General features: G+C 42.1%; 3 protein-coding genes across 4 annotated transcripts; 2 read left to right on the forward strand and 1 right to left on the reverse strand.

Annotated features, from left to right (window-relative positions):
• The first annotated feature begins 9,408 nt into the window (after positions 1-9,408).
• gja5a (gap junction protein, alpha 5a) lies at positions 9,409-20,303 on the forward strand. Its single transcript, XM_008275611.1, has 2 exons — positions 9,409-9,641; positions 17,657-20,303. The coding sequence occupies exon 2, from the start codon at positions 17,757-17,759 to the stop codon at positions 18,906-18,908; it is 1,152 nt and encodes a 383-aa protein (XP_008273833.1). The 5' UTR covers positions 9,409-9,641; positions 17,657-17,756; the 3' UTR covers positions 18,909-20,303.
• A 4,413-nt stretch (positions 20,304-24,716) lies between these two features.
• On the forward strand, positions 24,717-31,168 carry acp6 (acid phosphatase 6, lysophosphatidic). 2 transcript variants are annotated; one of them, XM_008275612.1, is made up of 11 exons: positions 24,717-24,789; positions 26,234-26,459; positions 26,569-26,697; positions 27,612-27,742; positions 27,894-27,973; positions 28,070-28,157; positions 28,345-28,477; positions 29,259-29,359; positions 29,485-29,577; positions 29,674-29,839; positions 29,928-31,168. In XM_008275612.1, exons 2-11 carry the CDS (start codon positions 26,241-26,243, stop codon positions 30,060-30,062), a joined length of 1,275 nt encoding a protein of 424 aa, XP_008273834.1. In that variant the 5' UTR covers positions 24,717-24,789; positions 26,234-26,240; the 3' UTR covers positions 30,063-31,168. The 2 variants fall into 2 exon arrangements, with proteins under 2 accessions (XP_008273834.1, XP_008273835.1); XM_008275613.1 differs by lacking the exon at positions 24,717-24,789 and adding an exon at positions 24,870-25,329.
• Positions 31,169-31,527: 359 nt separating this feature from the next.
• Positions 31,528-41,865, reverse strand: bcl9 (BCL9 transcription coactivator). The gene is made up of 8 exons (XM_008275614.1): positions 41,358-41,865; positions 38,713-39,026; positions 38,407-38,514; positions 38,073-38,259; positions 37,243-37,339; positions 34,927-37,108; positions 34,101-34,373; positions 31,528-33,972 (listed from the first exon to the last, which is right to left on the reverse strand). The coding sequence occupies exons 1-8, from the start codon at positions 41,642-41,644 to the stop codon at positions 32,933-32,935; spliced, it is 4,488 nt and encodes a 1,495-aa protein (XP_008273836.1). The 5' UTR covers positions 41,645-41,865; the 3' UTR covers positions 31,528-32,932.
• Positions 41,866-68,121: the final 26,256 nt, after the last annotated feature.

Consider the following 68,121-nt stretch of genomic DNA (forward strand, 5'->3'; position numbering starts at 1 on the left):
AGAAAGTATTCGACTCATCCTTCCTTCTTTTATAGACTTGGTGGATTTCTCACTGTGAAAACTTGAATTATATCAACATACACTTGTGAGCTGGGAAGAAACACTTGATTTTTGACATCATAACCTGACATTTATACTGTGCAAGGTAGACATGAGCATGGTACTCACTGGAAATATCAAAATATCTTTCAAATTCTTAATATGCATAAGCATTAAATGATCACACAATCACAACTTAACAATATACAGATTTAAAAGTCATGACAGCAGTTTCAAAGAGAAATAAAAACATTTTCTTTAACGTGTATCACATGTCATAAAAATTCATTTGCAACAGCTTTAAATACATAGATACAGAACACATATCTGCACATTTAGCCTCCTCAGGGTGTTTTGTTGGGGATGCATGGAAATTGAAGTCCCTGGTTTCTTTGGCAAGTTCAGTGCACAAATAAAGATTTGTTTTTTGGTCACTTTGGTCAACAGAAGCAAACTGCAAACACAACCCTGACATATTAAACCCTTTAAAGTTGATACAGGGCTGCAAGCAGTAGTTAGCACTGTTGTCTTGCAGCAAGAACGTCGCCGGTTCACGTGGAGTTTGCATGTTCTCCCCGTGCAGCGTGGGTTCTCTCTGGGTTCTCCAGCTTCTTCCCACAAGGTCCAAAAACATGTTGAGGTTAATTGGTGATTCTAAATTGTCCGTAGATGTGAATGTGAGTGTGGATTGGCATCTTGTCCAGGGTGTCCCGTGCTCTCACGGGCTCCAGCCCCCCCGCAACCCTAGTGAGGATTGAGTGGTGTATAGATCATGGATGGATGGATGGATGGATGGATGGAAGTTGATACAGTAAAATTGTTTATAAACAGGTGGGTATTTGTAGGCTCACATCCAGCAGATATGAAGCCATGTTTATTTAAATTTAAGTCCAATATTCACTCTGTTTCAGGCCCTACACGCTAAGACAGATATTCTCCAAGACAGATATCTTCCCCTTATTCAGTCCACATAACTACTGTTTAACAAAATGTCTCCCTCCACGGGGGAACACCAAAATGAGTACAAATGGTCTAACAAGCGTGTCGACATCAACAGTACATCGAATGCAACAGAAGACTGTTATTTCATCACTTCTGCAGACTTGAAACCAGAGATGATGCAAGTAATATTGTAGTAGATACAGAGGCTTCAGTGTGTCGGTGAACTGGTGCAGAAAGTTAGGATGTAGATTTACTACTGCTGGTGCAAACCAAACATAAAGAAACTGATCTATATCCACACATGCTCATTACAAACAGTAACAACATTTTACATTTCCACATGGATACACATGAACCACAGCTTTAAAAAAACGCAATTTTAGAAACGCATCTCTGTTTGAGTGACCTAACATAGTGTTTGCGGTGTATGAGAGGCCCAAAAGTGTAGTAAAGTGTTCGTTTGACAAGATCTCAGTTTCTACCAACACTTGAGGGAAATATTCCACTGCTAAATGTTTCACTGTTTTCTCTATAGTCAGTATCTTTGTTGGTTGTTTGGTGAGAAAAGTGAGACTGAATCAGTTCCATTAAGTTACAGGTCTTACAAACAGTGAGCTGAGAGATGAAAAAAAAGGCTCCATAGTATGAAAGGGAACTGCAGAATCAGGTTTGTTACTATGAACAACTTCTGTCCTACAAAAACTGAATTGGTTTTGATGATGATTGTTAATGTGAGAATTTTGATTAAAACACCTTTTAGATTTAGAAGTCAGGTTTATTATTTAAAATCAGTGCACAGATCCTGGGAATCAGCCAGGTGTTGTCACTAGACTCCGAAACTTGCAAGGAAACAAAACAAAAGGAGGATGAAAGCAAGACAGGCAGTTGTTTTTTATGTAGCTGCATTAAGGGTGAAAAAGGTTGTGAGAAGTGCAGCGTAAGAAGGAACACTGTGGGTGTCCATATCGCTTGGGGCAGGAAGAGCCGTCTGAAGGGGGGCTGGAGGTAGATTTCAGAGGTGGGCAACACCCTCCGTGTCTCTATCAGGGGAACACATGGCTGGATGATTTCATGCCTCCAGGTCCCTTCAGTCAGCCAGCTGCCCGACACAATGTTATCAACGGATAGGAGTGCCGGCACACACGGTCAGCCATCCACCGCCAAACACCAACAAAGAGACTTTCTCACATGTTCAGTAGGTAACGATTTATGATTTAAAGTTGTTTCCTTCAAGGGATCAGAGTCACTTTAACAATGACCAGTACAAACAAGAAGTCATAAAACACTGCCAGAGTTGAACATATATGACAGAATACATGCTAAGGCCCCACCAAAAGACACAGCAGCCCTTCATGGTTTTATGTAATGTGTCCAATCAGCTGTTAAAAAAACGGCCTCTTGCTTTTTATTTATTTGATTTTAAATAATTCCTGTCAGGGGAGAAACAAGCAGCACTGAAAGCCTGACTGGGTCGTTCGTTGCTCTTGGCCGGTCGCACTTCTGCTGGACCTGATGAACAATGCTGTCCTTTCATTCGCTGTTTGTTTTCAGGGATGTATGGGACGCATACACTCCTTTTCTGTCTTCAGTCATCGTGCAAACGTAAAACATATACGCTGGACAAAGTCGATCTGTTCACACACACACACGCATGCACGAGCACACACACACACAGCAGCCGTCTGTCCTCATGTCTGAGTCGCTCGGTTGTCTTGGGTTGAGGGGTCTTGTAGATATCCGCCTTCCTGCGTTTGTTAAGGCTGCTCCTTCTCCACGGCCGAACACTGGGATGCTGTAACTCGGCAGTGGTGGCACTAAGAGTCCACGTTTCCCTCAGCCGGCTCCACATCTTGATAACCTTGTTCTTAGGAGGGTGGGGGAGGAACTGACAAGGTCTACTGCATGAGTTGTGTTTGCTTTCATTCGACATAGAAACATTCAATAATCTTATAAAAACTCCTGCTATAAAAACATCGATTGACGATTTTAAGCTTCACTGATATTAGATTTTTGAAGCCAGCTGGCATTTTTCACTGCAGATATTTTGACTTCATAGTCTGTACATTTATTATTAACTAAATAGTATTTATTTTCTGTTAAAACTGTAACGGCATAGTACCAAGACCCTGAAACCAAAGCAGATAAATAAAATTCATCACAATTACTGGTAATAATTTTTCTATAACGACATGCACAGCTCTAAAAATTTTTATTTTTGATAACAATCCCTACATTTTGCTGGACATTATTGATTTAAAAATAAATGTGTTGATGCAAAAATGCCAATATAGCGTTCATAAACTCTAATCAGCTGATAGTATTGCAGGATAATCTGCTTTATTTGGGAAGGTTCCTAACAGGGTGAAAGAACCCAGAAGTGTTAAAGTGCCAGCCTTGATAAAAGTTGTTTAAATTCTTTAAATGCTAAGAAAAGATGTTTCAGTGCATCGTCCTTAATGAAAGGAAAAGAGATAACGTCATCCCTTAATTCCTTGCATAAGTCTAGATGCATTTGGTTCTTTTGTCTGTCTGGATTCTCCTTCACATTTTTCCTCAACCTCCTAACATTTACCATCGAGGTCATGGAGAGGTGTTTAGTAAAAGATCTGTGTCTCTCTCCTGTCTTTGTTCTCTTTGATTCTCATGAAGACACAGTAGAGCATTAGTGTGTTTGCACAATCAGACTGAATTTCACCTTCTAAAACATATAAATGGTTTTATTCCATATAAAAAAAACAAGAAATAAAGACCCAGAAAATCACTTGGCAAAATGTTTGCTGGTTCCTGACTCTTGTTCTTCCCTTCTCAGCCTCAGGCAGGTGGTTTAATGATGACGTCTTACAGCAGGTGACTCATGACAAACTTGGAAAATTAACAGAAGTTTAATTTGCCAGTTTCGTTCAACTGACTTTTATAGCAAGAGTGGTTACACGTAGTTTTGCTTTGAAGAAATTGTATCCACACATGCTGTGCTGACAGAAAAGCAGATATAAACATGGTGCAAACATGGAAACTTTCATCCCTTGACGCACATAATACTGCATGTGTGACCTACATATACATGCAAAACCTACTTATCGTCAGTGCCTCCAGTCTGGGACAGCATTTCAGTAAGGGTCAGAGATCAGCTGGTAAGAATAGCAGTCGTCTAAATACGTGGCGACACAAGTCTAAAATACACGACGAGTGACGAACCGTCTGCCAACTTTGGCTTCTCGCAATCCCTCACCTGTTCCTTCAAAGCTGTGTCACCCTATAATGAGCAAACGGCTCGGCTAATCATTTACTGACCGTGACCGTGTGCTGTCGTCTCTGGGTTGGCTTGTCAACAGAGCAGCAGGGGGGTTTATTAATAACCCACAGCTTTCAGGAAAGATGCTGATGAGAAGAGGGTGAAGACTGACGGTGTTGTTGTACTTCATTCATGCAGTTTACCTTGGAAGACTGTCTCAGTGGAAAACAGTCTGTAAGGCAAGTTCCTTTCTTACTTTACAGCAGGTTAAGAAAATAAAATTAGTTGCTCAACTAATGGATCAATTATTTATATGTGAAATATTGGGAATGAGGTTGTAGTAGTATTTTTTTAAATAAAACAAATAAACAAACCTAAATTGACGAGCCTATTCTTGTTAATTCTTTAGTATCCCAAATCTATCCTATGAAAAGTCCTACTGTTGAATTGGGGGAAATGTTCCTTTATTTCACAAAATGAAATTAGTCTTAATCTACAGATAAGATAGTGCCCAACAAAAGCACTTTATACTCCTTTCTGATTCTCATACAAAGGCACTTCAACAAAGTTCTGGGCCTCAGCCGAAAACAAATGGTATAATTCCCATTCTGGGGTGTAACTGTGTTCTATAAAGCCTTATGACACTGTCCACTCAAATGCTTAAAGCAATCAAAGAAATGAGGAGAGGAAAGCTGGCATGCAGTTGCTCCAGGACAATGTGTCTGTCCACACAGCACAGGTGGCAGAAGCAGCCAAATGGAGCTTGCCTAATGTACCTCACTCACCCGACCTGCACCGTCTGACTTCTATCTGATTCCCAAACTGAAATCCCACCTGTGTGGTCGCCATGATTAGAGTGATGATAAAGTCATGCATGCTGTTGAGGAGAATCTTAAGATGGGACTTTCTTCATGAAGGTATAGCAGCGCTCGAACATCGGAGGACCAAGTACATTGAAGTTAAAAGAGACTATGTGAAAAAAAACAATGCAAGAACAATCCTTTTCCTGAGATGTTTTCTGGTGAAGAACTTTTGAAGTACTCTCGTCTGCTGGAGGATACACCTGATTTAAAAAATGATCGAGCCTTTAAACAGCAACTAAACCATTGTGATCCACAGAGGGGAAACTCATGCAGAGATTGATATGTAGATGTTTCTTGTCTTGTTGAGAGATTTCTTGACAATAACAAATACAATACAGGAACAATACAGACAACCCTGTAATTACCTGTTTTGCCAGTTTTATTCACTTTCTTCTAATCCAGTAGGTCTACAGTTATGAATTTTGAATTATGTCTATGTGCATCTACATACCTTGGTAAGGTCTACGAGGTTCATGCAACGTGCATGTGTTTACTTAAACTGAAACAACCTTGGATTTCGCTCGTCTCTTATTTTAAAGTTTGATGCTATGATTTTATTATCGCATTGTTTGAGTGTGGCAGCCATCAGTGGATCACAGAGATCAGTTAGAGGGTGTATATAAGGTTGTGATGACCATTCAGGAGCACGTGTCCATCAAGCCTGGCTCCCCTGGGACTCGGGCGAGGCAGGGCTGAAATGGGTTTGTGTCATGAACAAATGGCAGGCAGGGGTCAGGCTGGCAGGCTGCTGGGGAGGGTTGTATTAATGCATCCTGGCAGTGTGGGCTTTTTCCATCAGACACTCCACACTGCACACACACACACACACACACACATTACGTCCGCTCATAGAAACGCACTTGAACACATGCAGTTGTTGCCTTCATCTCTTGCTCTTGATATCACACACACACAGACACACACACACACATTCAGACCTCATCCTGGCACTGCCAAGAAGCTGTAAATGCTGAGATTAAATGAAGTTGCAGAACATCACTTCTTTGTCACAGATCACTTCATGCTGTTATTCTGCCTGAATGTTGTTCCACTTGCAAATCCGTCCTGATGAGCGGCACAATGGAAACGTCTGAGTAGCTTTTCAACTGGAAGACTACGTAATTAGGAATTAGCAACAGCTTTGCCCTCCCTTCAATAAATAGTTGGAGGCCTGCAGGGATGTTAAATGCTCTACAGGCCTTTGTTTAAGGAAACGCAATAATCACAGTAAGCTCCTTTTATGCATGACCAGAAACCTCAGCAAGAAAAAAAAAAAAAAGTTCTAGTGTTGACATTAGTTTGGTGGAGGTGGCGTCAACAGAAAACACCCCGACGCACTCTTTGCAGTGTAGCTTCATGTGGAAAGATGGTTTAATTTTGTGTTGTTGGTGCCAGAATGGACAGATTTAATACAAGTGCAAGGAATAAACATATAAATATACATTTAGGGAGACAGTAGAGATTTCAAAGTCATCGCTCTTGGCCAAAAGTTTAGTACAGTTCGTCATGAGATCCTTAAAAACATTTTTTCTGCTCCATGGTCAAAGGCGCACTTGTTGAAGAGGAGAATTTAGCCATTGAGATCACTGATTAGGCCATGACATTGGCAGTAACAAGAGGACAGAGTCAATGAACAAGAGCAAAAACAATGGCTGTAAAGTAACAAGGCCAGTGGAAAGAAGTTTTTAATCAAGCACTGTGACATTTTGGTAAGTTTATTTACTTTCACTTTGATGCCAAATGAAAAGACTAATTTCCCTGATGTCTGTGCTCTACTCATGACGCCACTGCCACCCATGAGCTGAACTTAGCACAAATACTGAATGACAACAGGTAATCTGGCTTGGTCCAAAGGTGACGCACCTGCCAGCATATCTAAAGGTCTTTAATAACACTTTTATCTGCCTGGTTTCATCAATACAAAATTCAAACAGCAAAAACATGTTTTTCATTGACTATGGTTTAGATTAGTTGACACAATAGGGCTGTTTTCCACTGCAGGAACCTGCAGGCTATTTTAGTGCCCCAAGAACCGCCTCTGTAGAAACTCTTAAACATAAACTTTACTATATACACATTTCCTACATGCTCACTGAACCACAATTATGTCCAGAAACTGCTTTGGTTTTGGCACAGTTGAATCTGTGGGATCTTACATCGCAATGGGGACAGAAAGGATAAAAAGGTTGATTACGGGGCTGTTCCTGTAAATATTTGCATCATTTGTCACCTGCCTAAAGTTTCTGCAGTGGAAAGAAGCATAATGAGAGGAGATTCCAGTTTATGCATAGCAACAAAAAATGTCAAGGATAACACAACAAAGTGCAAGACTAGACAACCTTATAAATGATAATCAGGAATTAAATCAATAGGATAACTCTAAATTAGAAAATTATAATAATTATTGTAATATAACAATATATTTTACAATTACAATTATAAATAAGCTGAAATATACAGATGTTATAAACGACACTGAGTTGTAGTTGAATGATCGGTGTGATCTTTCAAAGGATAGTTGTTTGAATTCCTATTTGCCAGTGTTGCACTCTTGTGCTCCAAGTCCAACACAAGTCTGACCAACTTGTTTAACAGTCAAAACAACTCAAAACCAGAGAATTGGACCGCAATCCTTAACTTTACTTAGCTATGAATTTTCTTCTTTCTTACAATAAAAAGGTCACATTCCCTAAAGTCTTCTGAGGGCCCAGAACACTTCCCTGTGGGACTCCACATCAGGACTAATGCATCAACTCACTCAATTCACCAAAGTCTTTGTGCAAAGTATGAAGCAAACCATTTCAGCATTTATTATGGGTTGCACAGCAGTCCTTTATAAATGAAATACCATCAAAGACCTGTGGCAATTTTCTTAAATGTTAGCCCCTTAAAAGAGGTAATCTATTGTTGCCTAATCTTTAGCGAACCATTTCTATAATTTCTTAAATTGTAGATAGTCATCTTTATTGCCTGAATCTTTATACTTGACCAGAGCTTTCTCTAATACATAATGTACTTCCAAGATGTCAGAATTAGGCCAAAGACTGGACCTTTAGCTTTTTCTGGCTCATCTTAAGGTCTTTGGTCCACAGCATTAACAATAAATCTATCCAGTTACTTACCTCCTGATGACTGTTAACTGTCTATGCATAATCTTGTCCCACTGCTGCACCTAAAAGATCTCCATGCTGTGGTTTTTGGTGGGTTACAAGCTGCCTTTTTCTTTGTTATGGCAACCATCTACCAGCGAATCTTTTTCTGAAGATCCAGAGTAGGTGCAAGAAAGTCAAAAACCATATTTCCCAAAATGTCGAGCTCTTCCTTAAAAATGAAAACTCAAATAGGAATACATTTGTAAGTGAATCGGATGCACCTTCAGTAGAAGAGACAGAGCTGGCCAAGTTAAATGATGAGAAGATTAAAGGAGCAAAGTTTCTTAGTGAGAGTACATAGAACTATCTGTATGTGTGTGCCCCCTCACCACATAATTACAGTCATTTGAATGCCTTTGAATGCACGATGGCCCTCAGCAAGGAGAAACTAAACCTAAAAGTTTCCCATTATATAATGTAACATATCTGCAGGCCGACCGCAGAGCCGAGAGTCCTGGGCTGAAACTCACACTACATACGAAAGGCGGGAAAGAGAAGGAGGATGAGCTATTTGTATCTGTGACTCTTTGTTAGAATCGCAAACCTCAGCAGGGGATTTAAGACTAGCATGAGAGGAGAGGGTTAAACTCAGAGATACGCGGTTAAACAAAGTAGGTACAGTATTCTGGCTGGAACCTTATGACTGGTTGGATTATAGCTTCCAGGAACCCAGATTTTGGGCACTTTGTTGATCTCTAAAGCAAAGTTAAATTCACTTTGTCGTGTATTTACTGCACTGATTTGTTGGTTTGTCTTTCCTCTAGATAAATTTATATTAAAACTTGAATTAACTCATCAACTTTTTTACAGAATACATTAAAAGAGATAATCAACTCTTCAATTAAATCTTTTACAAACCTAATTTGAATTCTTGTACTGTACCAATTTCACCATGTCTCATCCTAAACACAGACAACGGAGCTGTAACCCTCGAGGGCCACACAATAAAAACCAGCACTCTGGAAGTTTACTCGGAGCGGAATTGCCATTGATCCCAGAAAACAATTCCACTTCCCCTCCTGTTGCCGGAGAATGCTTCCCAGCAAAAAATAGAGCACCAGGGATGTAAGAAGAAAGGGGGAGTGGGGAGAGGAAGAGGAGGAGATGGAGGAGGAGGAAGAGAGAGAAGGGAGGTCCATGGGGGAAACACTCTCTCCTGATGCCCCTGCATTTCTTCTCGTGCCCCCCGTGTGGACTAGCAGCTTGGTGATTGGGACAACACAAAAGCTCAGATGCCACCCTCACCATCAGCCAGCTCCTCTTAATGTTCACAAGAAGAGGGTAGTCCCAGCATCACACTGCACTCATCTCTGCATCTTCACCTGCCGATTGTCCGCTGACTTTGAGGAAGACCTGGGACAGATAAGGACCTGCACAACTTCCCAGAGAAGTTCCCTCAAGAAGAACAAAAAGGTAAGCCAGGTAACTACAATTCTTACTCAGGTGAAAACCTACAAAGCAAAGAATGCAGATGTTCTGGTAAATGCTGCGGGCATCCTAATAAAACTCACAAAGAGTGCAAACAAACGGTGATGAAGTCTCTGAGGGAGTGAAATGATAAAGTGCAAGGATGATGGAGAGGGAGGCCTGGTGTGTGTTAGAGTGCCTGTTCTCTCCCGCAGGTACAGCTGTCAACCCCGCTCGCTCTCATTCTTTCCATCTCGCTCTGTCTTTCTTTCTCTCCCGTCTTTCCCCATAACTCTCACAGGAGACAAATACAGTCAAACAAAGTGCAGCACAATGGGGACCTTAAAACATAGAGCCACCAGCAATGTGGACACGCGGAATGAAGACTTTGACGAATTGTTGTCTCTGCGCTCTCTCTCGAGCCCTAAAGGCTGAAATTCTGATTTAAAACTGTCATTAAAAATCCCCCACGGTTTCTTACCACTGCAGAGATGTGATAAAAAATATATTAGCTAGTTGTTTGTAAGCAGAAGTTAGTACAAAAGCAAAATTTCAAAAACTGAGGAAAAACACACTTTTGTTGAGGTGAACTACATGTCTCTGCAGCAGAGAAATATTCAGATTAATTAAATGAAAGAATCAATATGACAGCATAAAAATACTCAATTATCAGTGAGCCTTATATTCAAAACTTCAGCAAAAGTCCAGAAACAGTGGAAGAAGTATTCACACGCACTGTGCAGAAAAAAATTACATGCCTCTAAAACACATAACAAGTATTCACTGTTTTAGCTGGATGTTATGGAGCTAATTTACGTCATCAAGTGCATAGTTGGTTAACTTCTGAATCTAAAAAAAATAACTAATTATAGTTAGAAAATACTTTTTTTTCTGAAGTATGATCAGAATAAAAAACTGTCTCCACTGCGTTTAAACAAATCACACCATTGTTAGATTTATACCGTAATAGGATTCTAGGCTAGATTTTTTTTTTTTTTTAAAGTTAATGATGGTTCCTTATCTAAATAAATAAATAAATGCAACAAATCTGCTACACATGCCTGTAGATAAGATAACATCCAGTAAATTGATCTCAGTCTCTCTCAGTGTTTTCATATTTGACACTAAAGATAAAAACACTAATACATCAGCGCTGAGAACTCGCCAGCACTGGTACACCAGTTGGAATCCTAACTCCCAATAAAAAAAAACACCATATATCAGCGCAATAAAAGAAAACATCCTAAACAATAAGTGAGATTTGTATAAATGTGTCTCACAGCTAAGGATAAAATTTGCAGGCTCATTAAACCAAAAATGGTATCCTGTGCTGAGGATGAATGCACATCACTGATGATAAATATTGTCTTTAACATTACCAGGACGAAAGTCACAACAAAAACAGAGGGGAGACATGCCAAACATGCATCTCGTCCCAGGAATAGCAGCTCCCCAGGAATTTCAATCGAGGAGTTTGTTTGTGAGAATTGTCCTCCCTGAAACACCTTGCAGCTGTTTGTTCTGAGGGTTCCAGCGTAATGCCATATGCAGCTAAACAATAGATCATAACAGGGCTGTGGGTCTGTGTACAGTTGTGGGCAGTTGAAGAGCCAGACAGCCATGTAAGGTAGCAGGCAGCTCATCGGCCCGCTGGCTTCTGCTGGTGTGACTGATATATGGCAGCCTGGATCCATGTCGGCCTGTACTGGGTGACAACAGGTGACTCACATGAGTGGGAACCGTTCTCCCCCATGATCTCACATCAGATCTACACTGTAGGTCAAACTATCCCCAACTCACCCCTCCAGCAAGCCAGTTATAGCTAAAGTTAAACATGCTCATCCTTGATTATAATCCTGGCACTCCTGGGGGGGGGGAGATGCGCACACCACCCCTGAGGTCCTGGCAACCAAACAGCTGCTGCAGTGCTGGGATTGACTCGCCACACGTGTTAAAGTTCAAGTTCCAGGCCATGCTTCAAATATAACTCTTGAACTTTGACAAATAAGTGCATGAATAGAAATAAGTAAGCCTCATTTATTTTCATTTAATCTCTCCTTTATGCCACAGTAACTTCATAAAACAGCTGATATTTGTCATTTAAAAATTAAAAATGAACCATCAATGGGTTGAATAACTATAGCCTGGGTACGTCTGCCATCTAATGCACAGCTGTAGGTATCTATTTCTATTTCTACTGAGACTGTCGACACCTGTGTGTAAATCTGAGTGGTTGTGTGGTTCACTACTAATGTGGTTTCACCGAAACACCGCTGAGATGCCGCTGCAAGATAAACTGTGGCTGGCAAAGACGCCTAAAACTGCATTCACTCACACAGTCTTTCTTTTTTTTCCCAAGACAGCTTCAAATAACGGAGCTTTAATGTCTCAAAGGGGGGTGAAAGAGTCGAGCTCGGGGTTAGTCTCAGGTATCAAAACTTTTACCGTGTGCTGTAGTTGCAGGATTTAAATGAGAGAAGATAAATGTATACGTTTAAAAGCGGTAACATGATTAGATTTAGATTTATGTACTGTATCAGAACTATTTTCCGTCTCCAATTAATCATCTGATTATATACATACTTTATATGCTGTCCTTGTATATTAAACTGTATATAAAGTGCTTCAAACGAGCTCCAGCTACGGCAGCTACAACAGTTACATGCTGCTTATACACTGATGACTCAGTATTACTAATATAATGATGTCAGATATAATAATACATACGTGAGAGGGAACAAAAGCAGGATTCTTCATGCAGGACGTTTATTTGTAATGACACATTTTTACATTGCTGTCGTGGTATGTTCCCGCTACCTCATTCCAAATTCAGCTCATCTTTTTTTAAGAGCCAGACCCCTTTAAAGTGAGGCCAAATTATTCCCTGTACAATATGTCAGATACGTTTCAAGAGAACAAATGAGTTTCCTGACTGTGTGTTATTCTCTAATTAGAATGACACATTTGTTTGTCAGGTAGTGTGATTCTGAAAGCGGCGTGTCGAGATCTACTTCATCTCCAGCAAATCCCCTCACACTTACATAATAACACAATTGTACTTAATGCACAACGCAGTGTAAATACTTTTTCCTCCACTGATGTTAGTCTAAACATGCCCCGTTAAAGGGAAGCAGGCCGAGAAGATGGATACCCCACCGACTAATTGCCCGTGTGTTTATGAGGACAGCGCAGAGCAGGTAGAGTATCCCGGTCCTCCAAGAGGATCCGGACTCTGTCAAACAGGGTTTAGTGCTGAAAGGTGCAGATGGCTGAGGGAATGTTTAAATCAACCCTGCCCCCTGTTGTTACTGGTCTGGGGATACATTGCAGCCTGACGGGAACCAGCTCGTGTCGATGATGGGAAAAGGTTTTAAACTCATCAGCTCAAAATATCATCAGGAGCGTTTTGTCTGTTCTGAGAGTTGAAAACCCACAACTGAGAAAATGCGTCTGTCTACATTGTTATATGACACAAATAAAAATGACACTCAGTAATTTTGTGAGATACATAAATCTGAAACCATTGCTCCGTGTGCCACTGCACAGCAATTTACACAGACCTGGATGGTCCTATAAAATTTCTGTGTCGGGTTTTTCCAGCCTTGGGGCCTTGCCACAGCCCTCACTGAGCCTCGTACCAGAGTCACTGCCCTCTAAGGCAACGCAGCGGAGTGTCCAACAAACCAGAGGATTTATTGTTGTGTTGCAGGGCAGAGAAAACACACAGCATTTTTCCTGCGGCGAGTCACAGCGGCAGCCATCACTTTGTGGAGATGCAGTTTATTAGCTGCTCCTTCTCTCTTCACCTCCGTGAGCTGCCTGGCTGCTGTCCAGACCAGCTCAGTGTCTGTACATGCACATCTGACTGGAAATTTCAATGCAGCTGCATCTAGAAGTCCAGTTTGAGCTGACCCTAAGGCGGTTAAAAGACGTCATTCTTGGCTGTAGCTCATACAGAGTTTACTTTCTTTCTTAGACTATCATAATATCTTGTCAACATCTATCATCGACTTTTTTTTCCAGCAAACTCACTGACGCAGAGATCACCATCCCTGACCCTTTGATCAGCGTCACAGAGAAATAAGTCAGCGCTCCATAATGTCCCCATTTGCGCACTTTGCCTTTCTGAATACCTTATAACCAGATTGCCCATTACTTCTCCATTACTCTGCCACTGAGATTATAAACAGATGTGACAGCCATGATGGTCTACAGGCAAACCAGACCGCTCAACAAAGGGCAAGATGTGCCACAGTAAATCCCTGCTTATTGCCAGCAGCGCAGGTATGATAGACAACTGGTGGCGGCAGAAGGTGCTTTCACAGTGAAGGAGTTCAGGGAAAGAACTTGGCGCTGACCTCTGTCCCTCTACATCCCACTCTTTTTAACACCTTGTTCCTTTTGTCCTCCGGAAATCATATTGTTTGAAATTGCTTCCTCTGAGAGCAGGAAAAGGTAGTCGAGGGAAGGAGACAGAGACTTTCCCAGTCGATCTGAACTACACATTGTCTATTTATCCCTGAGATGGAAAGTTTCTATTCTCACCTCTGCACATGAATAATAGTTTGTATGTATTCTTTATTGTATGCACCCATGACGAATGGAGTATAAGTTCATGAACTGGAATACAATACTGTACCAAAGACTATTGTAGAAGTAATGTTGCTTGAGAATTTCTATTGTACATTATGTTCTTCTTTATTTAGGGCCGTAATATTGGACTTTTTGTAGATAACAGGTAGTGAAAGTTAGATTCTCAGAATATGTTGCACAGGTGTGAAACAGTGGTCACCTCACAGCGAGAAAGTTGTGGGTTTGAACTTGCCAGTCAACTCTGCCTGCGTAGGCTTTCTCGAGACGCTCCGACTTCCTCCCACACACTTGTGATAAATGAGAGACGTGCTACCTTTTTTTTTTTTTGCCACGCTTATGTGAGTCTGAAATAATTGAGTAGGAGCTTTAACAAGATGGCTGCACCAAGATGTAGGTGAAACTTGCCTGTCGGGACTTTGCCACGATGCAACGACAAACTGGCCTCAAGTAACACATCCTCACCCCCAAATAACTCAATCATGTTGTTGCACTGATGCAAGAACAATGTGGTGAAACATGTGTAGTCGGTGTATGACATGTGAGAAGAGACACTTTAAAAAAAGTTATGTGTTGGGGCAAAGTCACTTATTTGTCTTGATGACTCTGGAATGCAGTTTTTGTACACTGGTGACCAATAAACCTGCAGATATGCCTCTCTGCCCATTAATTTAGAAAGAGGTCCTTGTCTTGTGAACCAGAAATAACTGCCTGAGGGCTGTGACCAAGATGGCTTTCCTGGTAGTGGCAAGATTTGCCTATAAATACTTTGCCACAATCCACAGACATGCATGATAGGGTTACTGGCAACTCTAAATTGGCCTCAGGTGTGAGTGTGAGGGAGCTTGGTGGTCTGTCTCATTGTGTTAGCCCTGTGTTGGACTGGCTACCTGCCCACAGTGTGCTCTGCCTTTCACCAAATGTCAGCTTGGAGAGGCTATAGCCCCCCGCAAACCTCTAAAGCTGATGGATGGATGTAAAACATCTAAAATATAATTATTTGTCTACTACTTTGGATAAGACCAAAATATAGCAGCTGTCAGATGGATTCAAAAAAAAGCTTGTACTGACATTCATGTTCCCCAGAGGATAGTGACTTTGGTGATTTTTTTTTTCCCCCTGACTTTTTCTTTCCCCGAAGCTGGTGTGTGACTTGGAATGATATGTCACTGTCTAACTATGGTACTAAACTTTGGTACAAACAGTTACATACCCTTTACAGTGAATCACATTAGCTTTGTGGATTCCTTGAATTTGTATTTAGCCACATCATCAGCTGAACACTTCTATCCTTGTAATGCTTTGGTTTATGACCAAATACCTGATGATGATGATAACATGCTAAATTAAGATGCTAAACATGTGAGACATAATGTTAGAATTATTATTTGCATGCTAGCAAACTAACTTTAGAATTTGGCAGCTTTGCAATGAACGTATTTATAGACGAAACTTCCCAACTACTAAAGGATGCTATTCTTCTACCATAGTGAGAGATCACTATAATCCTCATGTCTTTTAATGACATTAAAAGCTGTTTACCTTTCAAAGAATAGATGCCAAAGGAAGACATGGTTTACAAAAATTATTTTGTTGTCTCCCATTCTGATCTCGTTGACTTTTATGACTCCAATTTGTACTCATGACACTGATCCGAACCAGTATGAGACTGTCACAAAGGTTAACTTTGAATGAGTCTGTAGGGAGGTGTATTGTTATCAAGGTCTGCACAGGTGAGGAAAGCCTGTTGTCAGTATCAGCTGATAAGAGCACGGCTGTTTTAATGTGCAACCTCCTGCCATTGTGCTGGCTGGACTCTCACTCCCTTCCTCCAGCTTTCAGCCTGTTTATGATTTACTTCCAGTAAAGATCATCAGCTTTGTCCATGCAGGGCTCTGAGCCAGTCGCCTGAACCCAGTTTCACCAGCTGGTCTCCGACTTTACATGTATGCTGGAAAACAAGCAAGTTTTCCTGTATCATGCTATGCATTGGTGCATCAGCCTCGGGCGTGGAGAAAGGTTGGATGTTTCCTTTCCAAAAATCTTGTCATGAGCGTGTTCTGTTTCCTGCCTCTTCATGCTTTTGAGATAGAGCACACAATGATCAGATTTTCCATCTTATTGCCATATATATACCTCATGGAGACACTGAGGGAGGGGGAGAGACAGACAGATGGTCATGGTCATTTAGACCATCTCTCTCTCTCACACATAACCAGTGTCAGTGTCAGCCAGCCAGTCCAAAGCCCTGCTCAGTGGACTAAACAGTTACTCACTATGGAAGCAACCGCTCATGGATTACATTCAGGAGGAGATGAGAGGTGGTAAGAGAGAACATCAAATCCCTGCATGGCTTTTGTCACTCTTTGAGATCGTAGCGATTGTACTGTATATCATTTTCCTACCATTAAAGTAACTATTTGGCTTAAGACAGCTTTAGGAGGAATGTATACATTTTCTACAACCTTTCCAAGTAGGGCAGTGACTTTAAATGTGTTGGAAAAACCTGCCAAACTGGAACTTTTAGTCATTTTTCTTTTTGTTGTAACTCATCTGTCTCTAGCTGCACAACGAAAGTTGGAATTTGCCATATGTACATATACAGCATGTAGAAGTTGGAGGTCACCCCTTGATGGAGTTTGATGGGTTTTCTTAACCTCTCAGTGACGGAGGTCATTTGTGGTGCCCATAAAGCTGTCTGGTGAGCTGCCTTATAGGGTCATTCTCAGCTGAGATTGTCCAGCTTGTCACTGCCATGTTTGGGTCTCACCCAGACTCTCACTAATGCTTGAGTCAAGAGATGAAAGCGCACACACTTCCAGCGGAAAGAGATGAAGAAATCTGATTGACGCCTCCAGAAGGATTGAGATTGCAATCTGTAGGAGGGTTTCATCATTGCAGAGAGGACGGTGGACATCAAAGCTGCTGCTCTGTTGTTGTGAGTGAAGTCTGCTGATGATGTGCCACGGGCGAAATGGAGACTGTGCAGCTCAAGCCAGGTCACAGCATTAGAAGGACAAAGCCTCCTAGCGTTGCCTTGCCCTTTAGTGGCCTGTTTCTCTTTCTGTCCATCATACATAATTTGGAATAAAACAAGGGGCTGTGTAAACACACATAATAAAATATGGAATAATATTTCTTCAAACAACCGTATTATTTACTTTTACATGACTTTTGAACTTCCTCTCCTGCTCTTTCTCTGCCTCTCTGCCTCCCTCTCTCATGGGAAAATGCCTGTTCTCATGCCATAGTATCAAGGCCTCAAGCAATTTGTAGGCAGAGCAGCTATTTTTATGCATATGTTGCCACACATACACTCAGGTCATTTCATGTGGCAGGAATATAGAGGATCTACAGCTGTCTGTGACTGATTATTTGTGTTTCTTTTTTCCCCTTTTCCCCCCTTCTGCTCTGTCCCTCCCCCCCCTCAGTGACTTGACCTTTTCACCTCTGCTGCACCTTCTTTGCATCTTTGCGGCCTTCCCTCCTCAGTCTTTGCGTCTCAGGTGTGTGCTCGGACTGTGAGCAGTGATGGGGGACTGGAGTCTCCTGGGGAATTTCCTAGAGGAGGTCCAGGAACACTCCACCTCAGTCGGAAAGGTCTGGCTCACCATCCTCTTCATCTTTCGCATCCTGGTGCTGGGCACAGCGGCTGAGTCCTCCTGGGGCGACGAGCAGAGCGATTTCCTGTGTGACACTCAGCAGCCCGGTTGCACGAACGTTTGTTATGACAGCGCCTTCCCCATCGCCCACATCCGCTACTGGGTGCTGCAGATTGTCTTTGTGTCCACGCCATCCCTCATCTACATGGGCCATGCCATGCACACGGTGCGCAGAGAGGAGAAGCAGCGGAGGAAGGAGCAAGAGGAGAGGGAGGCGAGAGGGGAAGATGGAGGAGACCTGGAGGGGGAGAAGGAGTACCTCCAGCAGAAGGAGAGCGGAAAGGGGTTGGCATCTGACGGGACTGGCCGCGTTCGCCTAAAAGGTGCGCTGCTCCAGACTTACGTCCTGAGCATCTTGATCCGTACTGTCATGGAGGTGACTTTCATAGTGGTGCAGTATCTGATCTATGGGGTGTTCCTCAAGGCGTTGTACCTCTGCAAGGCGTGGCCCTGCCCCAACCCCGTCAACTGCTACATGTCTCGGCCCACGGAGAAGAACGTCTTCATCATCTTTATGCTGGTGGTGGCTGGTGTGTCCCTGCTGCTCTCCATGTTGGAGCTCTACCATTTGGGCTGGAAGAGCATGAGGAAGTGTGTGCGCAGGAGGGTGATGCAAAGGAAGAACAACAGAGCTGTGACGGTGGCCGTGTCTACAGCTCTGGAGTGCAACAGCCCCCCGCTACCCTCCGCCTCCTGCACCCCACCTCCTGACTTCAACCAGTGCCTGACAACGGCCAGCCCCATGAACCCCATGTCCTCCATGGCCTCTCATCCCTTCAACACCAGGATGGCGCTACAGCAGAACTCGGTCAACTTGGCCACCGAGCGGCATCACAGCTGTGACAACCTGGAGGACGAGGAGGACTTTCTGAGGATGAGATACGAGCAGGCGGCCTCGGAGCTGCCCAACAGCTGCTCCCCGCTGCCGCTGCTGCACTCCGGCTACATGAAGGACAAACGGCGCCTGAGCAAGACCAGCGGCACCAGTAGCCGGGCTCGCCAAGACGACCTGGCAGTGTAGATTCACAAAGAGGGGCTGACGGGGGAGGAGAGGAGGAAAGGGCTGGACCTTCTGAACCAAAGAGAAAGAACTGAACGTTCAGTTTGTAAAGACAGAAATATAAGACTGAGATTTATTTCAGAATGAAGGGGTCGGATCATAAGCGCAGGCAAACTATGCAAACTCTGCCGCTGAGGCCCGACACTTGACTGTAGTGGACGGACACATTGGAGAGAAATGCTGAGGTCTGTGATTGGACCGTGTACACTTGACATGTATGAGCTTTTTGAGCAAATAATCTGTCCCGGAGCTCAAAAAACAACAACTGCGAAACAAACTGCAAAAGGAGAATAATGAAAACAGGGTAACGGCCGGGCCTATTGCACAATTTATGTTTAAAACCAAAACAGAAAGAAAGAGATGAGAATGACATGACACGAGGTGTTTGGTGTGAGATGGCTGAATGAATCATTTTATGACAAAGCAAAATATCACACACATCTCAACTGTTCCGTTAGTTGCAGACTAGCTTATGACTTTAGATAACACAGCCTAAACTCTTTGTCCAACTTCAAAAAAAATGAAGAAAAATGTAAAAATTCAAGTTGCAATAAACAAAAACAGGGACCTATATCCTTTAAACTGTGAAGTTGTCCGTGCATTTGCAGTGAATTAAACCAAAGTGCCTTATCAAGTGTGAAAAATATCCATTTCCTAAGAACATGTTTTTCCTGTGTTTCTGAAACGTCATGGTAAATGCTGTAGCTTTAAATCAAGCCACTTGTTGGCTTGCTTATCTGATTGCACTATACCTGCAGGTCAACAAAGATTATATTGTAACTCAAGAATAATAACCTTGCAATCCTATAGCGCGTGAGTAAAACTGCGTCCATTAATCATGTATTTGACAGGAGCCTTTATGGGCAGAGGTGATGAGAGAATGTAGCCTGTTTTAGCAACATGTTTTCAAAGGTGAAAGAAACAGAAGCCTGGTTGGTGGTTGTGAGTAGATTCAGCCACTAGGTGGCAACGATGCACTTACGATTTTCAGTCTCTCTCTTGAAGCCATTGTGTAAATAGTGAATTTGTTCCTATGCAATGTATGTTTCATTTGATGTTTTTGTATGATTCTTTTGTGTTTCTTTTTTCATTTCCAGTGTCTAGCTGTTACCATATGCAAAATAATAGTACAGGTTGTTTATAGCCACAGCTGTGAATTAACATCCGTACAAATGGAGGTTTGAAGTTCAACTATATATATATATGTGTTCATAACAAATATTCATTTTAAAAACAGAATATTTGTTCAGCCAGCTGTACTTTCACTGCCTTTTTGGGTTCCTTCACACAAATCGTTTTGCAATAAATGTCATCCCTAACCCAAAGCAAATAAATGGATCATGACATGTTCAGTCTGCTCTGTTGTTCTGAAAGTGTGTGATTAATTCAGTGCTTTAAATCTTCTTTGATTTTTCCGCCACATCACCATATAGAGAGCAACATACTTTGCATCTGAAACCACACGGCGAATGCAGAAATGCCTTCAAAACTAAAGCGTTAGAGAAAATCAAAAGAGATGGCTGCACACTGATGAAGAACATACTTTCATGCATTTTTGAACCGTGCAGAATCCCATCACCACTTGCATTTTTCAGTCTGTTGTCACCAGAGAGGACCTGTAGGAGACAGATTGGGGAAGATGAGCAATATTTACACAAACAAAGACTGTCTCGCCGTCGCTGCCAGGAAGCTGAGCGCTGGTATCCAGCTTGATCTGTCACGAGCTGAAAAAGCTGAAACTGAATTGGAAGCTACAGAGGATGCTTCTTTTCTATTTTCTTTGTTGTTTTTGAGGAAATAATTAATCTCTGCAAAGTTCTTTAAAGATTGTCTTACACAGGAGACAGTGTCTTGAGTTAGAACATTATAGCCAAGATGATAAGTCCATATTGCTGTTCAATAAAATGTTTTACTTAGACTGTTAAACAATAATGGACTAAGTTACTGCAATAGTTTATATTCTGTGGGTTCTTGTGGTTGTCTGCTGTCCTTATTTATTTTTAACATATTACCAAGATGTGTATTCAAGATGGTAAAATGCTTTTCAGATGTATAATTTAAGTCAGTCAAGTTCTTCTGTTTTATGCAATATTCTATAAACATGTTCAAGATTGATTTTTATTTTTATTTACTTCAGATTAGCTCAAAGAATTGCAAGAATTTGCTTGCAAGGGAAAGAAGTCACATGTTTCACTCGAGTAAATGCAGAAAAACTACTTCAGTATTAAAAGTACTCACTATGCAGAGTGGCTGCTTTTAGTGTTCGTGTATTATTATTGCTAATTCATTAATATGTAAGAAGCATTTCCATTATGTGGTATCATTTTCAACTTTATTGTCACTGCATGGAGCATTTACAAAAACATTTTGGTGATTTTAAAGTAGATCAAGGAGGCACTGTTTCTAAAAACTTTAATCTATGTATATGAAACTAGTTACCCATCCATCCATCCATCCATCCATCCATCCATCCATCCATCCATTATCTGTCACTAGGGTCACGGGGGGCTGGAGTCTATTCCAGCTGACTTAAGGCGAAGGCAGGAGACACCCTGGACAGGTCACCAGTCTATCACAGGGCTACACTTAGAGACAGACAACCAAGCACACTCACATTCACACCTAACGACAATTTAGAATCACCAATTAACCTCAACATGTTTTTTGGAGTTGCAAGGTGGTGCAGTTGGTAGCACCGTTGCCTCACAGCAGGAAGGTCACCAGTTCGCGTCTCGGTGAGGACACTGGGATCTTTCTGCATGGGGTTTGCATGTTCTCTGCAGGTTCTCCAGCTTCCTCCCACAGTCCAAAAACATGTCAGCTGGGATAGGCTCCAGCCCCCCCCCACGACCCTAGTGAGGATTAAGCGGTGTACAGATAATGGATGGATGGTTTTTGGACTGTGGGAGGAAGGCTGAGACGGAGAGAACATACAAACTCCACGCAGAAAGATCCCAGGTGTCCTCACTGGGACGTGAACCAGCGACCTTCTTGCTGCGAGGCAACAGTGCTAACCATTGAGCCACCTTGCAGCCCACAACGTGTTAACATTTTTATATAAATATAGTGTATAGTAGAGTAAAATGACAGCATTTTAAGTAGAATACAGTAAATTCCCTTTCAATTGTGTATTCAACTTGGTATTTCTGCATCCGGTATTGTCATAAATCTAACGAGGCTGCATGATTTTTCTTTAAGGTAAACAGTTATGTTTTTGGTTAATCGTTCTTTTGGGGTTTTTTTTAACTTTCCTTTTTTTCTCTTTTGCATAATATGTGTCGGAAATAGAAAATAAATACTAACTTTATTTCTCATGGGCAAAATGTATGCCTTCAAGATGCTTGTTTTATCAGACAAGCAGTGCAAAATCCAAAGATATTTAATTTATATGAGGTTTCATTAATTTTATTTAAAACCTCGGAGAGCACACTGAGAAACAACCCACCCTTCAGTGGTGCAGAGGCACATACAATTAATGAAATGGCATTAAAAGAAGAACATATCCATATATCTATATCAGAACTCACTTTGTTAATGCCAGACAAGTATGGGGATTAAAAATTGGACAAACAAAACTGAAGCACTGGGAATGCAAGCAATTAAAAAAAAAAAGAAAAGCAATCCATATGAGCAGCAGCTATATCTCAGAACTGAAATGCTTTGGCAACGTCAAGTTTCATTGATGCATATTTCAATCGCAAAAGGGACTTTCCCAAACCTATCAACCAGATGAAAGCAGAAATAGAAGGCGACTTCTCTTTTTAATTCTTGCAGACGTTTTTCTCTCATCCAAGAGGCTTCTTCAGTTCTAACTGACTGATGGGGAGCCCCGCATATATACCTGAAAACACAAGAAACAGTTTGGCGAGAGATCTCAAGACTGCATTTTGAGTATATAAGTGGTGGCATAGACCCCTTCTCTGTTTGGAGATGGCTGTTCCAGTTTAACACAGATGGCTTCCTTCACTCCTCTCTCAAACCACCTGTCTTCTTTGACCAGAATGTTGACGTCAGTTTCCTCTAAAGTGTGTCCCCTTTCTTTTAGGTGCAGATGGATTACTGAGTCTCATGTGGGGATTTCCCCTGTTTATGAGTCTGGACACTCCTTGCTCTTTTGGACTGCGTTTACAATTTTCCTCAACTTGTGTTTAATTAATTTGTTCACAGTGTGAATCAGTTTCGTCTTTGAGTGTTATTGGGTCTAAAGTGCACTGGGATCTTGTGATAGGAGTAAATCCTTGGTAGTTGGTCAGACACTCTTGCTACACGTTGGACAACATACTCTGCAAGGTAAGGTTCTGATACTCCCCATCTTATGTGCCAGTGGATGGTGGTCGTCAAACAGCAAGTATTGATCTGTGTGTTTAGATTTCAAGTTAACTCATTGTTGAGGCCTCCATCTGCCTGAATGTGTACAATATAGTCCAAAGAAATGCAGTTTATTTTACACAACATCTTTCATGTAAACTTCATATTGTTGTCCATTGAGTTGCTATGTTTTGTGAAGGCTTTCACTTTATGGGCTTTGCTTTCACACCAAGTGACCTCCACATACATATCTGAACTAGTGACTGGGTGTGGTTCCCTTGAATGAGCTGCTGTCCACTTTCTTTATCTAATACTGTTAAACATTGTCCATACTGCATATACTATGTGCATTACTCATACATGTTTGATATCCACATATCTTACATACTACATGTGCTGTTCATACTGTTTCTACTGTTAATGCTGTTCATACTTTAGGTAGCTTGGCACATTCATGCCCTTGGAGCTATTCACTTAGACATTTCACATTGCCGTGCACTTTTACTGCTTCTTTTGCACTTCTGGTTCCACGCCAAACTGCATTTCATTGTTTTAGCGTTCTGTGCAGTGACCATAAAGTCTAAACTAATCTTATCTAATCTAATCATGTAGAGACTGGACACAATGGGTGACATTGGAGAACCTATGGCACACCCGTGCGTCGTCTATAAAAACCCTCATTGTATTTAAAATATGTGGTATGAAGGCAAAGATGCAGCAGCTCACATATCTGACCAAGAGGAACCAACAGACCTTCAGCTTTTCTTTTTTTTTCTCAAAAAGAGAAGTCCAGTTTCCTTCTACGAGAGCTCTGAGGATTACCATGAACTAGATGATTGAGAATCTATACAGTCAAAAATTGTAAAGCCTCAATGTTTGATCAGAATCAAAATCAGAAGAACCTTATTGATGCCTGAGGGGAAATGCTTACGTTACAGTTGTTCCAATTTAAGTCTTAGAAATTTAAGCAGGAGAAAAGAAAAATAAGATAAATATAGGTTGAAAACTATGTTCTGAAATTATAAACATAAGTAGAAAGGTTGAGCATAAAATGTAAAAATGTGCTTTGTAGTTATTGCACATTATTAGGTGTTAACTCAAAAAGTGAACATTAAGTAATATAAAGTAAGTTGCAAGTATAAACTCTTTGTTGTTTCTACATAACATAAGATTAATTGGTTGTCTAAATAGTTGTCCATGAGCTCGAAATTATTTTTTTTTTATGTTGGGCCACGGATATGCAGATTCTGTCCTGTAGAGGGCAGCAGCACACTTTGATTCAGCTCCTGTACCGGAAATTCTAAAGAGAAGAAGAGAAAAAGCCGTACAGGTAATGTGACTGCTGGGAAATGTAGTGTTATTGTTAACCTTTATTCCATTAATGCTATAGTAAGGTGGCACCTGCCTGCCTACATTTCCCGACATGCCCTTCGGCTTGAAACGGTGGCAAGAGTTGCCGAATGACAAGTGAATTTATGTGTTACTAAACGCTGCGTTTTCTATCGACGGCTTCATTTTGTGTTTCGTTTTTAAAGTAAGTATTTACAGATGTCGTTTAAATGTTTGTTCTCTCTGACGGCTCGGGTCGCAGGTTTGACTGCGGGGACAGAGGTCACACTTCATGTCATCATGTTGTGTTGCAACGAGCTAGTTTTGAAAGAGTTAACGAAGCTGCGGCTTCAAGTATTGTGTTTTTAACGTGCTTCGGTTAGCAGTGACGTTGTGCTGAGGTTATATATGTTTGCTAACTCCGGTTATCCGTAGTGTAAATAGTCCCAATCTTTACGTATTGAGCAGTTCAATGTCAGAGCCAGGTTATATGAGCTATATTAAATATTTAATTAGGGAAACGTTACGCCCCCCTGGAGAGACAGTTGGCACTAGTGAGTCCCACATCTGGACGTCCTGTTGGTTAACTTTTACGACCAATATCGTAACCACGGTTTTTAGGGTTTAAATAAAACTCAGTCTGATTTACCTGCTTCCCCTGAACTGGTAAAGTTAGCTGCATCGTCGCCACCATCCGCTTCATCTCTGGACCAGACAGGAAGTTTAATTTATTCAGTGAACGCAGGTTTGTACATAATAAACACTAAAGCTGATTAACGAATAGTCGGCTAGCTTTTATCAATCAGCCTGTTTCCTTACATGTGAGGGTTTACTGCTTTTCTCTGCGTTTTTATAATAAGTAGCTGAACTTATTTTTTTTTACTGATAGGATGACAAGATGTTCAGTTTAATTAAGAAAGTAATCTGCAGATAAGTGATTACTAATTAGTTAATCTGTTATTGATTATTGCGTTGCCAAATGTCAAAAGAACTGACCAGCCTTTCAGCATTTCTTTTATGAAAACATAGTGAATATCTTTGTGTTAATTGGCAGCTGATCAGATCAAACTGTCTCAGAAATTGTGCCCCATCACATTATATTTAACAAAAATAAGTAAATAATGAACTAATCGATTGAGAGAATATTTTGTTGGCTTATTGATGGTGGAATTACTCATGTGTTGTAGACTCACTACAGAGTTACTACATTTAATAACACTGGAAAAAGTTACTGTTTTTCAGCTTTACATAGTTGAAAACTAAATTTTTTGAGAGGGGGTTGTATTGATAAGTTGGAGCTGTGTGATTCATTTTTTTCCCTTAGTTAATAAAATAGTGGAGAAGACAATCTGCACATATCAATAATTGAACTATCAGTTGCAGACAGCCCTAGCTGGCAGGATTTGTTTTTTTTTTTTTTGACAGAATCGTAACCTATCTTTTAACATATCAGGCTCAATTGAGAAAATTATCAATAGTGACGTTAATCATTTGTTGCAGTCTAACTACAGATGACAGAGGAGGACTATAATGTTCGGCAGACTTACAGCTTTTCATTTATGTTAATGTTTCTGTTTTTGTGATTGGGTAAAAGTCACTTATTTCTTTTTCCTATTAACCTTAATGCACGTGCTGTTTGTTCTTCACAGCGGAGCCATGAGGAATGTATGGGGCAAAGCGTGCATGTTCGGTTCGCTGTCCGCAGCTTTTGGCTCAATGCTGTGGTCGCAACAGAAGACTGAACCAGATCAGGTTGCTTCCGTTTGCCCTCCTGATGACACAAACCCCGACTCTCTCTACGAACTCAAACTGGTCCAAGTGCTGTTCCGACACGGTGCTCGAACGCCGCTGAGATCAATACCTGACGTGATGGAGGTAAAAACTCTCTTTTTGTGTTTCATCAGGTCATCTAGTGCCCGTGTCCTTTAAAATGTCACACGGTATCTGTAAGTAATAATTCCTTGCCTGGTTTGTCTTACCAAAGGCCCAGTGGGTGCCAACGCTCTTGGACCCGCCACCACACACCCACATCAACTACGTAGTGACAGATCTTCAGGGTGGCCCCAGACCCCCAGCTCCTGTAGAAGACAGCTATCGGAAAAGCTTGCTGAGCGTGAGTAGGTGTGCTTTTTGCTGCTGAAGGCAGTAAGACAAGAAAAGACTAAGAGACTTTCGGGGAAGATGCTAAATAAACACGTGTTAGCAAAAAAGGTCATGTTTTATGGTGTTGCAAAAGAGTTTTAAACACAATATCCTCAAATTGATCCAAAAACTGTACAGATAAAGACAGTCGTCCTTTTTACAGCAGACATTTCGAGAAATCACTGCAAGAAATGCAAGGGATGTAATTAGTAACATAATGATGCTATTCCTCAGGTGTACCTTTATTGGTGGTGGGCAATCTTGCATAGTTGCCATAGTTACTTTAACTCTTACTGAGACAGTAATGGAATGGGAACATCAATAACGTTGTTTTGCTTTTCTTGCTATGACAAGTTAATGTCTGCTGTGATGAAGGCCTGTTGTTTTATGCGTTGTAGAGTCGCCTGTGTGCACTGAAGGTGTGTGATTTTGTGCTTTTTATAGACTGTGTAGCTGTGAGGCACCCTGTGGGTTCGCAAAGTACTTCACCCGCATATAGATTCATCAATTTTGTTAGCATTTCTCCCTCTAGTGGCTCAGTGGAGTCATTACAGATATCACCCAACTGGATTCATTCACCTCCCCCTTTGTAATACTGCTGAACTGTATGTTGAGCTTCCCAGTGAGACAATGTGTCCCGTTTGCCAGCCACTGTGTCCGTGAAAATGTTACTTTCCTGTGCTGAGTTAGATGCTTTGTTAAAGAGGTTTAACTGCACAGGATTTAGCTTAGAATGCTAAATCCCACAATATGGACGTCGGCCATGCTTGTGCCACATTCAGCTCGGATTCCTGCATGTGATCGCAGGTGTGTGTATGTGTATGTGTGTGTGTCTGTTGGCCACATCTGTGAGTATAACTTGATCCCGTTTGTTGCACTTGGCAGGGTGGCACATTCCCCGGTCAGCTGACCACAGTGGGCATGCAGCAGCTGTATGAGCTGGGCAAGAGGCTAAGGAGGAGATACATTGAGGAGAGAAACTTCCTCAACGCCACCTTTAGCCCAGCTGAGGTCTAGTAAGTGTTTCACATCATTACAGGTAGCAGGAGCACAAAGCTTTTCTCTACCTTGATAGATTGGGTTTATGAGTGTGGCACAGGATATCAGGCTAAATGTTTGTTATTTTAAAGCTGGCTATCTTCCATGACCTATTTTTTCCATTTTTAGTGTGCGCTCCACTAACATCGTGAGGACCATTGAATCTGCCAAGTGCCTGATAGCAGGGCTCTTCCAGCAAAAACAAAAAGGTATAGTAGAGGTGTATATGTGCATCATGTTCCTTTTCCTGTTCTCTATCTTCTCTATTTTTATTTTTATTTTGCAATGTTCTGTCCTGTTTGAAGAAATTGTGCCAATATTAACAACGGAGGCAGAATCGGAAATCCTGTATCCTAATTATCATGGATGCAAGCTGCTCAAAACCCTTGGCAGGTATGTCGAGTGTATTTTCATACCAGGCACAGAGTCACATCAAGCTAAAACCATCCAATGCACTCGCTACCCAAAAGTGGAATGTAGAATAATGTGTTGTGCAAAATTATAAGCAGAGTTGAGATGCCTTTGACAGGTTGTCATGGTGTATCTGTGTTCTACGGCTGACACTGTGTGTTCTTTGCAGCCACCGCTGGGCAGAGTCGGCCGCTCTGCCAGACATTGCAGCAGACCTGCAGAGCATCCAGAGTGCATTGGGGATCGCTGCTCACCAGCGCATCGACTTCATCCTCATTAGAGATGACATGGTTGCCAGAGAGGTGACACCACCGCATCGTGATTCATGTGACTTTTTGTTAGGTCTCACCACACGCTATCAGAATACATATGATTATTATAAAGACTTGGCCTGGCCCGAAGCTGCAACCTAGCAAGCTGCCGGTTATGTAAGATGAAGCTTCGTAGCAGAATTCATCAAGTGTCCCAAGATTTTAACAAGTTACGACTTAAGAGATCCTGCATGAGTTTAAAGATTGGCAGTATTTATTCATGTGGCATAATTAGAAGATATTTTCAAATAGAAGTCAAATCTGACTTCTGATTCCGTCAGTGAAAAGTGAGACTGAAAATCATGTTTGATCATTGGGGTAATATCAGACTTTGGAGACAGTTCTTTTTATTGTAGATGTTCAAATAAAATTTTACAGTATGAATGTGCACACTGGGAACCACTATCAGATCTGAGGAAGAAAGAAGGAGCGTCTTAAGTGGACCTGTCTTTATGATTTTCTTCACCACTCTGCTGAATACTGTCACCCTACCTAACATTCTAATCTTATTATGTTAGGGTACATCTGCTATTATTTACAACTCATTCAAACAGAGCAAACAGCCACATTTCGACTTAAACAGAAATAACTTGAAGGTAGATTTAATATTGACACCCGTCTTCACTGGAAGTAGTGCGCACAAGAATATGGCAAATGTCTCATAATGTAATGACAGCAGCTCTGGAAAATAGTGAGCTTCTGTCATGTTCCCTTTTGAGGTTTGTGCTGTGTGTCATTGCTGATTCTGTAGCACGTGTCTTCCTATTAACAGACGCACGGCCTGCCCTGCCCACCAGCACTGGACACCTGGAGGAATAAAGTGGAACAGAGAGCTGTGGACATGATCTGCCATGTTTTCGAACCCAGCAAAAGGTTAGATTACACAAAGTCACCGGGGAGGGGCGTTACAATCCAGATTCAGTGTCTGTAAAGAGCGTTTTCTAACATTTACGTTGAGTTCAGTGGGCCACCTTTAATTCTTGTGCTGTGTGTGGCAGGGAGAACTTGCAGCTGTGTGTAGGACCCCTCCTGCACACACTGGTAAACAACATTGAGGAGAAACTACAGGGCACCTTATCAGAGCCAAACAGGTCGGACGCCTCAGGATGGGCACACCCATTTCTTCCATACACTTTGCTGTTTTCAAGTTTTGAAATGGTTCACTGTTGAAATGCTCTCTCAAACAGAAAGCTGTTCTTGTACTCTGTACATGACACCACACTGATGCCCTGTCTGATGGCTCTGGGGATTTTTGACATGAGATGGCCACCGTATGCCGCCGACATCACTGTGGAGCTGCACCAAAAGAAGCAGACCAATGAGACCTTCGTCAAAGTGTCATACACAGGCCAGGTAGGGGGTGAAAAAGTGAAAAAGCACCATGTTTAATAAATAAGCTTTTGCATTTTTTTTTTAACTCCAAGTTGCTTTCTTTCTGTAGGATCAACTTATACCAGGTTGTAGTGGAGTCTACTGCCCTCTACAGGAGTTCAAACAGGCCGTGTCAGCCTACTCACTGAGCTCCCAACTCTACCAGTCAATTTGTGACAGTACAGCAGGCTTGACCGAACCATGAACCCTCAACAAACTTCCAGTGAACGCAGTGCTACCCATGAGATTACACTCTGACAGTAAACACACATCATGTTCTTTTTTTTTTTTTCCTCACGTCGCACCTCATCCAGCCAGCATAACTCATTATACCTCACTGGTGGACTACACTGGAGTTCAGCCTCTTAAGTTTTCATCAGATTTTTAATTTCATGATTCGTCATCTTCCTGTCACCATGGCAGTCACGTTAAATTCAGGTGAACTAAGTTAACAGTAAATGTACAGCAACAAGTATATGTGCAGAATGATTTTGCTTTATAGTGTATGCCTGGTAACAAATATTTGGTGCGTTGGTGTGCATTTGCATGCAACACTTACATCTTACTTGGCTTATTTATTAAAACTTGAGTTAAGTTTTTCCTTTCGTCAACAACCCAAGCAAAAACACATCACAAATGCCGTTTCATTTTTAAGAAGTAATTTCATAAAACAGGTAGACGCCAGATTAAGCAAAGTACTCCAACAGGAATAAATTATGTAGTTGTTGGGGACTATTTTCAACTGCGAACTGATACAGCTTTGTGTGAGTGCACTTGTGGCTGCTTTAGGACAATGTATGGTATGTGTGATTATGTTAAAAGAAATGCCTGTTCATTTTAATGAAGGGACATGTCACTCAGTGAAATGGTGTGGCTTCTGTATGTGTTTTTAATCATCCTTAAAGAAGAATAGAGGTCTATGGCACAGAAGAATATATACCATATAGGGCCAACACAACAGATGATGCTTAAGACTAAATACGTTTCTTAATCTTTTTCTGACTTAGTGCCAAGACAAACAGAATACTATTGTCTCTTCCCTCCAAAATATTTGGAGATTTTAAAGGCTGAACAATGTGGCCTCAATGCCTGTATCTGATTGCTGATGCAATTATTTTACCAAGTTGGTTAAGCGCACAACCATATCTTACATATTCAGTTATTTCATTGCTCAGGGGACGTCTACAAATTTCATGTAATGAATCTAGTGTTTATTAACAAAGGTGTGCAGAAAGTGGATTGTTTTATAACATGAATGTATAGATTTGGTTTGGATTGGTGAGATAAATACAGATTGTAATCAGTGTTAAATCTGTTTTGCCTTTGGCTCATGTCTCGTAAGAGGCTCTAAACTGTTCCCACCAGCGAAATAAAACTCCCAAACACACGTTAGAAAAGCACAACTAGAATCGAAGCATCGAAATGCAACAACGTGCTTGCAACTAATGTGTGGTGTCCTCTTGAAAGTAGTTCTTAGTACCTCCTGATAATGTCAACATATCAATGCTGCTTCGTAGCATGACTCGCTCTCCTAGTTCTAGTTGAATGTTGGTAAGCTGGTTTGACATGTAGAATGACAAAGACACCACCTGGTCCACATAACTGACTACATGTGAATAGTCAAAACCCACGTGGACACATGCATGCACACACACGCCGTAGACAACATGTATATACCAAAACAATATCTTTTATTTGTAGTCCATCACCACAGCCCTGGTAGGCTATTCTGCACCAAAGCCAATGGAGAAACACATGACAAGCTTATACAATAGAGAAAAGAGAGGAAGTCAACTGGATGGTAAGCAGTACGTGTTTACATTTCTGTGTGTCTCACTCTGGACACCACACCTGCCTTACTAAATTTTTACCAGATCTACCTAGCTCTAGTTCTATAATACCTGGCATACCTGCTGTGGCATTCAGCCACTCCTGTCCCATTCTGCTGACCATCGGGGGATTATTGCTGTGGGAATGATAATTACCCAGAGTCAACAAGAGAGTCAAAACAAAACAGGAACACAACAGGAACAAGAAGAACACACATAGCACATCTGGGTATTAGCAATATTATTCACGCTGGCGGAAGTCGAGTCCTGAAAGTTTTGAAGCACAAAGTCAAATGTCATCCACAACTTGAAATGGACTGGAGATTATCATGGTGCTGCAAAGCTGCCAGGATCCTCACACTTAATGTGTTGCCCTCAATGGTAAAAATAGAGAAAGAAGACGCTTTCTGCAGATGGTCCATGTTTGTGCTTTTTTAATAATACTATTATCTTAATGAGGTCATTGTTTGGTTTGTTATACACTGGAGTTACAAAGGAAATTTAAAATAGACTAAAATTTGAATAGCCCACCAATGGTAAACAGTACAGTATTTTAGGGGGCATTCCTCCCCCAATGAAAGTTGGGTAAGAGGAGTTGAGAGGTCACTGATAGAATGCCTATACATACAGACACATACATACATACCACACAAACATACAATCTGTCAAGCACTCAGACGCACTCTCACGTATATACTGTACAGAAACAGTCAAAACAATGGAGCGAGAGACAAGATGGATTTCCACTAAAGTCTTCACAAAGCACAAATTCTTCTTCTTCCTTTCTCTTGTTCCATACCACTTTTGTGACAAATTTGTTTTTTAAATTTGAAAAAAGTAGACATATACTGTAGCATCTCCACGCTGACTTTTAGTTAGGTTGATTCCTCTTTGATGTCGAAGTCATCTTTATAGTCAGATAATCAAAAAACACATGAACAGTTTTGCGAAACTGATGCACAACAATCCCATACATTCTGAAGTTCATGAGTCAAAATTAAATGTTCTTGTGGCAAAGTACTCCAATCCAGGCCTGTCCGAGTCTCCATTGGAATAGTTCCCACAGGACATTACTAGGTGAATGGTTAGCTCCACTCTGTTCATTTTCTGGGTACATCCTCTTTCTCATATTATACCTCCTTTACTTGGGTCCATCAGTTTTCTGAATACTCTCCACACTCCCATAATCTTTACTCCATCCTTGTGTATTGTCCAAGAACATTCTAGATACAAGGTTTCTGTTGGATTAGAACATTCCAGGGCCCGGACTGAACCCCATGTCCATGTCACGCGGCCTCATCTGACCTCCCATCATCATTGTCTGCTGTGGGGGGCCACCCATGCCCTGCAGTGACATCATCATGTTAGGTGAGCCGCCAGGGCCTGGGTGGGCCATTTGTCTCCCCTGCATCATCCCTCCTGGACCCCCAGGGGACATCATCCGGTGCTGGGGGCCCATCATGCCTTGGCCCATGAATCCTGGTGGCCGCATTGAATTGTGGCCTGGGTTGCCCATTGGCATGTCTTGGGGACCCATTCCCCCACCAGGTCCTCCTGACATCCCCCCCATCCCCTGCATGGGCATCCCCATCCTTGGTGGACCATCACCCATCATGCCCTGCATTGGAAAGCCAGAGGGGTGTGGTGGCTTTCCCCCAGGGTTGTCTCCTCCACCTCGGGGGAAATAAGACAGAGTCTGGCTGGGCTTCTCTGATGGGATTATCCGGGACAGGTCAAACTCAGGAATGCCAGAAGCTCCCGGCCGCATCACCTCATGAAGGTCTGCATCACTGAATCCACCTTGCATGTTGTTAAATTCTGGCCCGCCAGGAGTATTGGGCTTGCACATACCCCCATCACCCCCTCCTCCATGAGGCATGTTCCCCATCCGTCCTCCCATAGGTCCTCCCTCTCCCTGGAAGCCCATGGGATGGCCAGGGAAACCTTGGGGACCAGGACCGTTGTGCGGAGAGAAAGGACCCTGCTGGGAAGGGGATTGGGTGAGGGGATATCCCTGGCTTCGGTGAGGGTAACCCATGCGTCCCTGGGACATCATTTGAGGGTTTGCCATACCAGGGTCTTGGGGATTTGGTGGTATCATCATGCCGTGAGGCATCATGCCTGGGCCCATATTAGGGGCATTAGGAGAGGGCATTTGTGGGGGCATGCCATGGGAGAGAGGCTGGGATCCCATTGGATTCATACCCAGAGGGCTCAGGGCAGGCATGGGTCCGGCGTTTCCAGGTCCCATCATACGTGGATTGCCTTGGTGATTCATTGCCATACCTGTAAGCCAGAAAGAAGTGATTACATATTCAGTACAAGCATGTGTGAGTTTTAAAGGAAAAAAATGTTTAAATATGAAATTAAGCAACAAATTAGGCAACAAACAAAAGATATTTCAAATGTCTTACCATTATTGTTGACTGAAGGCAGGTTAGGAGAGCGAGCCGGAGGCGAGTCATCATCAGAGCTGGCAACAGTCTTTATGGCATCATGGTAAAGTGGGGTGGAGCTGGGCATTGCAAACTTGGACATGCGTGACATCATGATGGAGAGAGGGTTCTGGGATAGTGTTGGTTCGGGGGGTATGGTGTACGGACTGCCAGAAGGGACGTTGCCTGGGAGAGACATGGAGCCAGATGGAGCCCCTGACGAAGGAGGGGCTGAGGGAGGACCGTTCCCACCTAGACGACGACATGCAGATGAGAGAATGATGATATGACAAAGAAATTATAAAACTTAGCAGCAGAAACATTACATTCTCTGGGTTATTCATATATTACATATTAACAATAGTGAAACCCTTGCAATGTATGTGGAACTTCAGGCTTATGAAGTTTATGTGGTTTCTAAATTATATGGCCAGAAGAGGGAGCCACTGGACCATAACCCACCCAACCCCACCCCTCATACAGATGTGTTAACTTCAATGAGTGATGCACGTACTAGATACCCACCACAAAACATTATTTATTTTCAGTTTTGTACACCAGTTTGGTTTTCAAGGGATTGAAATTCAGATACCCCAAGTGAAATATTTATTTAATATCTGTGTGATATTAACAATCACTGAGACAAATGACTAAGATGGCATTACAAAGGAAATGCAACACCAAACCATTTACAAAAGAAATACCATCACCAACTGAGTGCAATTTAATACTAAAGAACTGAAATGATGAGGAATAAAATATTAAGAGAGGAAATACAGATGAGATGAAGGGTAAAAATGCATACCTTGCTCCATGCTTCCCATCATGTTTGGTGAAGTGATACTAAGGGGTGGCTTGCCACCCTGAGGGGGCACTCCAGGACTCTGCATGGGTGGTTTTGGTGAAGAGGCCCATCCTGGGGAGGGATTAGGAAGGGAAGGAGACCTCATATGAACAGGAGAGGCACCTGCTGAACCCATCATGGAATGGGGAGACTTCATTGGTGCTGAAGTTGGAGGAGCTGGAGGGGCACTGGGGCCTGTGGGACCAGTGAGCATGCCAGCCAGCTGGGACGGTGTTTGAGGAGATTTAAGGTTTCCCGAGGGAGAGCCCATCATAGGGGACTGCACTTGCCTCAGAGGAGGGGACTTCAGTGGGTTAACACTAGGAGAGTTCCCCCCACCTGCTTGGACATTCAGATCTGCTGGCTTGCGGCCCCTCTGACCTTGTGCAGGACCACCAGCAGAAGGGAGGTGGTTAATACGGCCATTACCTCCTGTTGGTGTAGATCTGTGCTCTGGACCAAAAGCTTGGTCTGCATGTGGACCCCTCATTCCTCCAGGACCCCCAGGGAAGGGCCGTCCAGGCCCCATAGGAAAGTCTCCTGACTGTGTCTGCTCAGGGAAGGGAGGACCCTGCATGGGTCTGCCTTGTGGACCCATGTTCTCCATTGGAGGTCCTCCGCCTCCCCTCATTCTCATCATCTCATCAGGACTCATATTCATTGGGGGATCTCGTAGTTTGGAAGGGTGCATATGAGGTCCAGGCCCAGGCCCAGGCCCCATACCAAACTCAGGCCCCATTTCCCTGCCCCCCATTCCCTGGAGCCTAGATGATGGACTCATAGGACCATCACCAGGCATTCTGGGAAACATACCCATGCCATTACCAGGTTCCATTCCACCTCTTTGGTGCCCCATCATCCTCTGCATGTCCATCATCATCCCAGGAGGGAGGACCTTCTCTCCACCCATTCCTTGGTGGAACATTGCTTCTTGGACTGACTGAGGGTTTGGGAAACGCTCACCGCGAGCCCCTGGACCAGCAAACATTGCCCCAGGTCCTCCAGGGAAGCCTCGTGCTTCTCCCATCCGGGGTGGCATGTCATCAGGCCAGCCCATTCCAGGCCTTGGGGGTCCCTCCATCTCAGGATTTATCATACCTGAGAAACCAGGCATTCTCTGCATATGTGGGGGCATACCCCTGGGGCCTGGACCCATGCCCATGCGCTCTGGGTAGTGATCTGGTGGACCACCTGGTCCTCCCCACATCTCTCCTGGGCCCATCTGATAGGGAGGCGGAGGTCCTCGCATCATGCCACGTGGACCATGGGGGTGCATCATCATGTCTGGAGGAAGTGGTCGGTGTTGCATTTCTTGTTTCTTCCTCTTCTCTTCATAAAATTCCTGCTGTAGTTTCAACCAAGCCACCTGTTCTGGGGTCATCTGATCTCCTTCTCCGCAGCCACCTGGACCTCCCATGTGTGGACCCATTTCATCTTGTGGAAATGGGGGCATGTCCCTGGAACCATGGGGAGGGCCAAAAGGTGGACCTTGGGGACGAGGTCCTCCTGGTCCACCTGGTGGTCCGAGGCTTTGAGACTGTGCCATCATAGCCTGCAGGGGGCCCTGCTCAGATCTCCGAGGTGCACTGTCAGGACCCCCATCATGTGGTCCACCATGGGTCTGTGGGGGCCCGGCTGGTGGGGCATCACGGTCATCAGGGAAAAGCATGCGCTGAATATCTCGCAAGGTCTGCAGGGAGCGCTGGCGATGTTCCAGCTGTTCTTGGGATAGACCCTCTGTGTTGGCCTCCATGTTCAACAGCTCCTGAGCCAACTGCTGCTGTTGTTGTTGCTGTTGAGGTGTCAGGCCTGCTCCACTAGAGCCTCCACCCTGCCCTCCATCAACTGATGTTGGAGGGTTGAGGCCTGCCTCAGGTTGGGGGACAGGGGCCTGGTCAACTTGCGCTGTAGTGTTACTAGGGCTACTGCCAGGAATATTTTTGGATTCCATGCCTGTAGAGGATGACCCTTCTTGTGGAAGAACACCAGACTGGCTTCCTTGATTTGAAGGCTGGGGTGGGGCTGGCTCTGTCATGCCAGGTAAGGACGGCTTGGATCCAGGCTGGTGGCTCTGATCTTGGGCATGGGACGGGGGTTGCTGGGGAGGCTTGGAGTCATTTCGCAGGACACTTGCTGCATTGTTCTTTAACAGAGAGGGGCAGAAACAGGATTAAATTATGGCACTCTAAAAATAATGATTCTGATGTTCTCTGCAAGATATTGTTGCATGGATGCATACAGGTTCCCAAAAAATACTAAGCTTATATGTGTCTTTACCAAGAGGAGGTGAGCTTTGTCCTTGCTGTTGGAGATGTTTTTCATGTGGAAGGCAATGATGTTTTCTGTATGGCCAGTTAGAACTGCATCAGCTGCCCTGAGGACAAGAAGGCAGACAGTCAGATATCAGTCATCAGACACAATAGTATATGTGAGCGCGCGCGTGTGTGTGTGTGTGTGTGTGTGTGTGTGTGTGTGCGTGTGCGTGTGTGCGTGTGTATTTGAGAGACAGTGAGCTGGATGAATGAGTACTAGATGGGACCATGAAGGTAATGGCAAGGTCAACAGACAAGCAAACTATTGCAGACACACACACCTTCCACTAAGCATCCACATCTTTGATCTGTAATTCCCAAAAGAGGGTGTTAATCTAAGCCAAGCGTATACTCCCACTGAGAAACACACATGCTTGTGCAGATACACAATAGATTTAGGCTATAACTGAGAAAGTTGGGGGAAGGAGTTTTAGTGCCATACACACAAGCAGCTGCAACAAACATCAAAGACATCAACAGCCACTGATGACAGGGGCACAAAGATATACTTAAGGCAATTGACATTGTTAGCAATTCCATTTAATTTTGAACTGCAATTCAACAAAGGCTTTTGCTGTGGGTGTATGTTTTTCTTGTGGGAAAAAAAGGTCTAAATGTTGATATGATGATTTAATTAATTAGTCAGTCTAAACATATTAATATTTAAAACTCGTAGCGTTAACTGTAAATACTAATAATTAATCAGAACTACACAGCAATGTCTGATTTCTGAGATACAATATTTGGAAGTTACAAGCTGCAAAAGATGTAAAAGATAACTCTCAGCTTCCTTACTTATTTGCCATCTCTGTGGTGAAGACATAAACAAGTTTGGAGCCTGGTTTCTGGCCTGTAGCAGGTTCTGTCGTAGAGCCTTGGCCTCCCAGCGTATTGTGGGAGGGCGTGGAGGAGCGACTGAGTCCAGCATTGGAGGTAGAATGTGTGACAGAGTCCTGGGGCTTCACATCACTGGAGTTACAGTCTAGAGTGAGACAACAGGGAAGACCATGGCTTTAGGACCAGCAAAGGCTTGTGGGAAATGTAGTTCTACTTAAAAGCTGTCATAAAGTCAAGTCGATCAGCAGAGAGACTACTGCACATGCTTGGATGCACACGTTAGCACACTTACTGAAGAATCCTTTGTCATCTTCGTCACTTTCTCCCCCAGAGCACCAGTCAGCTCCACTGTATGGCTGCCTCCTCTCTGCCACACACATCCTTTTCACCCTGCTACTATCTGTACAGACACACACAGCCATCAGTAGACTTGAGTTTATCAGTGTGAGTGACAATGAGGGACTGCTAAGTATATTTTTCAAGCTGTCCAACTGATACTATGTCAGGGCAGCTTGTGCTGTATACCCAGGAGATGTTGTATATGTACAGAATAAATATGATAATCTGATAATACCGTACTAGCTATAATGGTTCATACCTTTTTCCTCACTGGTGGGTGTGCCACTCTCTGGCTGTTCAAATGACTCCACCGAGGTGCTTCTCTCCCTTTTGACTTTCACCTTAGAGCTTGGGCCAGAGGTGAGACCCTGACCATTCTTTAGCCCCATTCCCCCTGCAACGTTTTGAGCCCCTTTGGCACCCAAGGTCTTGGGGTCACAGGGTGAGGGCTGTGATTGGCTGCCTGTGCTCCCTGGTTTACCCTGATTGGGCATTTTAGAGTCCATCTGAGCGGCAGTGGAGGGGGACATGACAGGAGGTGATCGTACCATGGCCTCCGTCTTAGGTTTAGGGCTGAAAGACAAAGAACAGATAAAAAGGAACACATGTAAAATTAATACATTTAGCGTCAGTTAAGACAGTCACTCTTTCATGAAAGCAGTCCAAAACAACTGATATACTACACATTTATTACATATTTTAATAACCTCTTTCCACTTGAACCTGCCTGGGATGCAACACGACATTCTGTGTACTTTCAAAGGATTTCGCTTTTTCTTCTTACATCCTTGTGACCTTGTTTCCACTCATGAGACACACACAAGAAGTTGAAAATGGGGCATATTAAGCAAAATGCCTGAGGTTTTAAGATAGCTTATTCAGTAATCAGGCTCTGGAACTGGGCATAAACCAGGCAAGAGGAGGCGTATATACTGAGACAGCTGGCGATCCATGAGGTCTGATATCCCCCAGCACCCAATTATAACATGTACACTTGTTCCCCAATGTGGTACCCAGGAGAGGGAAAAGACCAAGAGGAAAATGTGATTGTTCTTTTTTTCCCCTTCCTTTTTTTCCATTTACAACTGCTAAACATAATGTCATTATGACATCCAACAGTTGGCAGAGATGTCTATGAACACACGATTAGGTTACTGGTATTGGGAATTCAGTGCACACACTTAGACCTGGAACAGACTGCGGAGGCACCGGCCATCTACAAATGACTGCTGCTGACTAGTTATGAGAGCGAAGCAGTTCAGTTCAGGCAAGCAGGACATATCCAACTGGCAGAGAACTCCCTTACCACACCCTAATCTCTTTCTCCGTTTCTCTTCCTTATACACACACAAACAGACACACACTTGTACAAGTAGCATGAAGCAAATGCCAACATGTCCAAATAGTACAGCCACAGCCTAGCACACTGTATGTACGTCCACATAGACACACAGCTACTAGAAAAAGAAGGCAAAGCCAGAATTTTGGCAGTCCAGACAGCCGTTTCCAGAGGCTCCAGAACCATGAGTCAGCAGGGAAAACTTCCAAGCACAGTGTACTCCCTGACCCTAGAACAGCTCTGGATCACAACACAAGGACCTTTCAGGTAAACTAATAAAGCAAGTTTTACATCTGTATTACACCTGACCTACATCTCATTTCTACACTGCATAGGTGAAGCAAAATGCTCAGCTTTCTGTCAAATTGATCACACTGACAGATTCAGTTTCACTACTGCTCCCACATCACATCGACACAGTCGGTAACAACAACTGATAATACGCCATGGCCGCACACTAGTTTATAGTTAACACTGACAACAAGAAGGTCTCAGACTTGGCTCGTTCTGTGTGGAATTTGCACAGTCTCTTCAAATTTACATGGGTTTCCACCAGCTCATTGTATTTCCTCCCACATTTAAAGACACAAATGTTAGGTAGTACTGTATAGTGTCACTGATCAAGCTAGAAGTCTTGGAAATAGCTGCCTGCTGTACTTAAATCGTCAGGATGGATCAAATTTCAGTATGGGGATTAATAAAGTATGACAAAAAAAAGTGCCATGGCTGAAGTTTTTCATAGATTTGCTCCTGATCAGCTTTTTCGAAATTCAAAACTCAGCACAATATGCACTGTGCAACTGGTTAGATATGAGCGTTTCACAATGTACCAAACACTTAGATGAGGGACGCTGCTCTGATCATTCTGCAACCAATCACATGAGCCAAAACACTGCTTACATTGGCATCTGTACTTTTTTTTTCTTTTATTTTTGCAGGAAGCTGCACACACATTCTTTAGGTAGCCTCAGTGTTTCTGATTATAGAGTGAAAATTGGTTACTTCTCTTCATTCTGGTCTGAGTAAAGAGCCCTGTGTTTGGATTTCTCCTATGTTCCCAACTGTTAACAATTACTAACAGCTAATGCTTGTCCATTTTTGATATTGTAATGATTTTTTTAAATGACTTCAAACAGATTGGTGATGGACAGAAGGTCGTGCTTTCCCAGTAATGCCTGTTTATAAGCCACTGTAGTTAAATAAAACAAGTAGTTCAGTTATTATTAGCAGTACACAATAACAATGTCAAAGATTAAAAGAAGGTGATTACCACAATAATGTTGGCAATTACAACAATCTGTTAAACATGGTTCAGTTGAAATTTTACTTCCGCTTGCTGTGCAGTTAAACATGCTGTGCTGCTGTTCATAAGCAGTCTGGATTAAATACATAATTTTAATCAATATTCAGATTAGTGTTTGGCTGAGTAGACCGTTAAAACAATCTGCATCTCAGTCACACACGCATACAAACAAACCAGTGCTTGCTTATTATTGCCATGACTGCACTGTATAACTGTATCACAGCAGTAGGCCCACAGGCTGTCGGTGTGCGAGTCCACTCACCTCTGTGTGTTGGTGGATGGGGAGTTCTTTAGCCTATTGGAGTGCATTGATGGGGCTCCCAGGACTACAGAACAGGGTGGAGTGATCAGCTGGTGTGGACTGCCTGTGTGAGTGAGCGGCGCTTTTGCCCGCACGTTCCTGGATCCAGGGACAGGATTTCCAATGTTCGACAGGTTTCCCCGACCGTCCTTGGCCTCCTCTCTCTCTTTCTTCCCTCGCTCCTTCTTGCTGAAATGTGTCGCTGCTGTACCTGCCGCCGCTGGCCTCTCCTCTTGGACCTCCAACATTCTCTCTATGTCCTTGTTTGTGTGGGTGTGTGTGCGCGCGCGTGTATGTGCGTGTATGTTTGTGTATGTATGTGTGAGTGTGTGTGTGTGTGTGTGTGTGTGTATGTGTGTGTGTGAGAGAGAAAGCGTGTAAAAACAATAACAATAGTCCAGAAGGCTTTTCTTGTTCGGTGTGTATTTATGAAATTCCCCAAAGGGGGCTTTCAAGGCCCTTGGGCACACTGCAGAGAAAAAAAAAGAGAGAGGAAGAAGGACAGTTAACAAAAGTGGAAAAGGGGCGCGCAGTCTGAACAAATTTCAAGTGACACTCCACCCAAAATCTTTTTAGTATCAATCTTGCAGTGCATGATTAGAAGGTGGAAAAGTTGACTGCTTTCTTTTTAACGGAGGCTCTGGTCAACCTCTGTTCATGCGAGCTAGACTGGATTCTAACAGGCCTTTTTTCATGGAAGACATTTTGACATTGCTCTGTAGGAAAAGCACAGGTGCCAATAATAAAATTAATTACTGGGCTACTTGTACAGACCCAAGCTAAAATGTCTGCTGTGAAAAAGAGCTGTAGTGCAAATGTTTTTGCAGTAACTCTCAACTCTGTCTGAAGTCTACAGCAGGATAAGCTCCATCGAAACTGTTCCCATTACACATTACGATATTTTGTTTTTCCACTATATGTGTTATGAAAAAAATACAGGGATATTCTATGATTTGGAAAGAATTATTTATTTTAGAATGATTGGGTTGATTTTGGAGGACAGTTCATCTGCATCGAAATTTTTTAAAAATGATTTAAATGAAGCTGAAAAGGCTTTGAAAATATTTTTTTTGCTTTGGATGGCCTTCAGATACAGTTTTGCGGTGCTGATTTAAATGGTAAATAAATAAGTTGCCATGCTCTTTGTAGTGGCAACAACTGCAAGCTGCCAAACACTGCCGACAAAGTACCTGCTTTTAGTCAACATAATCTCTGTAGTTGAAATCTTTCCATAAAACTGATGGTGCGTTTCTCTTTGCAATCTAGTTTTCCTTTTCAGTGTCTGCCTCCTGTTCCTCACTCATTTTGCTGGGCACATGTGGAGCCTGCATGTCAACAAACTTTGTGTCATGTAAATAAAGCCACACAAAAACTCTGTGCATCCAAGAAGTCTTACATTGGAGTAAATTACGGTGTATCACACAGACTTCTTTTGTGGATTGCTTTTGAAAAATGAGAACCGTGCATGTTTTGCTTTTTGCTTCAAGTAGCAACAGAAGTTGTAGCGTGATGTATTTGAGTTAATTTGCCTTACTTCCTACAGCGTGACTATTAAAGATGTGCACATCGCAATGTCAAAGCTGAAACAATAAACTGTGCAGACCTAGTTCATAAATATTTACAAGGACAGGTGACCAACATCAACAGCTAACAAGATGGAGGAGACTTCTAAATTTGAGTAAATTATGTTCTATCAGACGGACTTCTTTTGTAGACAAGTCATAGAAAATGACAACCATACAAGTTGGCTTTTTGCCTCAAGAAGCAACAAAACTTGTAGCATGTGTTTGAGCTAGTTTGCCTTGCTTCACACCGCATGTCCTAAGCTGTGACTATTTGACACACATCGCAGTCTCAATGCTGAAATAAACTTGTGCCATAATTCGTTTGTATTTACTATGACAAGTAGCTGCAGCAGCTGACAGCAGAAACAGAAGAGAGTGTAGAGGATCATATTCAGGACTGCAGACTTTAGAGTAGTGTAAACAATGACGAGATAGAAAACTAAAATCATATCAGAGGATCCATTCTTGCTTAAAAAGTTGTTTTGTTTTTTTTTGTGATACAATTTCAAGAATAAAGTCTTTTGGAGCATTTTGAGATTAGAATAAAATGAAAAAGCAATCTTGTTTTAATAAATACATACTTATTTTAAATTAAATTTCAACTATTTTAACAATGTTTTACTAATATTTACACAAGTTATTTTACACTTGCTTAGATATATTTAGTAGTTTTTATGTTTGAAGAGGAATAAAGTGGATCTTGTTGAAGAAGTTGACTTTGACTGACAAATTTCTGAATCAGGTGAAGCCCTAGTCAGAGCCGGTATTGACCTCCCTTTGGCCCTAAGCACAGTTCTGCAAAGAGGCCCTGCTACTTGACCCGTGAGCCATGTAAACCATATGCAGTTGCCACACAGTCACACCTGACATCCCAGCAGTCCCACTACAATCCTCTCTCCTTTAAAAGCATTTGCTCCAGCTGGTGGTTTCAGGATAAGTAAATGACAATACAATTGCTAATTTTACGAGCTGCATCGGGACCATTCAAATAGGCTCCCCAAGATTTCCTTTTATACATTTTCACATATCAAATACCACTTAAACCATTAAAATGAACATACTAAATGCATTGTATCAGTGTATACGGTGTTGGTCAATAAGTCATAACAAGAAACCGTGTCTGATGTCATCATCATATTATAACCAGGTTATAACCTCCTAAATATCAACGCTGCTGGTTTGACATTAGATGGGTTAGTCATAGAGAGCTTGGTACAGATAGAATTGCGATCCAATCACTGTATGTTTCTGCTGTGTGTGTGTGTGTGTGTGTTTGTGCTGGTGAGGGAGCACGAGAATTGCATGAGAATCCTGTTCAAGAGAGCAGCCCAGTCAGTCAGATTACATTGTCATCCTGAAAATATTTAGGAGCTCTTCCAAAACACTCAACATTGTAACTGGCTCCAGAGTTCCCCAGGGAGAGGGAGGTGGAGAGTTTGAGGGGTTTGTGTTGGGGGGCGGGGGAGCGTCACTGGGAACCAGACAAATAGACCGACTCCTGCTACAGCAGCAACACTCGTCTCACTGGTCTACAGGAGAAGTGATTTACGGGGGCCGCGGATCACTACTGCACACCAGCAGAGGCAGGCTTCTACACATGAACAGTGGAGGCTTGTGTATTCAAATTAAACTGATTCGATTAATAAAATACAAAAGCACACTTTGTGACACAGAAGTGGAGGCTCTTCAGAGAAGTGGCGAGCTCATTGTCACATTATTTACAACACAAGTACTTGAAAGAAATCAATTCTAAGTCAAATGAACATGTCCCTATTTTGCGATACAACATGCTTTGCGGAAAGAAGGACAACAACAAACAATAATACGCGAGCAACTCTGCATCCGTCATGTGGACAAATGAACTGAAACTTCACAGAGCAGGAGTTTTTGCTCAAACGACAGTCCTAGTGAAAAAGTTTGGTTATTTTATTGTCTAAATAATTACACATTTTCAGCAGAAAAAACATTCATAGTGCAACAGGTTCTACTTGTGGCACCTTTTATGCCGTTTCAACAGTTGGGGGTTTGTTAGTGGCCAGTTTGGACTCAAGGAACAATGAGAATGTGTGACGGAGGACGGAAAAAAAGGCAAAAAAAAAAGACACGCAATCTAGCTTTGCTGTTGACTGTTATTTGCTCATCATACTGAGGCAGTGGCTTGCGCAAGTGAGAGTGGAAAAGATGTGCCAGGCAGCCACTCAGAATGAAATCACTGTCAATAGCAGCGAGCAGAATTTTAAGCTTTTGCTAGGACAGCGAAGCAGAAATGAACAGTGAGGACAAAACTCCAACTTCCAACAAGACACATCTGAAATGTGACAATGAAGTGGCACAAAAGCATCCTAATTATATATTACATTTGTACCACATTCATTCTGGGGACACTTTTGCTCAGCAAACAACCAAATGGTTTTAATGTCCATGAGAACAATGCAAAGATGTAATCAAAACTTTTTTTTCTGCGTTCCTCCCTCTGAACTAATAAGAAGTTTTAATCTACAGTAGAAATGCTTATTTGTTTTGTTGTTTGTAGATAAGATATTAGTAAATTCTATCGCTAAATGTTAAGGGCAGGTTGTGCTTTTATTGAACTAGTTATCTAGAAGGTTATGTTGACTTTAACATTCATTGGTTTATTTGTCTTTCTGTGGAATTTTGCAAAATCTACCAAGGCAGATTTCATTAACCTTGGTGGAGAGGTGGAGCATGGGCACAGAGGAACCCATTCAATTTTGGTACGAATCTGGTTTGGATTTGGAAATATTACAGAGTGGATATTAGCCTTGACGGAGGTCTGCATTCTTTGATAACCCTTCTAGTCCGTATGTCTCGTCTGACCACGTCTTAAGATAGTGTGAAAAGCCAGGTGTCACAGAGATGAGTGAGACACTCATAACAGTTTGTACATTAAAAACAAATTACATTCGTATGAAAAAGAGATTCTGAAACTAAAGCTTCTCTCATAGATGTGCACACTAGGCATGACTCTTGATTACGGAAAGTTTCAAGCATTTTCAGATGTAACCCCCTCTATTCTATCGTCTAAAAGTTGAGGTGGGAGTGCCGTTAAACGCTGTTCAATCGTCCAAAAGGCACTTCACTTAAAGAAACTTTTAGCACAACAGACATCAAGGTGTAGTTTAAAAAAGTGAGTGTCCGACCTGCTGTGATTGGTCAGTGACTGTGCTGTCATTACCGTAGTGGGGAGATCGTTCCTCCACTGTGGAGTGAGGACAGAAAGGAGAGCTCTGACTGAAATGCGTGACCATCGTCCAGAGCAACAAAAAAAAATCCCTGTAAACTATTATTTAGTTTGCTTGAGAAGATATAATTTATACTATATCAAAGAACGAGCTTCTAACTTCATTCAGCCCTAACTAGCATGTACGCCTCCAAGGGACTTCATCTAAACCTAAACCCCAATCATACACAAGCGCGTGTGATGCAAGTACGTGCATGCACACAGACACAGACAGCAGGAACTGTCAATCACCTGTTCCCTCAAATCGCACGCTAACGAGACACTAATTGGAGAGCTTGCTGACATGACTGTCATAAGGAATGCACTGACGCGCACACACACACACACACACACTCACACTCACGCGTCAGGTGTGCATGCTGCAGCCAGCAGCACGCACACACAACAAAGCATCGTAGAGGTAATCACAGAGATTTCTCTTCCTCTATCTCCAGTGAAGATGCTGAACTGTCTGTCATGGCACACACGAGGAGCTGCAGTGCATGCAAGTTAATGGGAAAACAGTATAATGAGGCTCTAAAAATGAGCTTTTTGCCTCTGATATAAATATGAGGTTCCACATAAAAAGAGGGCAAAAAATAGTTCAATTCAATTAGATTTGGGTTTTCCAACGCGGGTGGCACTAAAAGGGAGCATTTTATTTCATGCTTATGTAACAGTCATCGTACGCTGCCTGCTTAGAGAGTAGACCCTTCCCAGCTACGTCACCCAAATTCCTTTGAAGAGGAGTGGGAGGCTTTATACCAGTGTAGTATCCACTGGTATACTCCACTGGTAAGGTGTGGGATCAACAAGACCAAAGGAACCTTGACCTTGCTGCCAACCCAGTCCACTGGCTTAAATTTTTAACACAACAATGCAACAAAGACATTATTTTTGAAAGGGGGGAATACACACAAGTGCAAACACACACACACACCATCTCTCTTTCCTCATCTCAGCCGTGCTGTTGGCTGTAAAAGGGCCTGCTGATGTTTCAGCCTTATTTATGCAAATCCCATTTTGCAGTTCAGTCACAATGGAGTATTGCTCTCTCTTTCTCGCTCTCTAGCTCCCCTACCCGCTCTCCGTCTGCTCGGCCTCCATCTCAAGAATTGCTTTAGCCCATTATTTGTTTAGGGTAATATCAGAAGCATTATTTCCACCTCTCCTCACAGTTTTCTGTAAGAATATACAAAACACAAGGCCATCAGCGATGAACCGTGTAGCCTGAAGAAGCAGCCGCCAACCCTGTAACAGAAAAACCTCTCTTATCTCCCCGCACAAGACCACAACATACATGTACCCATGTCATTCAAATCAAATAATCACATCTATGTGTTACAGGTTTTCAACAACTCACAATAAAAAGCTTTTTCCTACATCTGACAGAATTGTCTAATGCCTCCTAAATATGCGGCTCAGATTCTGTTGTGCATGTTAAACGTTCCATGACCTGCATCAAACTGTTTCAAACAAACTATATCCAAATACTGCTTTCAAACAGAACACAATGAAGACAACATCCTAAAGCAAGCTGACTAACTTCTCTTGAAAAGAAGCCACAGGTGGCAATTATGGGATAGTAGCGCGCTGAAATTCTGTACTTTTCCAAAAATTCTCCTGATTCGATGCTTTAATTTTGTCATCAGTGTCTTGAGAGAAAGTGTATCAAAAGCAGAAAACAACAGTGAAGTTTCCCCGTGAGGTATTACAACCACACCTGAAGAAGCTTCTTGGATAAGAGGTGAAAAATCTTCAAGAAGCAAAAAGAGAAGTCCAGTTATTTTCACTGAATTTCTTAGCGCTACCACTGTAGGTTTATTTCTTTTATTTATGATTCAAATCATTATTTTTTTTGAGGGTCTAATCATAAATGAGAACAAGACAGGGTTTTATTTCACTGATTTTTTTGACCCAATTCATCTGTATTTGAAATGTTCTGGTGTGTAAGAACTTTGTAGCAATTCTTGTTATTAAACAACTGATGATTATCTTTTATAGAGACCAAACACACAAAGTCAGTAAACTAACACGGCAGTGTTAGTTAGATGGCAATATTGAGCTGAAGTTAGCAAACATTAATGACTGGTTGTACCCAAACAGAGGCTGAAACAACACACACTGGGTGAGTTTTTATTGTTTACAATTAAACCTGCCTTTTGTACCACTGCTTCTTCATTCTAAAGTTGCAAATGCTAGCTTTAAATAACGACCTTTGGAGTTCAACTAATGCTTAAATTACACCTTTTGTAAAAATTTACCACAAAGCTAATGATGATAATATATCAATCTGGTTTTCATTCTGCAGCCGTAAACCAAGGAACAGGTTTGGTATTTCCCTCTGTACAACCACTTTCCTTGACACAATCACTGCCCTCACATACCTGTCTGGCTGCTAGTGAAGCAGTTACTACCTTAAGACAGAATAGACCACATTACCTCCGCTTAAAGGAAATAAGAAAGCCTTTTCACGGGCAAAGGTATCTTTTGGCCATCCACAGTACCTTGGCTGAGGAAACACCTGCATGCTCACCTGTTGATCCGACTTCCTGAGAACACTATCCAAAACTGCCACACCCTGCAGAGCATGATTTGCACTTGGCACACACAGAATGTGAGGAATGCTGAGTGTCACTAAAGATAGAGCGGTGACGCCACAGATGTAACATTTGACATAATATATCTACTGTGACAGGAACAAGGACGCTCACATATGAACAGTGGTCACACAAGTACGACTGGGCTCCTGTTTCAATTGAAACCAAGCCATACAAATATTTACAATGAACCTGTAAACTTTTCCACATTCTCAAAACTATTAACTGCTCTCACCGTATCATATCCTATCTCCATCCCTCTCAACTCAGGTTTTGTCCTCTGTTCACCTGAATTTAAGCCTCCCCCTCGGTCACTCTGTTACCCCCAGCTGTCTCTCCACTGGTCTGTCTGCCCTGCACTTCCACAACAACCTTCCCCACTCCCTCCGTCCTCAGTTCATCTTCTCCTCTGGTCGGCAGACGATGCCCCTCCATCCCCAGGGAGGCGACATGTGTGTAATGTCACATTCTGTCATATCATATCGCCATGACAGAAGCCTCACCGTGTCCATCACAATGATAGAAGTGGCAATGAAAACAAGGGGATGGGGAAAGGGGTGTGATACAGATTTACCAGTTGAAGGGGTGGGGGCTATTACACAAGTCGCTCTCTTTACAGAGTGTGCGGGTGGGTGTCTGTGTTTCAGACGCGTGCACACACACACACAGCTGACTCACTAGTGACACATCTGCTGGCGTAGCCTGGGCACAGTGCCATGTGTGGCGGCCAGCTCCAGCAGCAGGACTGGCACTCAGCACTCTGGCCTGCTCTGATCTCCGTCTCACACACTTCACCCTGCACTTCCATCTCTGTCCATCTGCCCTCTGTCTCTGCATCTCTGGCTAAGTGGGTGTGTCTTGCATACACACAGACACACACACACACACACCTTTCTACGGAACAAGGGACAAAGAAACTGGCAAACTGGCAATAATGCGCCATTATTTCCCTGATCCAACGAGCGTGGGTGCATATTAGGGGTGTGCCCGTATCGACTACCGATGGTAGGAATATCATCAGAAATATCACAACAAAAAGTATTTTGGGATATTTCACATTTGTCAAATATAGTACAATTATTCCACACCATGTTAACCTTGGATTTTATTAGATGTAACCGTACAGCTTTTTGGGCAACAGCACACATAAAATAACATTTATACACTACAAAAGTTGTTTGTAAGCAGTTAAAGACAATATACTTGAAGCACATTACTGCACGCAGCATAGATTCTAAGTCTCTTCAAGACTTTTCCATTCATGTTGACATACACCTGAAATTTCTGTTGGGTGTGAAGAGACAAATTGTTAAAGTCACATTGAGCTTTTCTAAGTTACTTGCACTGCCCAACCCCATGCACACTAACACTAGAAGCATGCAACAAATAGCTTCCTGGTCTCGTTTTACTCTGCTAGTTGGGCAAGTGCAAGAAATGAAAGTCAAAATGAAAAACCACGAGCAGGGCTGAAGCTAGAGTGTGAAGACTAACATCTATACAATGGGTACAGTCTTGAGGCCGCTAGACTTCATGCTCTCTTTCTCTTATCAAACCAACTTTGCACTCACAAACCAGTTGCACTTCAGTAGGTTGACAAGCCATGCCCATGGAAGCTGCAGTCAGATAGACAAGAAGTCTGCTTCCCTTAGAAGCAGAAAAACATACTGCTGCTTTGACCAGTAGGAAGCAGAGGTCTGCATAGGTCCACTCAGATATTAATATGAGAGACCCGAGCCTCGACCTAAGTTGGGGAGCGTCCAAATTGTATTCAGTCGTGTCTGGTTTGAGTGTATGAATCAACGTGTCTACAGTCTGTGTAGAGTCTCAGTGGTACATGTCTTCTACAGAAATGTATTCTAGCAAATTTTCTTTCCGCTCTGAAGCAGTGTGTGACATTGCAGAGACAATATGTTTATTAGGCAAGAGAAAACCGAGGCAAGGGAAAACATGTACAAAATTTTGCTACTGTTTTAAGACTACGACTACTCGTTAATTGGTGGTGCATCATGCTGCCAATTAACCGTTAGTGGTCTCTCTTTGGGTCTGTTCAGGTCAACTGCATTTCGGATCCAGTCCAATTATCCGAAGGCATATTTCAGACTGGGTATGAATCTTTTCAGATCCCTTTTGGATTGGGTCTCTCTTTTCAGGTTATGGCAGGTTTTCTACAGGATCAAAATCTTGAACCCACAAAGGCCTCTAGTAGAACTGCTAATTAAGGCAGGAGTGCTGTGCTGACTTAACAGTGTCATATTAGCAATATATAGAAGAAGGCACTGCTAGCGCGAAACCATATACACATATGCTTATTTTTCCCTAACGGTAGGTTTCTCTCATTTGAAGCTCAAATGAGGGGACAAACAGAAACACTGCTTGCTTAAGAGAAACTCTGCTGCCCTCTGTGCAGACCCCTTCTTTCCTCCCTTCCCTTGACCGTGCTCTCTGGTCCGTGACTCCCTCCCTCCATCCGGACGGTCGCTCCCACACTCGGGCCACATTCCTCCCCTGCTCATGCTGGGAGGACGTCTCCCTGTGACTACAAGCATTGTGGGAAATCCCAACGGCCAGGCCTTTCAGAGGCCATGTAGACCACTGAGGTAACGTAAAAAAAAATTGCGTTCCTTGCTTGCGGGTCAAGAGGCTCCTCTTGGGAGCCACTTAACACAAGTGACAAACTAGCAAGTATCATTAATGTCTTGATACAGAAACTTGCAACAAACAGCGCAGAGATATCAAGTACCCATATCGAGAGCCATAGTAAATACGACACTGTGCAAAACCTCAAGACAGGCTGCCCAAAATACTTTTTCCATAGATTCTTTCTGCGCATTACAAACCACTAAGCAAGAGAAGCAACTGGCTTCTCAACCAGTCAAGTCATGTGACACAGCTCAGGCATCCTTACTGATCTGGCAAAACAACAAACAAGCAAAACTATGTTTTACTCAAGGAGGCCCACACAAACACGCAGTTTATACAATAGATGTTCTATCTCCTCTCCTTTATCATATAACAAAATAGGCACTCTGGAGAGAATATGAGCCAGATTGTGTCCCTGAATTACCCCAGTTTACACTGGTGTGTCATTCCCATGGAATTTTAAACACACTGGCTAAGACCTGCCCAATTAAATATACAGGCAGAGAGCAATATACATGCACATAGTCATACTAGTGCACAGAGAAATACCCACATGCGGCAGTACTTAGCTGTCCTAATAATGTCTGAGATGCTCTGAAAACTGTGCTTCAAGTTTATGGCATGTACTGTTCCCATGAGTCAGAGCATACTTGTGTGCGTTTCTGTCTGAGACTCCTCTAGGTTCCTGCAAAACTATGAATACACTGCAACAACACAAGTTTACTCTGCTATTACCCACAAGTTAATGTGTTTGAAGGGTACAGTGTTACGTCAATGTATCCCAGGTTAACTGTCTGAAAAGGAAATCTGTAAAAATAATGTGGATGCCCTTTAATCCTGTTATTAAATATCTTTTAAGGAAAGAGGAGATTATAATGGCACAAGCTCTCTTTATTGCCTCTGCTTAGTTTGGTTGCATGGCTGCTCGTAGCTGCTCTCAAAACTTGAGAAGCGAAGACAAACAAAAAAAAGTGAGCTTTAGCTACCAACTGCTGTTTTTTAATTTCCATTACGACTATAGAATATACATTTTACACTGTATATTTAAAGCTTAGCATTGTTCTGGTCATTCGATTAAAGATGGGTACAACTGATCAATTGCAAAACAACACATTCACTTCCTTTGTTTACGACGACGAGTGGACAGCTCAAATTACTCAACAGTAAGCAGAAAACAAACACAGAGGATGAAATACACTATGAGGAGATCTGAGCTGTTCAAAGTCTAGGTATGGCACTATTTGCATGTGACGGTTTCCAAAAAGACAATCATCTTAATACACGTCAAAATGAATCTTAAGAATCTGAAGGCCCTGTCTAATCTCTACCTGTAGTGACGGACTGATCACACAATATAAACTACTCTACGCAATTTGTGCCACACACACGGCATATGGATTGACCATAATTACAGACAACAGAGAGCAAAGACGCATTCCCGTCAACCTCCTATATTTGCCTGAGTGTCAACAAGGCGGTTAGAAAAGGCAAAACCTTCATCACAACAGTATACATCTAAATAGAAGAAAACGCAGAAATCCTTTAACTTAGTTGATCTGGTTAATTAAAAAAAAAAACACACATGGGTTGTATCTGTTTCCCTTGCTGGAAAACCACTACAAATATGGAACTTAATAAAATTTGCAAGTTTTGGCAATGAATGAAGGCATTAACAACCCAAAGATCTGTCGGTGGAGTTACGAAATAAACCTCAGTCAACTACCCATGAATCAGCTCAACCAAAGATGTTGATGCACTCTAGTTAAAACCACAAACCTTTATATAAATATTACTTTCATTATCAATTAAGTTATTTTCTCAACAAGGCAATCAATCTCGCAATGTCCAAAACTAGTAAAAATAACTTTAAAAAAAGTCTCGTTCCAACATTACAGAACTACGATATTCAGTTTACTACCACACAGAACAAAGAAAAGCAGCAAATCTTAAAATGAGAAGTTTAAACTACAGTATGTTTTATATTTCTTTCTTAAAAATGACTGATGACTATTTATATCATTTTTACGTAAATAGACAAAAACAGTTGCCAAATCATTTTCTGGCAGTCAGCTAATCGATAAATGGCCTAATTGCTTCAGCCGCGCAAAAAATATTTTGCTCTGCAAAGCTTTGCCTGTTTCTCACAAAGAAAAGTTAAAGATTACATTTCATACAAAGCACTGTAACAATCATACCCATCACTTATCAGGAGCTCACGCAAAGAACATAAAGGATTTAACTACCAGAAGCTTCCTCTCATTTACACTGACTGTTTAGTCAAAGAACACTAGATAATGAAGATTTGACACAGTAGATGGATGCTTATCAGCAGCACATAAAATTGCCTGACTGATTTCAAATTAAACCCAAGCTCTTTGAATTGTGTCACATGCACCAAGTTATATGGTAAACTGACAAAGTGGAAAATATCAGGAATCTCATCTTCTTCCTCTTGAATAAACCACATAGACAAAAATAAAGATTTTGTTTTTTTAAATCCCAGGAAATGCAGTGCCCAAAATCTCAACTTTAGCCTGATTGTGGTGGACAGATATGGATTAATCTAGAGTGCCGTGGCTGTCCAATGCTTGCTTCTAGTGGCTTTGTCTTTTTTTCCCACTTTGTGTCACGCTTCCACATTAAACTAGGCTAACCAGTGACAACAGTCAATTGGGCAGCTAGAGAGGATTTCAGCCTGACTCGTGGCTCATAGTTAAGGTGACGGTAGGTCAGAGCAGCCCCCAGGTTCCACCTGAGAGCAGCTCCGTTTGAAAGGACCCCCTCCTCTCAATGCTGGAGAAGCAGCCTGTCTGTGCCATAACTGTCAATCACAGCAGAGAAACATGAAAGCAGATGGATTGGTACATTCTGACTCAGCCAGACACATCCCTGAGCATCTTGTATGGGCTACAATCCCACCGCACATCCACACATATGAGACCGTGACCTCCTACACTAAAAAGATACAAAATGCAGCTATTAGAAAAACACAGTTATACATATACAGCTGTAACTGTTAAGAAAGGCAAACTAGGCTGCAAAGAGTTCCTACCTGAAGCTGGTCTTTAAGGTCCCAACAGATCTGTTTTAAAATTGCGCCTCTCCACCTTTTACTTTGTTCTTCTTGTAATTCGCTTTCAGTATGTTTCTAACCGATTACTGACCTATCATGGTCCGCGTGGAAACTGATCAAACTAATAATTAACAACACAACCGCGGCACTTGTTTTTCAACGTACTTAAAATGGTCTGTGGCCTGATGACTTTAAACTGAGTAGTAGATTATTGTGTCATTTTATCTGCTAAAAGCACTTAACACTCATTTTGGCTTTGAATCACTGGTCTTAGTGCTCCAACGACAACCGTGTTTATTGAACATTCAGATGTTTTTTTTGTATTATTTCAACACAATCATATTATTATCCATCCATTATCTATCCCCACGTATCTGCGTTGTATTATTCTCTCCCATTTGTGTTCCATTTTATCTCCTTTCACATTTTGTTGTTATTGGTCCTAACTTGCCTCCGCCATGTAAAACACTTTATAGCTTGGCCTTTGCCAGGTGATATAGAAAAGAAAGGTTATGGTTTTTTTTTTCACTTTTTGTCTCTCTAAAAGCCATTTCTACCGCCTAAACCTTGTCAGTGAATAGTATTAATCCAATACTTAATTTTTTGCGTTTTAACAAAGAAAATCTGTGCAACCTATTGTTTGTGACTGACTACTGATTTTAATTATACTGGGTTTAGATACTTTAAAAAACAGCCTGGTCACAACTTCATACTGACGGTGACAGAAACAGTATGAATGTGAATCCATCACATCTGGCTGATACCTTGATAAATTAGTTGCTACATGTGCTAATACTTATCCAATGCATTACATCAATCAATAATCAGATCAATCAATAATCTACTGAGGTAGAAAGGTACGTCAATTGCCCATTATGAATACCAGAGGGGGAAATGGGTAATATTCAAACCAATTCATAAATCTGGAGCCAGAGTAATGAAAACTTTGTTTTAACCTTCACCTGCAAACAACTTTGACTGTCCCATTTTCACAAACGGTAACTTGAATCTAATGTCTTGTCATAGTGTATTGCAAAATTAACAACAAATTTACTTTTTCTTTTAAAATAGAGCAAAATATTCTCTTTAAACAGACTTGGCTAATTTTATTTTTAGTGTATTAGACTATCATATGTTCTGGTGAGGAATGTTAATGTAGACTGGGCATAATTGTACATCACAACTTTCGGTTTAGCAGAAGTTCAGTGATGATGAAGTGTTTCAATTCCCTTGAAGGCCACACTGTGGTATATCAAGCATTGGATTACAGTTTTACTGTACTATAGCAATAATTCAACATCACTTAAACTTCCAAACAAGTTACACATAAACTTGAAGACTTACAATGGCACATTGAGGTAAAAACTGCACCAAAACACATTAAATGCCAAATTGTGTTTTTTCCTCTCCTTGGGGAATCCTACATAATTACTGTTCTATGGAGGCCCTGCTACTGGAAGAGTCATTCAGCAGATGCACTAAATTCCTTAATGAATTGTGAATGGACGTCTTATTCAGAAAACCAGGTAAATGGAAAACTGATATGCTTCATTAATACAAATGTCTAGTATATGAGAAACAGCATCACAAAAACCTACATATCCTAACGGAGTGAAAATAAACATTTCAAGCAATAGAAAAACAGGCATACGAGGGTCTAATCTACTGTATAACTGTAGATTGCCACCCACTACACAGGCAAGGAGACAAACGGCCTCTCCACCGTATTCCTCCATGTCACACACAACACAAGCCGTGCGAGTTTTAATTAGAAAACCCATGAAGCAAACAAATGCACGGAAACATGAGAGGCCAATACACAGAGGCAAAAATAAATCCTTTGCCGCTTTACATCAATATCCATTTCCCTCCGTCCTTCACCTCACTGTGGTTTTTGGTTAACACGCTTCGGATTAGATAGCAGATAAATAAACAGTATGCACAGCGTTCTCAGGAAGAGCGCTCTGACCGTGTTGTGTCCTCAGCATGTGCAGATCAGAGAATGAGACCAAACACTGCGCTGACAGTCCAGAGCAGAGCGGATCGGAGGTCCTCTCCCTCCAGCCGCTTCCCTGAGCATCAACAGCGGCCGAACAGTGCAACTGCTCCACAATTCAAGGCTCTCATCAGAACGCAGGCAAATCAGAAGATAAATGTCAAACAGATAGTGACCAACGCAAGGAAGGAACCATATCTGCCTTGTTACTCTTGCATCATAGCAGTGTTAAGCTATCAATTTTTGGCACCAGTTAGTCCTTGAAAGCAATGTTTGCTGCCCTGTCTGATACGCTAGTGTGACTACAATGTTTAAAAAAAAAATTACAGTGTGGAAAATGAATGAAACACTGATGAAGAGAAGCTGAAAAGCATGTTTCTCATTCTTTTTCATTTGGCTTTTGTTATTTAGATGTATACCAAAAACAAAGACTTCACCGCTACACTGTGGCTGTGTACGTAGTCTCTCATTCAGCCACTTATTCCCTACTCCCTGTATAAGAGAAACTCAGTTTACCCTACAGTGAGCAGTAAAATTGAGATTTTAGACACTTTCATGGATGCGCAATCTTGTCAACTCTGACACATGACTGATCATTTTTGCGTTTATAAAATGCGCATTCAAGGAAGTTGTAAGACGCTACACAGAGCGTGAAGTTTATGCACAGAATTCAGAAACTCACATAAACATTTCACTGTAAATATAGTGCGCTACAAAAATAAATACGAACCGATTTCAGACACTACCCATATGATCCCGCCACATCTTATAGTACTTAAATACACGTAAAAGCAGTGAGGATGAGAGAGCCTAATGACATGCAGTCTGCCGTGGACATACGCTTTTGAGAGGACGAGGGAGATGTGTGTAAGAAACTGTGTGATAAAGTGTGAAACAACAAAGAGAGAGCCAGAGTTGAGCAGGGTTACCTCAGAAGCCCCCCTGCCCTTTCAGCAGGGCCTCATATGGAGAACCAGGCCTCGGGTCCCCTGGGCACTGATGTCTGCTCTCCACTCGACTCCTCCCAGTCAGCCACGGAGGCTGTGCAGGAACCTGGCCCACTCACGACAACCTACAGCCACAAGTCATTCACACCTGGAACAGAGGGAAAGAACTTTGCTCATCGGTGAACACACAAACAAGCAAATGGCAAGGAAAAGCACTCAGTCGCTCGTGTTGACAAGATCAACATGTAGTAAACACATAACCGGTGCAAAGCTGAGGTCATTAGGGGCTACAGTGACAGTGTATGGTCGCCTTTTTAAGCCAGACACTCATTTATACTTCACTTATTGATCGGTGTACACATAAGGGATTACAAGACAGCCTGTGATACTCTATCAAGAGCTTCCTTACTTCTGTGCATCCAGGAGGACTTTCTCCTTCCTCCAAATATCCACTGTGGGAGCGAAAGTGTGAATTTTTTTTAAAGATCTCAAGCGTGCAAAGTAAAAAGGACAGAAGTAGCGAGCGTAGAAAAGATGCATCTAAAGCTATGCAACAGATGCACATTAATGGCAGACAGCAGTGTTGCCTAGCAATTGAAGAGACCTGAGTCCTGTAACAGGAAGGTCTGCAGTTCAGTCTCAGCAACTGGTATGTGTGCTCCAAAACTGTCCTTGGACAAGACACTGGACCCCGTAACTGCTAACTCAGAGGTCAGTCTGGACAGCAGCATCAGATAAAGGACTAAAAGTCAAACAATAAAAGTGCAAGAGATTTCTCTTTAAAATTATTAAGGAGAAAACATTAAGCCAATATGATGCTAGATACACACTAATTGGAAATTTGGCTAAAGCTTGCAAAATGTTAAATAAAGGAAAACAAATGACTTCAGGCTACTTGCTTACTAAAGCTATGAAAGGGAACAATATGAGGCTTTATTCATCAGGAAAGCAAACTCACAAAATTCCCAGGTGAGGGATGTCTTAAACTTCACATTTTTACACTGTAGGACCTGTGGATTTTTTTTCCCCCACTCACGAGTCAAGTTAAACAAGATTGGTAAAAATGCAAAGACTGAAGACATTCTTTGCCATGTTTAGCTCTCTGGTCTTGCCAAGGTAACACAGCACAATGCCACAAGTTACTCACAAACGGGCCTACTCGAGGAAGTCGTCCTAAAATACACACTGGCGTCTACAAACCTAAAACTCTGCAAATAAACGTAAAGCACACAACAACTACGGGGACTAGACTTCCCCCCCTGAAATCTCAGCGCCTCACTGGACAACTCTTGGCGGACAAAGTAATTCCATGGCGCTTGAAACTCCAGGAACTTTTTTTCTTTTTCCTAAAAGAAGTTGTTCCTGTTTCGCCAGAGAACTGGGGGGAAGGGAGGACTTCAGCACTCGCATTCATGGAGCCTCGGCCAGCGCAAACAAAGTCTTCCCCGAAGAGGGAGGCAGTGGACGGCGGCTCAGAGCGAGAACAACGACGTCGGCCACAAGCACACAAAAACACACACGAAAATGAGATTCATTTTGAGGGGGCTTTGTCTGTTAATAAAACAACTCAGGCCCGCCTTGGGCAAACGTTCATTTTCAAGTTCTGCTAGCTCCGTTAACAATGTAACAATTAAATCGCTCGGCAGATGATAGGGATGGCCGACACAATCAGCAGCCGAGGCCTATAATCTCGTTACGCGTTTATAAATCATATCAAACACATTTTAAATAAAGGAAATACAATACCAACGGTGTGGTGCTCCCGAAGAATGCAGAACATGCATGCTGCATTGTATCCTTTTTTCATTTTCACGAAGCACGGGCGGTCCTCCAGTATAATGGGGTAAAAACCAATATTTCTCCGCGGGTTTTACACCACGCCGAAAACATCGTGAATAATCCGCTTTTGTTGCGCTGGGAGAGAAAAAAACGGCATTTACGGTTGAAAGGAGCGCTCACTGTCTGCCAGGCCAGACGCGACGTGGGTTTTGCTAGCCAGCCTTCGGGGACAGAGGCAGAGAAGAACGGATACCGGAGTGAGATGTCCCCGGGAGGAGGACCCGCGTGTGCCCGTTGCCAGGAGGCGAGAGCCGTTGGTAGCGACACTTTCCAGCGTACCATGCGAGGAAAAAGGGGAACACTCACCTGGAATGTTTTGCCGTACGGTCCGCTTTCCTCGAACGACGAATTCACGCCGCACACTTAGCAAATCACAACATTATCACGGTAACATTATAAAATAGGAATACGTCTCCCCCCTCTCGCCCGAGCTTTCCAGTGGTCCTACTCCATTACATCCCAGTCAAGATTTCCTGTCGTCTCCCCCCCCACCACCCCCCTCCGCTCCGGCGCGATGGTTCAGCCCGAATTCTAAGTAGCAATTCTAGGTCAGGTCTGTGTGCCAGTGAGAATGTTACTGTCGGACAGCGGAGAGACGCCAATGTCCATCTCCATGTGACACGGTAAAACTCTGCGAGCACACATGCGGACGCGGACGAGCACACCTGAGCTGCTGCACTTTTTTTTTTGCGGAGTAACACTCTCATAGTAGTAGTAGTAGTTACCTCGAACTTCCCCGTATGAGAGAAACGTAGGCGTAACTCGGGCATCAAACTTGTGGAAGTTCTTCGCCGGTGTTGTGCCAAAAAAAAAAAAAAAAGTGATCCCGTGCGAGAGTTTCTATGCGTCTACACCTGCTTTTATGCGTTATCCGGTGTAAACACACGTAGCTTTATGTCAGTCATGAGAGCAGCTTTCTATTTATATACGTGTTTATGCACAACTGCACCTTGTACTTGCACTGCCTTTAAGCCATTAAGTGTTCAGATCCAGATGTGCAACATCAGTTACACTACTGTTTGTATACACCTAATGAGTTATCCTTACAACAACAAGCTATGTCACTGTTTTCATAGGTTTTAATTGTACATACATACATTGGTCCTCAAATATATTCATACCCTTCCATTAAAGAAAAGGCAAAATTCACAATAATCACTCAAATAACTAGAAAGTGAAAAAAAAGTAATAATAAATAAAAATTTGCAAAATTATAATTTAGTGAAATAAGACTTGCTTTTGAATTGTGGATAAAAAGAAGAATTAAAAAAAAAAAAAGAAGTCTGATTGAGAGTTACAGAAAACACTTGATGGCAGTGATTGCCTCAAAGGGTTGTTCAACTAAATATTAATTTACGGGTCCCATCATGCTTGTTTGCTTGTTTTTTTGTTTGTTTTTTTCAATATTTCTGTTAAACCGTAATTCAAAAGCAATGTCATGATTTTCATTAAATTTTTATTTATTATTCCTTTTGTCAATTTCAACTTCTTTCAGTGACATTTTTTTTCCTTTCTTTAATGGGAAGATATGAATAAATTTGAGGACGAATGTATATATTTTCTATATTTGCACATTTCACACTGTACTTTCTCCACACACACAAGTCTACGAGCCTACGACTGACAATAAAGGAATTTCCTTCTCTTCTAAAGGTTTCTCCTTGTGAAACTTTAACATAACTGAATGATTGCGACCAAAGAAATGTTCAGCATAATCAGGCATGGCATTTAAGATTATACCAGAGCTACAATGATTAATTGATCAGTTGTCAGCTGTTAGATGAATTGCTAACTATTCTGATTATACAGTAGATAAATGAGTTTGAGTAAATTTTAGGGAGGGAAAAAAAAGTCTTAATTCTCAGACTGGAGCTTATCATTTATGATAGTAAACAGAATGTATTTGGGTTGTGGACAAAACAAGACAGAAAAACATTGATATTTTTCCTCACTTTCTGACAATTTATAAACTTATGAACTAATCTTTTACTCTAGAAAAAAATAACAGCTTAATCAATATAATAATAATAAAACAACAATAATAATGTGCAGCCCAAGATTATAAGCAATATTATCGTATTGTTTCTAATGTTCTTGATGTGTTCGGTATGAATAATATCCTTGTTGAGACTGTATTTAACATGACTTATGAATGGGTTTCATGTATAAAATAAAGAAACTATTCATTTTGTAGTTATCATATGAGCTGTAATATTTGAAATATGACCCTTTAGTATGAAATCGAGTCATTTTGATACATTGATAATAGCTGTAACATAGAGGCTGTACTCACTTTTTCAGCAAGTGAAAAACTGGTTAAACTGGCCCTTTAAAGCAATTATAACTTAAACAAATAACTATATAACTTTTTTAAAAAAATGGATTGGTGGTTCGGTGGTTAGCATCGTTGCCTCGAAGCAAGAAGGTCGCCAGTTCACATTCCGGTTTGAACACCCAGGATCTTTCTGTGTGGAGTTTGCATGTTCTCCCCGTGCAGCGTGGGTTCTCTCTGGGTTCTCCAGCTTCCTCCCACACAGTCTAAAAACATGTTGAGGTTAATTGGTGATTCTAAATTGTCCGTAGGTGTGAATGTGAGTGTGCTTGGTTGTCTGTCTCTAAGTGTAGCCCTGTGATAGACTGGTGACCTGTCCAGGGTGTCCCCTGCCTTCACCCTAAGTCAGCTGGGATAGACTCCAGCCCCCCATGACCTTAGTGAGGATAAAGCAGTGTATAGATAATGGATGGATTTTATTAAATATTATTATGATATGAACACAAGAGGTTTGTTTAAGTGATCACATTTAAAGGTTAATTAAATCCCAAAAGGTAAGTACGAAATCTTGAAAAAGGGTCTCTTACCCCAGGTTACCCTACACTCTATGTCCAGTCAGCGCTTTAAAAAACAGTAATGCTGTTGTCATGAGTTGAGGCGATTAGTTGAATCCAGTTAATCAACAGCTGTTTTGATTTATTGGAAATCATTTTACATCCAAAAAACCAAACATCCTTTGTTCCAGCTGCTCAGTCATCAGGCCTCGCTGCTTTTCATTGACCTCTGTGGGAGTTAATTGAACAGCCCCAGGTTTTGAGCTGTTTATAGATCCAATCAGTCAATCAAGAAAATCATCATCACTGGTTTCAGAATCTATATTCTGTTTCTCTTCTCTATATTCTTCTTCTTTTTTTCTTTTTTTTTTAAACTGATATGTGCATGTGTATGTATATACAAGTATGATATATAAGCACTAACTGGACTACGTTTACATTTATATTAAAGTACTACTGTTCTTTAAAGTTGGATTAAAGAAAGGAATCGTGCTGTGTGAGGCAAAAAAAGAACTTGAAATCACATGAGCAAAGTTGAAATATAATGGCAGCCACATTTCATTAGATTCGCCCGGTCTGGCAAATGTCCCTATCTTTCAAACCCAATACACCCACTTTGCAGCACATGGTTGTTTTTGTAAATTTGTTGTCCTTTGATGCAATCCAAGACCAGTGTGATCATCATCAGGGGTTATCTTCTCAGGCTTCACTAAGTCCTTTTCAGAGACTCTAAAGCCATAATACAGCTGGTTGCATAGTCAGAAAGACTCAGTAGTTCCTGTGATAACCGCTGAGCTAAGCCTGGTGGTTGGTGTATGGCATCATAGAGGAGCAGGAGACATAGTAGCTTTTAATATCATAGAGGTTGACGGTTTCAGAAAGCTAAGATTCCAGTATACTCTGTCAGATGTGGTAAATGGTTAAAGGTCTGCACTTAAATGACACTTTTTCTACCTTAGTGGTACTCAAAGTGCTTTATAATGTTTCCCATTCAGCCATTCACACATCAGTGGTGGCAGAACTGCCACGCGGGGTGCTTGCCCGGCATCAGGAGCAACTTCGGGTTCAGTGTCTTGGCAAAGGACACTTCGGCACGCAGCGGACTACCAACCTTGCGATTAGTGTCAACCTGCTCTACCACCTGAGCTGCAGCCGCCAGATCTGCTTGTCAGATAGCTTCGCAAACCTCCTCCACCTGTACTTTTCCAATCTGGAGTCGATGGGGAGACGGCGTCTGACCGTTTCTGTAACTTTTCGAAAGTGTGAAAGTTTTCAGAGCTTAAAAGTGTAAACTGGTATCATAACGGTGAACACTCACATGTCGAAATGAAGACTAATATATTTATATACAGAGTAGAATATGTGAACATGCATACACGTGTACCGTCAAAATGCACTTGTACACTATCAGTTTTGGGTTGATATGGGTACAGCACATTTAGTATCTTCAGTACCAGTAGGCTGTACTTTGCGGCGCTGCTGAATGTTATACTGAGAGGTGTTTCCAGTTTTTTGCCAATCTCATATCAGTGGATGCTTGTGATTGATGATGCACATTGTTTTTTACAATTTAATATTACAGAAAAGAGAGACTCAAATTTCTTCAGCTTGTCACTACATTGCCCCTCATCCATTTCCTGAACCTGGGGTTGTTCAGTGCAGCACAGATTTAATACCGTTCATGCCGAGCCAAGTAGCTAATTAAATTAAAAAAAAATAGACTGATGCCACTTGATAAATAAAATTATGTTCAGCTACAGCGCACACACACGCACACTTATCGTAGAGTGACTATCACAAGCCTCAGAGGAAGAGTGAAACATTAAGGACATGCAATATGAGAGTGGTCCTTCTCAATATTTAATCAAGATACATTTCAAATCTAACCCAAATGTATAATCAAGGCAACTGGGGATTGAATGAATTGGTGTTTAAGTGCACACATTATTAGCCAGCCTGATTGTGTGTGTGCGTGCGTGTGTGTCAGTGTGTTCTTCTCTCTTTGTGAGAACTGATTTGGAGTCTCAAAGTGAAGATGTTTTCGCTGAGTGAAAGCATTCTTCTTCAAGAGGCAGTTTGAGGGTGAGGGCTCAGTTTTGTGTGCATGACAGTTTAAATGTACAAGGACAGAACTGGGAGTGTATGGAGCTTTTTAAGTAGTGATGTGTCACTGGATTGGAGTTAGCAACAGCACTTGATTTGCTCACAAGCTTCAGAAATGCAAAAAAGAAAAAAAAAACCTGGAAAAAGGCCCATAGTAACAGCAGTTACGGAAGTGAACGCACACAAAATAGGGATGATGTGCTCGGAAGGTTTTTAGTGGCATGTTTTGTGCACAGTATTCGCTAATTATTTCCGTATTGATTCAATTCTAGTTCTAATTTTCTCTTCATGAATCGCTTGGCCCGTGAGATTTCCAAAAATATCAGAAAAGGCCCATCAGAAAACTCCAGCTTGTTTTCAGAACAATGTTCCAAAACCCAAATATATTCAGTTTAGAGTCACAGACAACAGAATAAAACCAACAAACACTCACATTTCAGAATAAAGGAGTCTCTGGATTTTTAACATTTCTGCTCACTTATTACTTGAACTACTTACTGCAGCTCTTCATGTGTGTGTGTGAAGCAGTTTTTTTGGTTTGCGACTTGGTTTCTCTTTCTTTCCTAATTTCCTGTAGACGTGTTAACATACCATATGCCTCTGCATTTAGCATGCACGGCTGTAAGGCGCGGGCTCGGCTGAAGCCTTTTACGGCAGCGAGCATTGTGCGATGACATTCTCGCAGGACACAAAATCATGGGATGAGAGCTGCATATTTGTGACTTTTGACAAGCAGGCCACGGCTACGTTGGACATGTTTGTGCATGCTAGCAGAGATCAGTGACACACCACAAAGCTCTGTCTCTCTCTTTCTGTCTCTCACACACACAGACACACATATGCACACACACACACATCCACTCCCTCTCTCTCTGTGATACTGTGTGTGTGTGTGTGTGCATAAGCATGTGGGTGTGTGCATGTGTGTATGATAAACCCCACTGGTGAAGTAACAGTAGACTGGCAGTATTCCCAGACTGGGTTGCATTAGACATGCACACTAGCAAAGCTCTTCAGGTCGATGTTCTGGCTCTCCAACACTGCAACTCTCTGGCATGACTAACCCAGAATACTTTGGGAGCGGTAGAACAAAATCCAGACTCCTATGCTACGTCGAAACAACAAGAGAAAAACTGAATCATATTTATTCCACTGTGTGCACGCATCCGTCTGCCTGCCTGCACGCGTGGGTGTGCATGCATCATGTGTGTGTGTGTGTGTGTGTGTGTTTAAGCAGGACACCAACATTGACTGTTCACTTATCATATTACCATCTGCATTATTTAAAGCTTCGATAAACAGTCTTATGGCGGGGAGACGCGCTGTAGACGCAGAGAGAAAGGACGAAGTGATCGGTCGGAGGCGCATTACGTTTAATGGATACGGACAGTAACTGTGATAAATTAACATGTAGAATATTAACAAAACCCCATTAAGCAGACGCACGGTAAACCTGAAGAACAGCGGCTGTGGGAGGTTTGTGTGTCCTCGGGGGGGGGCTCCTGTGTTGGCCTACAGCGGGAGAAGCTGGTTGTATTTGGGTCTGTTCATTAGCAGGTTTGGTGGCAATGCTGAGAAGAACTGGCTGGGTTATCAAAATACTGAGACAGTGAGCTCACTCACACAGCAGTGAGGTCACTTACCAGAGTGTGGCAGTCTGACCAATCATCAGTCAGCCTATTATCATGGTATGCAGTGTTGCTATGAGTAACAGAGACAAGCACTGCCTCACGGATCCCTAATGATGGCTGATGCACTGAGATGCTACCACTTGGTCTATTCTATTCTAATTCCGCTCTGTTCTTGTCCTCCTCACTCGCACCGCTTGTCCAGCTCTTTTTCTAGACACTCGGTGTATTCTTTCTCGTTGGAAGTTTTGCACAGAATTATTTTAATGTATTCAATTATAAGTTTTAATCTCACTCCAGCTCATTTCCTCCCCTGTGCGCCGCTGTCTTTTTCCCTCCTCTCTGTGTTTACTGTCCCCTGCAGCAGTGTTTTCTGACTCTTCCCCGTGGCAGGTGAGTGTAAACAAGCTGGAGGACTGAAACAATGTTAATTAACTGATCATTAACGAGTCGAGGCAGACCCTGGAGATATAAGCAGTTGCCCACCCACCTGCGTCTCACCATTTCACTAACTGGACTGTTAATGACTAATCAGAGGCGAGAGCGATTACATCGCCTCCTAACGAGAAGGATTTATGATTGCACGAGTCTATTATGCTTATATGGCTGAAGCCTCTACAGTGACGACAGAAACGGAGCTCAGGTCCACGGGTGGAAAATAAAATCCTTCAAAGTAGAAGTAGCAATATAACAATACAAAAAAAAATACTCCCAAGTACATGTCCTGCATTTAAAGTCCTGTTGTAGCTACTTGATATACAGTTAAGGGAGAGTGGTTCAGAATCGAATGTTTGAACCCGAGGGGTCACAAGATAAATCGGAGGGATTTTGGGGTGATTAAAGGGATGGGAGAGAAGAAAAAGCAGACCTGTTGCTCAAATGTGTATTCATTTTTTTGTACTTTTCTGCTTTGTTTGAGCCTCCATGGGCCTTAAACAACTATTTGAATTAAATTCTTTGATACGTTTAGAGGGCAAATGTTTTTTTCTCCTCTAAACTTACGTGGGCATCTGAAATGCACAACCTTCTTGTATACTAATTATATACACCTAATATGTAACAGCTAGCATGTTTAGAAGGAAACAAAATGCTGGCTGGATTAAATTTTCTATTAACCTTTTTTACACTTTGCATCAGTGAAATGTTCTCTGACAGCATATTTTGTTAGTTTTCTGCCAAAATATTTAGTCTTGCTGTTCTAAACAGCTTGTAGTGACTACAGCGTTATTAAACCATTTTATAGTTATGTTTAAGCACTCGCAGCACTTAGTAAATGTTAGGAAAAGCCAGTGGTCTGGTTTCGTACAAAAGCCCACAGTGAGTTGAATCATGAGACACAACGTGATTGTTAACATTTAAAAGAAACTGGGAGCTTTCCCCAACCTTAACCAAAGTGCTTTTGTTGCCTAAACCTAACCACAGACGTAACTGTAGAAAAATAAATGTAGTGCTGGGTTCGCTCAAAGAATGTTGCCTCTGAACATAATCCGGGCAGCAATTACGTTACGTAATTATGTAATTGGAAAAACAATTTAACAATATGAACATAATAGTTTGGAATTGTGATGGAGACACCATGTAAACAGATTTTTCCAAGCCAAGACGTTGGAAACCACTGGGTAAAAGAAATGCAATTGTGTTTTTACATGCCAAATCTTGAGCCGTTTAACAAATGCAGTTGAGTAAAATACCTCCCGTAGGATGAGATTACAGTAAAGTAACAAAAAGTACTCAAGTGTAAGTACGTTAGAATTGAAAGTACAGCATGTGAGAAGATGCTCCCGGTGGTTTCCCGGGTCACAGAGGGGATGGCAGACGGCAATAGCTGCGAGTTGTGCGCACCCACTTCCAAACGCCACCCAAACAGAAGAACACCCTGACTCACTGAGCGTATCCTCTTCCTCTCTCCTATCTTTGTGTATGAACGCTTACCGAGAGGAAGCGATAGATGCAGACATTCCACAACCCATATTCCCCCTCACTCTATCTTGTTGCCATGGGAACCGAAGCAGACGGGAGACAGGTTCATATCGGCCTCCCTCAGGTCTCCAGTCACAGTCTCCTTCTCTCTCTCTCTCTCTCCCTCTCTCTCTCTCTCTCTGTGTGTGCTGTCAGAGCCGGCTGCTCCTGTGTGGGCCACTGATACTCGCTGATTAAAGGAAGTTATAATTTGATTTTCTCAGCAGGCGCCGTTTAATAGAGCAGTTTAACTAAAGCTGTGCCATCCCCAGGGCTTATAGAAGGAGAGAGAGAGAGAGAGAGAGAGA

The sequence above is a fragment of the Stegastes partitus genome, unplaced genomic scaffold, assembly GCF_000690725.1.
Source record: "Stegastes partitus isolate 25-593 unplaced genomic scaffold, Stegastes_partitus-1.0.2 Scaffold56, whole genome shotgun sequence".
In the NCBI taxonomy this organism is placed as follows: domain Eukaryota; kingdom Metazoa; phylum Chordata; class Actinopteri; family Pomacentridae; genus Stegastes; species Stegastes partitus.

Excerpts from the sequence above, each read along its gene's own strand:
- gja5a (XM_008275611.1), top strand. The coding sequence starts at position 17,757 with ATGGGGGACTGGAGTCTCCTGGGGAATTTCCTAGAGGAGGTCCAGGAA.
- acp6 (XM_008275612.1), top strand. The coding sequence starts at position 26,241 with ATGAGGAATGTATGGGGCAAAGCGTGCATGTTCGGTTCGCTGTCCGCA. Across the intron at positions 28,158-28,344 it reads CTGCTCAAAACCCTTGGCAG|CCACCGCTGGGCAGAGTCGG; the intron begins GTATGTCGAGTG and ends TGTTCTTTGCAG. Across the intron at positions 29,360-29,484 it reads GTTTTCGAACCCAGCAAAAG|GGAGAACTTGCAGCTGTGTG; the intron begins GTTAGATTACAC and ends TGTGTGTGGCAG.
- bcl9 (XM_008275614.1), bottom strand. The coding sequence starts at position 41,644 with ATGTTGGAGGTCCAAGAGGAGAGGCCAGCGGCGGCAGGTACAGCAGCG. Across the intron at positions 38,515-38,712 it reads ACCCACCAGTGAGGAAAAAG|ATAGTAGCAGGGTGAAAAGG; the intron begins GTATGAACCATT and ends GTGTCTGTACAG. Across the intron at positions 34,374-34,926 it reads GATGGGAAGCATGGAGCAAG|GTGGGAACGGTCCTCCCTCA; the intron begins GTATGCATTTTT and ends GTCGTCGTCTAG.